Source organism: Phymastichus coffea, unplaced genomic scaffold (genome assembly GCF_024137745.1).
Source record: "Phymastichus coffea isolate CEN01 unplaced genomic scaffold, Cenicafe_Pcof_1.1 PCOF00171, whole genome shotgun sequence".
Lineage (NCBI taxonomy): Eukaryota > Metazoa > Arthropoda > Insecta > Hymenoptera > Eulophidae > Phymastichus > Phymastichus coffea.
Genome location: NW_026706982.1, coordinates 27189 through 88136, shown reverse-complemented (window position 1 = coordinate 88136; position 60948 = coordinate 27189). Strand labels below are relative to the sequence as shown.

At 38.1% G+C, this 60948-nt stretch overlaps 3 protein-coding genes across 11 annotated transcripts; 2 read left to right on the top strand and 1 right to left on the bottom strand.

Moving 5' to 3' along the window:
- Nucleotides 1-7539: 7539 nt before the first annotated feature.
- On the bottom strand, nucleotides 7540-13308 carry LOC131673289 (facilitated trehalose transporter Tret1-like). 3 transcript variants are annotated; one of them, XM_058951181.1, is made up of 3 exons: nucleotides 13154-13308; nucleotides 12505-12654; nucleotides 7540-12429 (listed from the first exon to the last, which is right to left on the bottom strand). In XM_058951181.1, exons 2-3 carry the CDS (start codon nucleotides 12575-12577, stop codon nucleotides 11126-11128), a joined length of 1377 nt encoding a protein of 458 aa, XP_058807164.1. In that variant the 5' UTR covers nucleotides 12578-12654; nucleotides 13154-13308; the 3' UTR covers nucleotides 7540-11125. The 3 variants fall into 3 exon arrangements, with proteins under 3 accessions (XP_058807164.1, XP_058807166.1, XP_058807165.1); XM_058951183.1 differs by having other exon boundaries at nucleotides 12505-12670; nucleotides 13154-13287; XM_058951182.1 differs by having other exon boundaries at nucleotides 12505-12705; nucleotides 13154-13254.
- Nucleotides 13309-14028: 720 nt separating this feature from the next.
- LOC131673288 (facilitated trehalose transporter Tret1-like) lies at nucleotides 14029-20511 on the top strand. Of its 6 annotated transcripts, none has more exons than XM_058951176.1 (6): nucleotides 14029-14662; nucleotides 16187-16307; nucleotides 16400-16564; nucleotides 16805-16859; nucleotides 17502-17677; nucleotides 17748-20511. In XM_058951176.1, the coding sequence occupies exons 5-6, from the start codon at nucleotides 17590-17592 to the stop codon at nucleotides 19052-19054; spliced, it is 1395 nt and encodes a 464-aa protein (XP_058807159.1). In that variant the 5' UTR covers nucleotides 14029-14662; nucleotides 16187-16307; nucleotides 16400-16564; nucleotides 16805-16859; nucleotides 17502-17589; the 3' UTR covers nucleotides 19055-20511. The 6 variants fall into 6 exon arrangements, with proteins under 6 accessions (XP_058807159.1, XP_058807161.1, XP_058807163.1 ...); XM_058951178.1 differs by having other exon boundaries at nucleotides 16761-16859; XM_058951180.1 differs by lacking the exon at nucleotides 16805-16859 and having other exon boundaries at nucleotides 16434-16564.
- A 4788-nt stretch (nucleotides 20512-25299) lies between these two features.
- Nucleotides 25300-28380, top strand: LOC131673278 (facilitated trehalose transporter Tret1-like). 2 transcript variants are annotated; one of them, XM_058951160.1, is made up of 3 exons: nucleotides 25300-26359; nucleotides 26744-27127; nucleotides 27206-28380. In XM_058951160.1, exons 1-3 carry the CDS (start codon nucleotides 26299-26301, stop codon nucleotides 28042-28044), a joined length of 1284 nt encoding a protein of 427 aa, XP_058807143.1. In that variant the 5' UTR covers nucleotides 25300-26298; the 3' UTR covers nucleotides 28045-28380. The 2 variants fall into 2 exon arrangements, with proteins under 2 accessions (XP_058807143.1, XP_058807142.1); XM_058951159.1 differs by having other exon boundaries at nucleotides 26744-28380.
- The last annotated feature ends 32568 nt before the right edge of the window (nucleotides 28381-60948 follow it).

The window sequence follows — 60948 nt, the reverse complement described above, 5'->3', positions numbered from 1 at the left end:
CGGTTGCGCGACTGCTGCAGCGGGGGAGAACTCTTTCTCTTCGCTTACGGTTGAACGATGACGGCAGCCACAAGGTCGCGATTTTCCCGTTTTCTCGCGATGCACAACCGGTCCACGACGGTTTCGCCAACCCTCGTGTATATTTCCGTGTACCCGTGAGTCGGGTTCCTGCCGAGGTGAATCCTTTTTGTTATTTATTTATTACCTTGTCATATACAGTGCCAGTCATTTAGCTTCGCGCTCGAATATTTCCTTCCTCTGTCGTATCTTGAGTTTCACGTCGCGCGATATCAACCACGCAACTAATTAAAATTAACTGATAATCATTACGAGTGCGTATAATATTCAAATTTCTATATGAACATGTAAGAATCGGTGTAGCACATGCGTCAATTGCGACGCTAACGTTTCAACATATCCATGAATCACTCATAGATGACGAATTACCTTGTCTTGACAAGAAAAAAAAAAAAAAAAAAAACACTCGAACCAATGTCACTTGCGGATAGTGTACGCAAATACATCAATTAAAATTATCAAAGTAACAATAGTCGGAACGAGCGATGGCATGTCGTTTATGTATATGTGTGTACAGGCGATTTGACAGCCGGAGCGAAACTGCGTATTGCTATTTTTAGGAAAGAAAACAGCCTCCTCCTTATCGCTTCGTCCACGCGCTCGCGCTTGTACCGCGAGTTTAGCCTTCGGTCGAGCATGAGCGAAGTCTCGAAGCGTAAAGATAGACACGCGCGGCTTTCGAGGATGCCAATCATAAAGCTTCGTTCTCGGTTTTCGATTTATCCTCAATACCGCTAGCGCGACCGCGGCACTCTCTCGCTCTCACGATGCCACTTCCATTTCTAATTTTAATCTCAATGAGAAATGAAACTAATGCATGCGCGCGGCCGCCTCGAGGTGTGATTCACGAGCGCGCTGATAATTTCTCTCTCGGAACGACGACAACGTAGCGCCGATTTGTCCGCATTGCGCGTGCCGCGCGCGCGCGTCACCTCGATTCGGACGGCTTTTCTTCTCCTCGACGCGCGGGGGAAGGTCGCGCAAGAGCCACGCGTGCCCGATAAATTGCCAAGATGAAAAATAATAATTCGCCGCGCCGATCGTCGAGAGCCCAAGCGGTGACGCTTGACAAAAGAGAGCCACCGAGTTTTACGACGAGTGCCGCGCGCGTTTTAACCGCCTCTGCGGTATAGACCAACTTCAGCGGCGGAATGCCCTTGGCTGGAGGATGTATCGCGCACGTGTGTGGCTTTTATGGGGAGTAGGTGAAAACGAAGTCAAGGGTAAATGCGAAGTGAGCAAAGCTCTTTCGCTGCCGACGAAGGGCAGATGTTGTAAGTTTCATTCCCGCTTTATTGAAGCCTATCGGATTTTCTCGCCTCGCACCCTCGATGCCCCTTTTTTTATCTCCTTTGCTTCGAAAGAGATTCATGTAAGTTTTTCTTTTTTTCTTTTTACTTTGATCGTCGAACGTTTCTATTTTGACACGTTGAACATACGAGTGTACATTTTAATTAGTATGAATTCATGAATTTTCGAGTAGTAGTTATTAAATAATAAATAAAAATCTTAAAGAACCAATGTGTGCGTCCAAAAAAAGCGATGAATAATTACATTGATAAATTAACAAAGGCACATTTATTTTTAGCGCTAGTCCAATGCAAACGTCTAAACAGAAATGCATTTACATAACATAAATCATGTAATCGTCCGTAAGGTATAAATATTTTGACGAAAAAATTGTTTTATAAAAATTAACTTATTAATAACTTTACGAAAAATAGCGCTTATCTTCGAAACTTAATTGATCAAGGATCCAACCTAAAAGACCAAAAGCAGCCCATCAGCATGGACACGTGTATTTTATAAAACGCCTACTTCCGAAAGAAACAACAAAAAAATTTTCTAGACAGGGAGACGTACGAATGTCAGAGTAAAAAGTCATTTTTCTCGAGTCGAAATTCCATTCTTATATATTCTCTCCCGACGAAAGCGAAAACGTGTCTGCGGCTTAAAAGATGACAAATCGCCTATCCTCGGCGAATCTCAACCTCCTTTTTTCCCCATTCTTTTGGCATGCGTATATCTTTTTCTCGGACGACAAAGTACTAAAAGAAGAAACTTTCGTCAAAAAATCTTTCTCTCGGCTCTGCTTTTGGTCGACCTGTTTGTCATTGCCTCACCCTGCATGCTTTATTCCTTTAGCTACTTTAAAAAATATAACGGAGACGTGAAAATAATCATCATGAGTTCAAAAATCACCACTGTAAACATAATTTTATTTTCTTTTAGCGTGTACCAAGAGGATCGACAACCTCAGACTATATTACATACCGAAAATATTAGCACTATTATATTTTTTTAAAAGAAACCGAGAGAGGAAAATAGTAAACAAGTACATTTATTGAAAATTCAGCTTTGAACGTGTTACACAGTCAACGTATATCCACCCTTAGTTTTAGTCAGCAAATCCCGGATAAAATTCGCAAATGAAGGCTGGGCCATCATACTCGGGAAGCTAACCGACGTGGCAAAAGGCCCTTTCACTTTTTCTTCTCCGAAAGAAATGCGAAAGACAACCACCCCCTTGCGCGCGTGTTTACGAAAGTCATAATAGTGCTTGGCCAAGGCCGAGTGGGCTCGGGTGTGGTTATATCTTCTCGCAAAACGCTCAGCGTGGTGTCGTCGCCCTGGTGTAAGGATCGCGTTGCCAGGGAAGAGATCCAAGGTAAAATTAACAACGCGGCCTTGCCCATCCTCTCGCCCTCACTCGCCAAAGATTGATGGTCCAACCGAGAAATGTTATTATGTATATGAGAAGCGCCACTTCCGCATTTGAATATCATTTGCCGTGCGAATGGGAAGGCGGGATATTGTTTGTTATTTACCTCGTGTCTTTCATTCTAATGGCCATAGCGTGATATGATTTCGTAGAGGGGGCTGATTTTTAACGACTTGGGTGGAGGACGCCTCTTTCCAATGATTTAGCCGCGTTCGTTTTATGCAAATTCTTTTTTTTTTTTTTTTTGCCTTTTCTACGTTGTGTCGTCGCGGTGCCTTGGACATTTTAATGGGCGGGTGAAGGTGAAAATCAAATCGTCCCTGTCTTCAACGCGTTTTTTCTCTTTCAGGGAATATTTCAGAAGTGTTGTCACGTTACTCACGTTACTCCTGGAAATTCCGCTGTACTGAAGGTTCGACAGAAGATTTTGGAATTGAAAGTCCGATTATGAAAAAAATAAGTTTTCCGATCAAGATTAGGCTTTGAAACTCTACACTGTTGAATCCAATTGAACCACTACAAAGACAATGTCGATTCGTAATTGTTATCTCTGTTCGTCATACAGATCAATCAATCAATCGAATGCATGACGATGATCCAAACAGCGATAGACAAACGGTAATAAATCAAAGGACCTGTCTCCTCGTCGGATGTATCATCGCGGACCCGTAATGTTTTTTCTGTTCTTAATTTCAGAAGAGGAGGGGAAAAAGCTACGCCCGCGTGTCGCGCAATACATAACGTGCGCAGCTTCTGATTTACAACGGACTTGTTGGGCTCGTCTTCTTCGCGCGCAACAATGTGACTCAGCACGCGGCAACCGATATTTATCCCTTACTAACAATGACCCATTTAAGCCTCACGGTCTTGGCCTCGGCTAGCTCCTAAGTCTCCCGCCTGCTGCCTGCTGCTGCTGCTGCTGCTGCTGCTCGCCGGTGAGGGAACGAAATCATATTTTTCCTTTTCATGAGGAGACCCAAACAAAACACTCTCCGACCCCATCTTATACGCAAGGCCGATGCGGCTTACATGTTTTTTTCTCTTTATGCTGGATGGCTTCTTCTCTGAATTAATATCATTTCCCTGTTGATTTTTTAGCGCTTTAGACGAAAAAACTAGGTTTTAGCTTATTCCACTAAGGGTCTATTTATATTTTGATTGGTGCGTGATAAACGCCTGAGGTTATTTAAATTTGATAATTAGTCTTACATAATTGGAGCAGTTTCCAGTTTCCTTGAATGATGTCAATCGCATGAGCTATCTTTTAACCGATTAAGCAACTTTTTAACTGGTATAATTAGTATGTAATAAAACGATTCTGTGTTCCTTCGATTGGAACAAATAAAAGATACCAATAATATTTTTTTGTGGATGTAATTTTTATAAAAAATAGTTTATACATTTCACATTTTATCTAGTAAAATTATCTAAATGTTGCTTTTAATATGCAATGTAGAATGTTTCAATTGCTATAAATAAAAATAGCTCAAGCTAAATTTAGTTAACGTCAATTTTTTTTCCTTTTTTTTTTTATAAATTGTCGAACGTTTGAAACATCAAATTTATTTCGGTTGATACGATTGCAATCTGCATCTGTATCGAAAGTGCGCCTAAGTTATTCGTGTATAAAAAAAATCTAAGTAGCATCGAAATGCAAAGTTGAATATTATATTTTGAAAAAATGTCACGGCTTGTTGTGGAGGGGTCATAAAGTAAAATGAATTTTCATTACGATGAATCCGGTAATTAGATAATCTAATAGCGCAGCTTGTCTTCTCGAAAATCGCATGCAGAGAGCGAACTTGGTCTAAAATTGAGGCAAAATACACGAAGGCAACAATCGACGACAAGGTTGTAGAGCATCGCAACAGACAGCCCTAAAAAAGCAAATGAATTCCCTCGCATTCCTCGATATATTCCCGCACAATGCCACACACGCGCGCGCACACACACACTCACGCACTCGCGTCGGTATTATAAACGGAAAGACAGGCCAAGGTCGTTTTCGGCACAAGCATTGAGCTAATTGACGCCGCCTCGTTTTCATAGCAAAGAGATGCAGTAATATAAGAAAGCCGAGCGTTATACAAGCGCTCGCGGGGCCAATAGACGTCATAAATAATCCCCGCGCGGCGGCGGCGGCGGCGGCGGCGGCAGCGGCGGCGATGTTCTTTTCACTTTCGTTCGCGCCAGCAGTAAGGCAGAGCAGTGGAGCGCTTGCGCGCGTGAAAATCTAGGTCAGCGGGTCAACGGGCCATTGGCCGTGTTCCACTTTCCAGTTTCCTTTCGCTCTTCCTCGGGCCGCTACCGCCACGCGTGTACGTGTGTGTGTATTACGCTCAGCTGCCACAGAAACAGAACCAGCGCGCTCTCGCTACGATCTATTATACTGGGTCTTAACGGATCATCTCGACCTTTTTTCTTCACTTGCTTCCTTTCTTACTTGTTTGGGTCTCTCTCTCTCTCTCTCTCTCTCTCTCTCTCTCTCTCTCTCTCTCGTTTGCTCTTACATTTGCTCGCGTGATGAAGGCTTGGCTGAGATTGACAAACTTCGTTGTTATTTATTAACCGAATTCTTTTCTTTTTTGTCTACTTTATTTATGAAAAGTATTCGTGTCGCAAATGAATGTTCAATTTTTTTTCACCACTCGTTAAAATTATTTAAATTGAGACGTATGGAAATTGTTTATTGTAATGATGCATTGTATGCAATTGGGGTGATAAATAATAAGGTGGACAGGGCCTCGCGAGGTGTCGACAAAAATTACAGGCATGGGAGCGCGAAAAAGGGGAAACATATTACTTATATACCAACCCGAGCGACGCTTTAAAAACGAGAGCGCATGCATAATTTATGGACTTGTATTATACTTCTTGGCACTTTCTGCGGAACGCGTGCCGGGGAAAAGTGCAACGCTCCAGTAAGAAATCTTTGAACGATATGTATCACTGGTATATTTAGCAGTTTTTGCTGAAAGACAATTCTTCATTGAATTGATCTCGCTGTCGTGATTTCGCTTGTTCTGACCGAAAGCAATTTTTTGCGCCGATTGATTTCTTCATTGCTTTAAAAAGTAACAGTGAAATTTACGGATTTTTCTCACTTGTTCTCGAAGTGGGGTGGATTGAAAATTTCAACGACTTTTCATCTTTCGGATTCACTTCCAAAGACAAACGTCGATCGAATGTTTTCGGATGTCAAAAATTTCTCGAGGGAAAAAAAAAATGTATTTTCGCGCAATTTACAAATTTCACACAACAAAGCTCGCGAAGCGAAGCGAAAAAATGTCTTTGAAGCAACAAACTCATCACTTGTCAAGGCAAGTATACGGTAGTATGCACAAGACTGCGTAACTACGCAACGTCATTACAATAACTCATTTGTCCGATCTCTTTTTCTGTGCTCTTCGTTTTCTTCGTTCTTTCTTATTTCTTTTTGAGGGCAACGCGTCAATTGAGATAGACAGGAGCCCGGAAATCCAGCTTTCACTTTCCCTCGCGCGCTCTCCCTTGAGTACAGTTTCACACGTTCAACATAAAACTGCCGCGCGTATATAATACTTTCCCCTTTGACACGGTCGCGCTTGCTCTCGATCTTCGAAAACAGAACAAAAAAGAAACACAAAGGATCTCGTCTGCGCGAAATGGGGTTTTTGGGTTACACGCTCACGCAAGGATGCGCGGACAAGTCGGCCAAAACGGTTTAGCCGAAATCGAGTGAGTGAGAGAGAGAGAGAAAGGAGAACTCCTACACAGCCGCTCTCACTTTCTTTTGCGCCTTTCACTTTTGTTTGCGCTCGATTTATACGTATTTTTCTTTGTGCTGTTTGCACGAAGAGCGAAGAGCGCTAAATGCACTGCGCGACGCGGATAATTCGACGCTCTCCTGCGTGGCTAATGATGGGTATTATAGAGTTGAGTATCGGCGAATACGGCCAAAGAAATGATGTACTCATTGAGTCATTGTTCATTTTCTGCGATTCGCTACTGTGCAATTCTTTCTAATTGCAATATCGCCTACTATTATTACTCGAATCCTACCTTTTAGATCAAATAAAGAAAACGCTCTCTCGCACCTAACTTCTTGACAATTTTACGCTAAGAAATAGGTTGCAGTTTTTGTTTTAAAAACACCGATGAAGTTAATGCAAATTTCGGAAATTAAAATACACTGCAAATTTTTATTTTCACATCGGTATAATATATTAAAAATTTATATTAAAATATAATTGGATAGATAGTTTTACATTTAAAAGATATAGATCGAAAAAAATTCAGCAATACTTTTACACAAAGAAACAAAGAAAAAAGATTTCTGAATAAATCGCACACAGTTATCCACTCGCAACCGTTGTCATATTCATGTACAGTCTCAACCAAAAAGAAAAGAACGATCGTAAGTACATACGATAAGACGTACTTCGATATATATACGCAATGACCGTCAGCTCATCGTCCTCGGAGAACACACGTAATTGATCCTAGCCAGGCGAAAATCGAGTGTTCTGCCCATTAATATTACGTAAAGTCCTCGGGTGGTCCTCGACGCTCGCACACGAGTGTGTGTATGTGAGTGAGACGAGCTTCAAGGCGGTAGCAGGCGGCGGCAGCAGCTTTCGCAACACGTGACGGCAGCTTTCTATTTCGAAAGGTGCTCCGTGGAACATCTGCTGCCGTTGTTGTCGCAAGGTTGGTCCAGACAACGTCAGATCCTTGGGAGCTGCAATCAACTTTGACATCGGTCAAGATTATATCCCGTCTATCTATACGTAGGGATGTGTTAATGCGGTACACTTCTTTTCCGAAGGATGACCCGATTTTAGAAGTCGTCGCGCGGCCTTTGAAAGCGAAAATATTTACGACCCGTTTATTATCCTTACAACAAACGTTGCTTTTTTTTTCTTTTGTGTCTTGTACATGGCCGAGGGCTGCGTGTTTTGCACCAGCGTTTCTCTCTCGTCATTTTCACTGCCTCGCACACGCGTCCGAGCACTTTCACGTTTTCACTTTTTCCTCTCTTTTTTGGGGTCATCGCGAGCGCCTGTGCCACGCGCCCTTAAAAGTCGACAACGATAGATTACCAGAGTAATAGAGAGAGACTAAACGCCAATAATCGTAAATACACAAAACCATAAAACTCGCTAACAGGGGGAGCAAGCCTGGCATACCTACAGACGCGACTTTTTTAACTGTGAAAACGAGACGACTTTCCATCTTTCAAAATGGAAATTTATGGATGTTATTTTGGGAAATCATTTATGGTTCAGATTAAATTAAGAAATTGCAATATGAACGTTTTTCCAGATAAAATATATCAAAAATTAATATTTCCGCAAAATGAGTTATTGCTAAAGTGATATCGTTGCACAAATCGAAAGAGAGGAATTTCAAAGCGTTAAATGATTAGTGCAGATAGCACTCAATAGAATAAATAATTTACAGCCTAGTCTCCTAAGATTATCTGCGTGAATTCCATTTTAATAGCTCTAATACGAATTGGCGCGCAGAATACACAGCTAGGGTGCGAATAAATTCAGTCTTGCGTACTTTTATACTCTAGACTTGAATTTTTCGAGCGAACAATCAACTAACGGAATCTAGAAGTAGGCGATGAATTTAATGGATGTCTACAAATAAGTGTGTCAAAGGTGTGATCTCTCCGATCTACTTCTACAATACTGATCCTATGATAGTCAATTTACTACATTGTTGTCATTTCTATAATCATTATACAGAAATCACGTAGAAAATGACAAGTCAAATGCAAATTCAGTCCCGAGTTTATCTATCGAATGATTTTTTCTTATTTGAAATTCTATAAACGCAAGCATTAAATAATAAAAAAATTTAGAATAAGTGTGTACTGTCTGCCAAATGTTTTTGCAGCAATCATTTTCAATACCATTTAAATAATTTACAATATTTCAAAATATTGAATAAGCCTTCTGATAAGCTTGTGATTAAATTCGAATATAAACAGATCAAGAGATAGATTTACAATAATTAAATATATAGCTAGTAGACTGCTTGAGAGTTTTTTTTTTATTTTTTTGATAAGATTATACATCAGTACTGCTAATCTCGACAGATTTTCGTATAATATCGAAGAAAGAAATTCTGTGTTTTTCATTGTACCATACAATCAATTGAGATAGATCGTTCATTCTTCGTTGCGGTTGTCGTTAGTTTTAACTTGTATCGTCACGATGATCGATATTTATAAATATAGAATTAGTTTGAAGTAACCTCATGAAATAATTTAAGGATTGGTTTCGATAATAAGTAAGTAGCAATTACAATTAAAATATAAAAAGCGTGAGATGTGCTCGTGACAAAGTGATTGTCAAAAACAGATCTGATCTGTAATGGAAATAGACGATAAATATAAAAACAAAGTAATCCAGACAGATGTTGCCCAGTGCGCGTATGATCTCGTAAGACAATGCGCAGGCGCGTCGTTAAATTTTATTATCCGTGTTTTATAGCTGGAAGGTTTCGCTCTTCTACACCCGGCGCACACCTCTTTCCTCGGGAATCCGGAAAAAAATTTAAAATTTTTTTTTAGGCTAACCTTGATAGCCATCGAGTTCTACGTTTTGGTATTCGTAATCGTTGGTAAGTGACATTCTATACTCCCTGTCATATTTCCATATAGCCGCACAACAGTTTGGAAGAGAAACGAAGAAGTAACACTGCGAGTGATTTATGTTACAATGAGATATCCTTGAACTACATCTTTTCTATAGACACGTGCGTAATAAGAGCGGCTTTTCAATTTTACATATTTCTCACGGCAATTTGCGTTTGAATAATAATGTTCAAGTGAATTCACGCCTGCCTATTTATTATTCATATTACGTCGACTTCTATTTTATCGTTCGAGCGATTTTTGTTTTTCAACTATGTATATACTATTATTGTCAGTAGATTCGTTCTAAATGAATGTTGATCGTGAATGATTGCTGATCTGCGTAAAAGGAAAAGTAATTGCAATGAAGATGTTTTTATGAATTTTTTTTGCGCATTATTGAATCTTAATATAAATTCTTTCAGAATGATCGCAGCACGATGAACGAACAAAATAAACGATTTACAACGCGTCAGTGATGTCTTTTTCTAATCGCTCTCTTCTTGTATTTCGAATTTTATACTGACAATTGATTTAATCTGAAATACGATTGTAGTTAGTGACTAAGCTGTGTAATTTACCTATTTCCTGCCTATAAATATTTGAACCATCGGATGACACTAATTAATAAGGTTAGTGGGCCATGAACGACAGTCGTCACCGGAAAGAAAACGAAGCCTTCAAAAATCCACATACACAGAACGGTATTAGTGTTAGCGCCTGGCTACCGGCCCTCGCAATACAAATATACTGATACTCGGCAGTTGGCAATTGCGAAGCACGTGAGAACTCGGCTCGTGTCACGGCCGGTGAGTGTACTTGATCTAAGGGCGTCGGCGCGACTAAGTAGGTCGTGACCCCAAAATTACCGTTCGCTAGGCGCATTAGCGGCTGCCTCGAGGCCGCTAGATGCGAAGAATGAGCGATTGAGCGAGAGAAAAAAATTCAATGTCAGTAACGCCGGCGAGTTCTCGCGCGCTTGGCCATAACTTACATTTCATTGTGAATGTTATAAGCTCAATTACGCAGCGTTTTTACTGACCATGACAGACGTTTCGGATGATACGTTATAAATATGGCGAGGGTAAAGGACGCAATGGCGTTATTTACGCTACGAAGAAGCGGCTTATTTTTTTTTTGCTTAGATTCAATTAGCCAGAATGTAATAGTCTTCGTTATCTATTCTGAAGTCGCTTGTACTCGTTTCACGTACAATGGATTTGTTGATTATTAAAAGAAAAGATCTATCGATAAACTTGCACGTACTGTAGAATTTAATTTCCACATAACAATTACTTACATCGCGAAATATATAATCAATAGGTGTGGCTTTGGGAAAAAGCTGCTAAATACCATATTATAGGCACAAGTGTAATACTGTTAGAAATACTGTCAGGTTGTCGATTATATTATAATAATTGAACTATTACTCTGTAATAAAAGATAATTTTATGACAATAAGAAAATGTACATAATATAAGACGCAATACAACAGCAATACAAATAACACGTTTTTTATTAATCTACTCGATTAATTTTTCATCTAATCTAATCTCATCTGGCATTGTACCGATAGTTATATGAATTATATGAAACACTCGAATAATGTGGTACGTAAGACGAGTTAGCATCAACAGGTGACATCTACGAGTAGAAAGAAGTTATCATCGACGCGGTCGCGCGCTCAATGATTCTACCTATTTTGTGCTCAACTTATCTTGAATTTCTCGGAATGACTTTCCTTTCGTTTCCATAATGAGAAATAGCGTACACGGAACCCCTACGATTGATAAAATAGAATGTATCCAAAAGGCGTAAGCTTCCCCTGCCAAATCAATTATCGGCTGGTAAGCTTTCACAACGAGAAATCCAGAGGAGCTCGCAGACAGACTTGCAGCGCAAACGGCAATGCTTTTGATGTTTTCGGGAAACATCTCGCTCAGCAGCACTCCGGGCACCGATCCATAACCTATTGGATACGCGATCAAGTACACGACGAGCGAAGTGATCGGTAACCATTGAAGAGCTTTCGCGTCATGACCCAACGTGACTAGATAAAAATGTAATCCCAGCGCGAACAGAGCTATCGCTGTGCCGACACTCGAGATAATCAATAGAAATCGACGACCCAATTTGTCAATCAAGGGAAACGTCGAAAAGGCTGCTATAACAGTGATGATATTGGCGTAAATCACGCATTCCTCCGGCTTCAGCGCCTCGAATTTCGCACTTTTCAATATGATCTCCATGTAAAACATGACGTTCATGTAACCACCGAGCTGTGGAAGTGCAAACACAAGCATAATCACGAAAATGGATTTCCTCACAACCGAGAGCTTTAACTTTTTCAGCTTGTCCTTGAAACCCTCGCTGTTTTCCACAAAATTCATAATCTCTTTCAGTTCTTTTTCCGAGCTCGCGCCACGATAAAAGGCAAGGGATACTTGTGCCGCCTCCTTGTAACCTTTTTTCACCAAATAATATGGACTGTCATCCAGCCAAAAAAACAATAAGATATTCATTATGGTCAGTGTCAGATATATGGAAGAAGTCACTGTCATATTTAAATACGTCTCGGTAACTATTCCCATGACGATACCCACTGGATTACCTATGGCTCCAAATGCTATTAAAGTGCCACGAATTCGCGGGTCTGAAACTTCACCCAAGTACATTGAGAAACAGCAAAACAATATAACAGCGGCTATCCCAAAAATTAATCGTGATACGTAAATCCACATGATGGAGTTTGCGAGAAGTAAGCACGTCCAACTGATGCCCATCATCATCAACGATATTATATTCGTTCTTCGAGTACCTACGTATTCTATAAGAACGCCAGTCAAAACTGCACCTACAGCCGATCCAATGCTCACCAGTGACGTCATCCACGATACGTTGGACGGCGTTGCCTGTATCGGAGAATCTTCGGACAGCAATCGGGCGTTGTTAGGGGACGCCCAGCCGATTCCAATGCCCATTTGCAGCATGAGCAAGAATACTGAACGTTCGCACAAATTTTATCGTAATTGAAATCTAGCGCGCTTATGTAAACGCGTTGAATAACGATAAATACCTGTGAATGTGGCGATCCATTGTACGAGGTTGCTTCTTTTTGGCTTATAACTTTCCTCTTGCCGTTTCTCCATTATAATGCTTATTTGTTTTACTGGCAGCTTGATTCTCACGTGGAATCAGAAGATCGCATACTTCGCTGATTGCTGAACTAGACGATCATAATACTTTCATTCAGTTGAAAGTCTGTACGCTGTCGTGGCTATCATTTTATTATAATGCAATTATATCGCATGTCAATTATCATACTATGTTATAACTAACATCGATTGTATTCACCGATGTTGATTTTAGCTTGAAGCGAGTCGTACTGAGATACAGTTGGCGAAGAAATAAGCGAGCAAAATTATTCCGTTGATAAGTTGTGTTACGTCTATTTTATTACAAAATCACTCGTTCAAGGCTGCATTTACAAAGACAGTTTTAATTTCTTTTTATATAATGAGATAGAAAAAAAAAGGACGATCGTCGGCAGTGCACAATGCGCGCGGAAATCACTTGCGGTGTAGCTCTAATTAGAGTACTGCGATGAGATGGGAATTCGATGAAAAAACAAATGAACAAAAAATATATCGATTAAAAGCTAAATACTCGGCGTCGTTGAGAAGCATTAAAAGTTAAGCCGCGAATCTACCGATACTGAAACTTACTTTGGTCTTGTTTATTTTCAAGAAAACTGGGGCTCGAGCAGACGGCTTTCCGCCGCAGAAGACGTAGAAGCAAGACAGACTTGGTTGATTCAATGTTGAGGACGGGAATGAAACAATAGTAGCAAGGATTGCCGACTGCGGATATTACGTGCGAGACCGAGGAGAGGAGGTAAATGGCCAATTGGCCGGGGCTTCGGTATAGCACAAATGCTATCTATTTACGCGTTACGTGTGTTGACTTTATAGTGACAATGATGAATCGTCAATTTTTCGGTCGAAAGTCTTTAATTTGTTGCCTCCTCCGTGTAACTAGACTATTATTCTCTTTCGAAACGCGGCGTACATGCGAGACATTAAAACACGATGGTAATAGAAAGACGTATCATTTAAAAGTATAAGATTAAAAATCGTGAAATTCAAGTAAGAAAAGTAGCGGCTTTTGTTCTGTTCGAGTATAGTTATCGCCATTGAAACTCAACGTTGTTGTCAATTGCAATTACTAAGCACAGTGTTACTATTAATTTATATTTATTGAAAATATTCATTGCAATCATGCAGATTTATCACGAAAGAGACATTTGCTTATTATTTGTCGCATAATTTTTTATAATATAATTATCCAAGGTTTTTCAACGAAACCGATGCTTACCGCGGTAATCAAAGGTGCACAGATTATTTTATCTATATATTAGTGTAGTTAACGTAGCTTCAATTGCATTATATATATGTGTACACGTTTCTCAGTCATATTTCATTCGATAACCTTGAATATTTTCATAATTAAAAATTATATTTACTAACGTTAACACGTAATTTCACTTTTATACTGTACATATCAAATTAATTACTATCACAACAATAAAATCGGTGTTCCGGATAATCTAGCGTGTCAATTCAACCATTAATTTATTTACTTTAGAGAATTGGCAACAAGTATTTGGACGTGACAAATTTGGCAGCCAAAATAATACGGCAGATAACAGTTCTTTTCTCAAATAAAAGAACGGTTCAGTCATATATATGCAACTGAAATAATATGCACCAGACAAGGTAGCTCGTCATATTACTAAGTGCTATAACAATATTTAATTCGTAACGCTAATCGGTAAGGAAGACAGGTAGCTAGACAGCTTCCAAGAAAGAGAGACAGAGAGAGACGTAATCACACCAATCTATGCTAGTTTGAGTGTCTCTATACAAACACATACACACACGCGTACGTGCACTATCAGAATCTGCATTGTACACCACGACAAGCCCAGGTGCGTTATAAGCGCTCAGAGATACAGCACACGCGTGACGCATAGCGCATACTTTTGCTGCGCGCGTACTAATGTAAGCTTGCAGCTCAGTTCTTTTAAATATCGTATCGTTGTGCTTTCTTCCATAATACGCGCTATTGCATCCGTTAGAAATATTATCAGTGACAGGTGAAATGAATATTGCTTGTTGCTTTTGAACTATTTTTTCTTTACCGTATGCAGTGTACTTGGAACGGGATGTGTTAAGGTATCTATAATAGTGTGCAATAATTTTGTTTTATCGTACTCCAGCACTTTCAAATAAATTATAAGTGTGCGAATGTTACGTGCTTATTGATAAGTCGTCAACAAATTCAGGTTTTTCCATGTGAAATAGGTCGTTTTTATCATACGTAGCGTACTAGTGTGTATAAATCATTGACGTAACTTAAAATGTAGACAGTTTGCAAAATGTAACACAGGGCGTCAAACATTTTGAAAATATTTAATTGTCAAACATAGAACCGGCGTGTTTAAAATAAATTTAAATTTACAAAAATAGAGCTGTCTTATTTACTGACACACTTTGCTGCATAGTTATCTATTTGTAATCTAATCTAATCTTTGAACAATTAAAATAATTAAAATATCGTTCATTTTTCATTTTTTAAATCCTGGCAGTGTGCAAGGCTATTTGTCTTATCGACCGCTTAATTGAATAAATAAACCTCTTTCATATGAGACCGATAAAACATATGTTTTTAATGAAATATTTGTTCGGTTGGTGATTTTAATTTTTTGCTATAAGAAAAGATTAATTGAGAATTTTCATTTGTAAATACTAATGTACCAGTGATTGGGCTCAGCCAGTAAAATATAATATACTACATAGTTCTCAATATGAATTTATTAACCATCAAACGTATCGTTAATTATATACAACGACATGGTCAGCTGAATGACAAATATCAATGAAAAATATTCGGACTAGTATTCATTTCAAGTTCATATTTGAGCGATATTTATCAAGATTAAATTTAATCAGAAAAGAAGCAGAATTTAATATTGATAAAATAAATTGACGAATAAAATATAATACTGATGGCATAAAAAGAAAATGAAAAAAGTGCATTTTGGAAAAAACTTATAGGTTATTCTGAATAATTTGAGGACACAATGATTCTATCAAGGAAGCTGTCTATCAAGAAAATTCGTAATTTCCTGACGTATAAATATATTTTTTAATTATTTCCTATTTTGTCGCTAAAATTACTAGTATTATGGAGTTACATAATATATTTTGTGAGCTTCTGTAATTTTATTTTGGGTATTAGAAATCAAATGGAAAATTAATTATTTTCCTTTAAATTGAATAGCGAGCGAAAATAAAAATGCCAAATGGCCCTGACTATTTAATTTAAAATACTCATCTGATAAATATTCTTACCGGCAGTTTGAAATGCTATACATGTACGTAAGCATCGATAAAAATAATTAAATCTTCTTTATAAATGTAAAAGTTTTAATAGAATTGTAGATAATAATTTTAAACAAGTTCACGAATGTCATGAATTAAAACATGTCGATTCAGGTGAAACTGATAGTTTTTTCCATCAAGTATTACATTATAGAATATAATAAATGAAAAATTAATGATTCATCATTGTACACGTCTGCAGCCGACGCACATGTTACATACGGCTTAACATTTTTATTGCACACTGAAAGCTTCGGACAATTTTCCACTTACCTTCTTCATTCTCGTACGTGCGTATATTCATTCTTGTCGCAGACTTTGCCGGAGTCATTCCATCTCAATTCTAAACTGTGGTACAACGAAGTTTATCTTGTTTATAACATTTAGGATGAAAAGCGTTCTATTTGAACCCTATTTCCATTCTAATAAATCTCAAGTAAGTTCACTGCCAAAACTCTTAGCCTAATTTTGAATATTATAGTATATTTTCTAAGAATTTTATTCAAGTTTTTTAATCCTTGTGCCAAGTTTAGCAGTGTTTAAAGTGATTTGTTGGTCATAGTTTATGAATGTTGTACAAGGATTGCGATGCAAAGTAATTGTCTAACGCAAATTTTACTACCCGACTGGATGTATTTTAACAACTTCAAACCAAACGAACAGTGTGTTGTGTACGTTTCGTCACAAAGGACTGTAAGTAACTCGTTTCTCATTAATTCTTCATCATGTAACCTACATCAAATAATGTAATACAGTATTTTGTGTTTATTCATGACATTTTTCTTTCACAAATAATGTAAAAATGACGAATCATTTTCAAAATTAAATGTTCCATTAACACCAACAATACTTTAACATTACTACAAGTAGGTTTAAATGTTCATGATAGTCTTAGCCTGACACATTTCAAATTTTGTTTTTAACTCAATAAAGGATTGGACTAATGCATGGCTCGTAAATCTCATGTTGATAAAAATAGTAGATCTAGGTAAGCTTTTTGCATTCATCATGTCAATAATAAACGGATATATTTTTTATCATTAGTCGGCGAAAAAATTAAAATTACACGTATATTACACCTCCGGAAAAATGATGAATAGATACATACAAAGGTCCATTTGACATCTAAATTATCCTTATAAAAATGTTTATGTCATTTGCTATTACTCATACAAGTCTTTATAATTTTATTTATAAAATATTTTCACTTTAGCTTGGATTAAAAGATGTGTATTAAGTTTCCGAAAAATAATAGATAGAAATTATTATAAACAATAGTACGTCGAATTTTTTTTTAACTTTCAAATCATATTACTCAATCTTTAACGAAGATATCTACAAGTTTCTTTGTAACTCTTACAAAATTCCTTTTTTCAAGGTATTTTTTTACGGTCGTGTAATTTTTTTATGGCCATCCAATGACCTAATAAGGTGATACATTGTTTCACAATACTTGATTTTCAGGAAGCCTAATCCTTTTCATATAATGCTAACTACCAGTTAAAGGTTAAAAAGTGTGCTAATTTAATCGCAATGAACGCAATCACATGATAAATATATATCACGCCTTTATGTAATAAAATTGAGTGATACTATTATCTTATCTAATAAACTATAAAATATCATATAGCGAACTCGACTTCTCACACTTTGTTATTTATGCGTGAAAACTGGACAAGTAAGAAGTTTTCAGCATAAATAGTTAGTGGAATATTCAGATGTCGAAGATAATGAAAGAAAACCATGAAATCAACCATGATCAATCAAAAACTAGCAACTTTGTGCAATGGATTGCAACCTTCGCAGGTATTTTATATAAAATTGAACACTTTCCCGTATTACGTGATAGCGCTGTAAATTTCTGTAAATGTTGTAGTGTTTCTGCTTGCATTGCAAGTGGGAATTGGAATCGGCTGGGCGTCGCCTAATAACGCTCGGTTATTAAAAGACGATTCTCCAATACACGCGACCACGGATGATATATCTTGGATGACTTCTTTAGTGTCAATAGGAGCAGCCATAGGCGCTATTTTAGGAGCAATCGCTGTTGAAATTGCCGGTAGCAGAAGAACGATCTTATTGACTTATGCACTTTTAAGCATCAGCTGGATACTGCTACTTGTTTCGAATTCCGTCGAATGGCTCTATGCGTCGCGCTTTATCATGGGAATCGGCTGCACTTTGCTGTATTGTTGTTTTTCTTTATACCTAGGTGAAATATCGGATGCACGAATCCGCGGCAGCCTTATCTCATTGGCAATTATAGGATCTCCATTTGGCTGTGTCTTGGGAATAATCGCTGAGACATATTTAGACATGAAAGTGACTGCATCTATATACCTAGTTTTAGGCTTGATTGGTATCTTATTATTTTTTTGGTTGGACGATACTCCGTACTACTTAATCAAGAAAAATGAAAGAGATACTGCACTGATATCGATTAACTTTTATCGTGGCACTAGTTCAGAAAAGGAATTGGACGAAGTTATAAGTTTTGTGGAAAATAGTGCTGATCTCAAAGAAAAACTCAACATGTTGAAAGTGTCAGTCGTGAGGAAATCAATTTTTATGATTATGTTGGTATTTACACTCCCTCATATTGCTGGTTATATGAATCTTATGAGTTACATGCAAACTATACTTGAAAGCTCTAAGTTTGATTTGATAAAACCGGAAGAGTGTGTTATTTATGCCAATATTATCACTGTAATAACAGCATTTGTGACATTCAACTTGATTGATAAATTAGGACGTAAAATTTTATTAATAATATCTAGTATTGGCACTGCCAGTGCTTTGGTTGCATTAGGAACTCATTTTTATTTATTAAAATCGGAATTCGATGTAGAAAATTTGCAGTGGTTACCAGTTGGTTCCATTCTATTTTACTTAATTACGTATTCCGTAGGCTATGGATCTGTACCTGGTGCATTGTTGAGTGAAATGTTCCCTGAAAATATAAAAAGTGTAGCTGCTTGTGCAGCTACTTTATCTGTATCGTTTTTCGGATTTATTGTTGCGAAAGCTTATCAGCCGATAATAGACTCTGTCGGTGAAGCCTATGCATTTTGGATACATGCCGTGTTAGCATTGTTAGGAGTACCGTGTGCATTATTTATGATTATAGAAACAAAAGGTAAAACTTTTCAAGAAATTCAGGACAAGTTAATGAAAGGACAATGAAATGAGTACATGTAAAAAACCGTGCCATTTTTTATTCATGTATGGTGTAATTGTAAGACATTTATTTAAAATAATCATTTTATCGCAATCATTTTTACATATTTTTGTAAATACTATTATTTTCTAATGTTATAAAATTTATATTGTACCATTTATTGCATTAATCTATATAAATTATTGATTATATTTGCGTAGAGTCTGTAATTAACAAATACTCTTATCAAAGAAATTGTAAAAGAGTGAATTAAATGCAGCATATTAAGTAGATATAGTTCTAGAAAAAATAAAAATTGTAATCATACTGTATGTAGCTAAAAGAAATTAGAGTTATATTTCATCTGCATTTACGTTATTTCTGATAGATGTGATTTTGATTTATATACTCACTGTATATTCGACATTTATTATGAAACATATTGAGCATCACACACACACACACGCGCGCGCGCGCGCGCACGCGCGCACACACACACATATATATTTTTTAAATAAAATCTATGAATTTTAAATGACTTGATTGGTTAGTATGTCTTTTCTAAAAAGTTAGTTGAACCCGAAACGTAAGAAACGTCTGTATAAGGCGGATTAATGTATAAGCTTCTAGCGCTTTCGTAGTGAACTCTATAATAAATTCAATATCACCAGCGTAAGAAAATACATCAAAAACATTCACATTATTATTGAAAAAATTACTTGCTTTTCCTTGAATTTAAAATAACTAAAAATGTGGAATTACACACTTTTAGCTAGGTATATTGGAGTATGAAATATATTCATTACATTTTTAGAAAGCCACGTTATTTATAATAAGCGGTACATAATTTAGATATATTTTTTACGTAGGATACCATGGCGCTATAAGTTTCATTGTAAAACCTATCTAAAACACGTTAGAAACAAAAATCCAACATATTTTTTATTTTTAAGAAAGAACATTGAACGCTGTGAGTGTAAGAGTACAAAATTCTGTGAATAAGATGTATATTTTTTTTTTACTCCGGTAAGAGATTTAAAGAACTTGACAACATCATGTCATTTCATTCCAAGTATAACATAATTCAAGAATAAAGTTAGTTAGACTGTTTATCTATTTTTCAACATTTAGCATTTACACTCAATATGCATGTAATATTATTAATAATATAATTTAATAATGATAAACGATCTAAGTGAACTAGGATATAATAAATGAAACTCGATAGTAGACGAACGAGATAGAAAAACTCAAGATGTTTTTACTTTATAATACCTGCTCCCTAATAAAAAGGTGAATTGTGGCTTATGATTTATTTGAATTGTATTATTGTATCTTATGAAATATCAGTTTAATATCAGTATTTGTCAAATAAGTGATGGATGGTTCTGTCAAGGAAGTGAAAGTATGTTCTTAAATCAAATTGTTTGTTGGCCAGTACTATCAAAAGTTTCGGACAGGCTCATTGTCTAAATCTCAATCCACGAAAAATCAGAGGAATCGAAGCACAAAACAATAACGTAAAAATAAGTTTTGTTCAATACTAACTGAAGTTTCATACAAGCTGATTAACTAAATCTATCAGTGAAAGATATCATGGGGAATCCGAATACTGAAGAATCGCGTAAAAATTACATTAATAAAATTCAACGACTAACATTATTTACAGGTAATTGAATTTTTATTAATTTATATTAATATCAATAAATCTATCCTACCTTTAAAAAATGCCGAGTTGCTGATATTTAGTATTGTGATTGGTTCATTTTTAAAAATAGCGCGAAATGTTGAATTTGATTATACTTTGAAACATTCATATTATATAAATCGAACAAGAGGTTTATATTTCAACAGTAAATTCAATTTATAAATAATCGATATGAAAAATAATATGCAGGAATAAAAATATGCAGTTAATAAATACAAATGCAAATTTAGTAAACAAAATAATAAATTATTTAAAAAAAAAAAGAGGTCTTTAAATGAAGCTGGAATTAATAAAAGAGATTAGATATGAATAATTTAATATTGAACTAACGATAATTCTTTCTATCGACATGGAAAAAATGATAAATATTTATTTATTGTCAAAAAACACTATATCTGATAGTAGTGTACTTATAGTGCACATTTAAAATGTTACTTTGAATGTTCAAAGATGTATAATAACTTTTGTTAAAAAATTTATGCAATTTTAGCATTTTTATGTTATTTGTAATTGGGATTATATGATGGATGGGCTTTGCCAATTTCATTTGGCTTCTACCCGAAGAATCACATTTACAAGCTACAACGTCTGATGGATTATGGATAATATCAATATCTTCAATTTTAGCTGAAATCGAAGTGATTTTCTGTTCTATTTGTATAGAATGTATAGGTAGCAGAAAATTAATACTCTTATCGTATTTGTTTATAAGTACTAATTGGATTTGTTTTTTGATGGCTGGTTCTATCGAGTGGATTAACGCTTCACGTTTTATAGGTACTATTCCATTAACCGTATTTACTAGTAGTTCTCCAATTTACTTAAGAGAAATTTCATCACCTAAAACTCGCGGTGCGCTAATTTCTTTGGCTCATACTGGCTATAGCATTAGGATAGTTCTTGGCACTGTAGCCGAAATTTATTTACCAACAAAAATATCTGTTTCAATATACTTAACTGCAGCTTTCGTCAATGCAATATTAATGGGGTGGCTTAAGGATACGACCTTTTTTTAATGAAGAAAAGTCATTTAGAAGGCGCAATATAATCAATCAAGTTTATCATGTAGATAAAGACATTAAAAACCTGTTAGAAGAAATTTAATCTTTCATAGAGAATAATGAGAGCCAGTCACTGGAATGTAACGTTCGTGAGCTTTGGTCTCCTGTCAGTAAGCAACTGACGTTACTCATATATATTTTATATGGAATGTCGATTTGGAATGATTATGGAATATTGTTGAATTACATGGAAATTATTTTGACTAGTTCTAGCTTTGATGTAGTGTGTGTCTGTGTGTGTGTATACTTATATTTTTTATAGTAACATCGAGGGTTGGCACGAGTATCACTATTTGATTTGGGCTTATACTTTTATTTATTGAGTGTAGGTTTTAATAGGAAATCTTTGCAAAGGTTACCTGTCGCTTTTATTACTACATTTTTAATCATATATACAGTAGGATCTGACAATTTCCAGTGCAGTACTAAGCGAAATGTTTCCTGAAAAAATCAAGAGTACAGATGTTTTGTAGCTTCTGTAGCATCTCCGATTCTTGGATTTTTTTCCACAAGTTTTCAGCCTTTTATTGATTTTGTAGGCGAACAATATGTTTTTTGGACTCATTTTCTTTTGTCCTTGTTGAGCACTCCGTGCGCTATATTTTTCGTGATTGAGATAGAAGAAAAACCCTTTCCAGAAATTCAAAAAGAATTAGAAAAAAATGGCATAATTGAATTTTTTAAGTCTCTGTTAGTGGCACTGACTGAGCAGAAGAAGTATTTCCAGGTTTTTTCTTAAATAAATGAATTAGTTAACTTGAAACTTTTTCAGAACATCCATTGTACATAAGCAAAGAGCAGTAACGAGTCTTTTTTTGAAAACTGTCTTAGAAATCGAAAAACTGCGAGTAGAGTTATAATTTTTTTCTCAATTTCCAAGACAATTTAAAAAAAAAGGCTCTTCGTGCTTTTTGTTTATGTATTATGGATGTTACAAAGAAGTTTCATATTGACTAGTTCATTTGTTTAAGAAAAAACTTGAAAAAACTTTTTTGCTCAGTCGGTAACGCCAACAGAACGTTTATAATATTCATCAGTGTATAATATGGAATCTAATAATAAGTGGAAGAATAGAATATCCAAGAAAGAAGAGTTCAATAATTTCAAAAACGTAAATAAATCACGTAATTGACTTATATACTCTTCGATGGCAGTTGTTATTAAGATATTTATAAAAAATATTTGAACTTTCGATTTGCCTATCAAGCTAATTTGTATGAATATTTATATTCGATATTTTATGTGTACTTTGATTGAATTGTAACTCACAAATTTATAAGCGTCATATATCAAATAAATTACTTTTATCGTGACATGTGGAATCTTCAATTAAGATTTGGAACATAAGACAATGATATGATCTTATCAAAAAGCTAAAAAATAATTCTTTCCTATATAGATCTCTCATTATGAAAAGACCGTTTATAAACAAAAGTGCTTTTTTACAAATTATTTTCATTTTATTCGAATTAATAAGGCAAGTCAGTCTCTCAGAAGATAAATAGTAAACATACCGTTGGCGAAAGCTTTCTGGAAAAATTAATTTTTTTGGTTGCATTTTTTTTTTTAAAGTTTAAATGCGGGTTCAATTTTAAATTAGTATTCAAACTATTAATGAAATATATCATTATAAGATTATATTTTACCTAATGAGAGACTTTATTTAACATTCTCATTATGCAAGCATGTAAATTCTAATGACCAATACTTAGGAGAAATTTCCTCATTTGAAACCAACGTATATTAATTTCACTAGCAGTTACTGGTTCTCTTGTTGGACCTGTTCTAGGTGCGCTGAAATGCTGAAACTTATTTGACAGAGAAAATATCTAATTCATTACATATGGCTACAACTGCTTTTAAATTAATACCGATCCTGTGGTTAAAAGACACACTATATTATTTTGTAAAGAAGAACAATTTGGAATATTGCTTTGGTTATTATGACTACAAGAACTACGTACAGGTATATATGCAGCGATGTACATTAAATTTTATCACGTAGACAAAAAACTGAAACAGAACTACAAGATACTAAATTTTTGTAAAATAAGTTTGAAGATTAGATTCACGAGCTTCGATCTTCCGTCATAAAAAGATCGTTGTTTGCAATATTTATTATCTGGAGATTGTCTATTTTTAATAGATACACACTACTTTTATTTTTCATGTAAATTATTCTAAAAATAATTAATTTTATATTGACCTAATAAAATCCAAAATTACTTAACAAATAAAAGTCATGTTGAAAAACAATTATTAGTTTTTAAAAAAACATAAAAATCGTCTAATAATAAAATTATAAGAAATAAATCAAGCGTTAAAAAGTTATAGTAGACGTTACAGAAGGCATAGAAAATAAATTTAGGTGCATGAAATAAGCTATAATTGCTTTTATAATCAATTCATTCCTGATTAGTAAAAATAGTAATTGACTATTAGCTAAATTATGTTATTTATATATATACACTAAAGGGTACCCTTCTACTTCCTTCACTAGACCCTCCCCCCCCAACGAAATAACAATTTCTATTTAATTTTATTTATTTATTTTTTATAAAAAATGTAAAGATATTATAGGAAAAGGCATATTGCGAATAGTACTATAAAAAGCACGTCATGATATTTATCTTAATGATGGTGTGGAAATGATATCATTTATGAAATTTTTGCTTAATAATTACATATTTTTTTATCAAAATAATAAAATAAGATTAAAATGTAATACATTTACAGCAAAAAGGGAATTTTCCCGTATAATAGAAAACTCATTAATGCAAAATATTTTCAACCCATAGTAACATTATTCATAAAGATAATAAAATGATACAATATTATCTACTCACTGACAAGTTAATTATTACCATTAATAACATTATTTATAGAAAAAATAAAATAGAACATCAATGATGTCACATTTTGTTTAAATTTTCAAGAATTTGTATTGAAAATAAAAATGTAAAAGAAATAAAATTATAGAAAGCATCAGTAATAAAATCGCTTAGCTCATCTTTATCGGATATCTATTCGTCGTTGCTCATTCCGAAACAATAACAGATACACAAGAGAAAGATCAATCGGTTATGTAGGTCAGTGAGTCGCGAACATATGATGAAAGAGAAAATAATAGTCGTCCAAGTATACGGGTGAGTGTTTAATTTTTATTTTGTAGGACACGTGTATAGTTCAAATTTTGAACTTGTTGAAAGTTGCTCGGAACTTCACAATTTCACTTTTTGACTTTTAAATTTCTAATGGTTGACTCGGACAAAATTTATAAGTCTCTTTATCTTTTACTTGCTTCATTTCAGAAACGTTTGAGACGGTATATTGTTAGTCAGAAAATATTGTATAATTACAATCTCATAGTTTTATGGAACGATAGACGTGATATATCTAAAAAGGAAACATTTTCATCTGATCATTGCATAAAATCTTGATTAATTAATGATAAACGTAACAAATCTAATAGATGTTTCAGATTTCTCAGTAAAAATTACGATATGAAAGCTCTTAACAAAATTTGCTTCTATCAATGACAATTAAATGACAGATTATAAATAAGTAAAATATGTACTTATGCTGTTTGATCAAATACATTGAATAATTCATGTTTAAACATACGAAAAAAGAGTACATTTTTGACATTAATTTTTGTACAAAAATAAAAAAATATCTCTGTAGCATTTTACATTGCTGTTTACATGTACCGATCACATACTTCTTTTGTCGTTATTTCCTCTTGTGCTCTTGAAACGGAACTACAACGTATGTCGCACTCTCACTTTCTCGCGCGCGCGGATGACCCGATTTCGATGACGGGCCACTAGCTCATCATGAGAAAGCGAGTAAAACACTATATTGCTCGTCCCTATGCCCACGCGGTGAAACTCTTACCACGAGAGAATGGATAAACAGGTTGTGCTCTTTGTGCAGATATACTTTGATAAAACTGAATTGTTCTTTATTTTTTGTTTTGTTTAATGCAAATAATTAAGGACTAACTCTAATTTTTAATATAAGTTTACTTATTTTTCAACTAAATGGCTCTTTTTGTCGAGAGTATTTATTTACAATATTCCAGTGATTTTATGCTTTATTAAGTTGGGGAGGAAGTCGTTTTGATAGATATATTGTGTTGTTTTACATACTTGATAACATCACTGTTTGGTATGTTCTTCATGTTGTCTGTCATTACGCTTAAATATTTAATGTTGTGACGGACAAGTTTTATTGATACTGATTTGTTTTATTTGATAAAGATTAATAAATATTACGTCATAAGATTATATGATTGTATGATCAAGATTGATTAGTGAGAATCGATATCAAGTGTCATACTATGGACTTGATGCGAATGTCATTCAGTACTTGGAGTTTAGCGATCATCGTTAAAGGCAGTGGAAACAAAATTTATACTCAGCCGGTTTACAGATAGAGTCTGTCAGTTTACAGATAGTTTGCAAATAACTCTCAGATAACTACACAACTTGAAATTATAATGAAATTATTTTCCGAAACTAATAAAAGTAGTCTCATACAGTGGATAGCAACATTTGCAGGTATCGTATCCTTTTTCAATGCAGCATTATCATTAAAATAAAAATTTCTTTTTATTTTAACCATGGTTATGTGAAAATATTTTAGTGAACACATTTAAACATATATCAGATTTTATGTTACTGAAAAAAAATGAATTCAAATTGGAAATATATGACTTTCTTGGACTTGATACGAATAAATTGATACCATTTTCTTGGTGGGAAATTATTACTTATTTTGAAAAGATAGTATTTCATAACGTCGAATGCTTGTGTTTTATGATATGCGTTCGAATCTTTGTCACATTACGTCACATGTAATGCAATGTTACATATAAAGATACGACCGCATTTATTGGAAGCCAGTTGAGGATCTTACACTTTTTAAATTTATTAATATTTTAGTGTTTCTACTGAGCTGTCAAATTGGTTTGTTTACCGGCTGGGTATCGCCTAATGAAGCAAGATTGTCACAAGAATCACCATCCTCTCAGTCAGAAATATCATGGGTAATATCTTTAGCACCAGTAGGATCTGCTTTGGGAGCACTCGCAGGAGCGTTTTCGATCGAATATCTTGGCAGCAGAAAAACGGTTCTTCTAACTTATTTATTAATGGGTATCAATTGGGTATGTGTCTTATGCGCAAACTCCTTCGTTTGGTTGTACTTTGCCCGATTTATTGGTGGGGTAGCTGAAACAATATACATTTGCAGCTTCTCTATGTATCTAAGTGAAGTAACAGCTCCGAAAATTCGTGGTACTTTAATTTCAGTGTCAATGTCCGGTGGTATACTAGGTGTTATTTTAGGTCTTATTGCTGAGACGTATCTGACTAAAATTTATTCTTGTCCAATATATCTTACAGTGACTTTACTTGGTATATTATTAGTTCAGTTCCTGAAAGATACACCTTATTATTTTGTAAAGGTAAATGATATGGAAGGTGCTAAAAATTCTATTATATTTTACCGAGCTAATGTTGACGCGGAAAAGGAATTACGAGAAATAAAGGATTATGTTGAAAGCAGCAGCAAAAGTACCGGAAATAAATTTTGTCAACTACGATTACCTACGGTAAGAAAATCTTTGTTCATAATAGTTATTGTTTACGCTTTACCAGAGTTAAGTGGTGCGTCAAATCTTTTGTCATATACGGAATCAATTTTGACAAATGTTGGCTTTGATCTGATAAAACCCGAACAAGGAGTTATTTATATAAATGTTATATCAATAACGTCGATGCTGCTAATATTCAGAGGAGTAGACAAACTGGGTCGAAAAGTGTCATTGTTGATATCAAGTGTTGGAACAAGTATAGCCATGGTTGCATTGGGTTCGTATTATTATTTATTAAATTCAGATTTCGACGTGAGCAATTTACACTGGTTGCCAATTGTGTCAATGGTAGCTTTCTTGATCTTGTATAATGTTGGATATCTGACAGTACCCAATACTTTATTAAGTGAAATATTTTCGGAAGATATGAAAAGCGTAGCAGCTTGTTTAGGAACATTATCAACGTCATTTTTTGGTTTTGTGATTAATAAGTCTTTTCAACCAATCATAAGTTCTCTTGGCTATCACATTGCATTTTGGATTCACGCTGCTCTGACCCTCATTGGTATTCCATGTGCATTATGGTTATTAACTGAAACGAAGGGGAAATCGCTTCAACAAATACAAGATAAACTCAATAGAAAATGAAAAAGATGTGTTTATATTATTGAAGTAGTTGTATATGAATATGAAACTGTCGTATATGTAAGTTGTATATGAAACTATTTGTACATATATACACCTCATGTTATAAAAATTAACGAGATTGGTAGACTGAAATGGTGCGACGAAGACAAAATTAAAGGAATAATAAAAAAATAATGTGTTGTGGGTAATGATTACTATGTGAATTAATCAAACGATAAATTTAAAGAAAACTTATAATATGCTTAGTTTAGCATTTGATATTTAAATAAATGCAATTTTTATTTTCATTTTTTATACTATGTATAAACTAGGTCTGTTTTATGTTGAGATCATCGATGTAGTTGTAAATCCATCAAATTATAATAAAAGCGTAACTTTATATAATTATACCTTTTATTCTCCCACATTATAAAGACATTAAAAATAATGATATAAGACGCGCTTAAATCCGTTAAAAAGTGTTGTCGCTCTCGCGTTTGCCGGCCAAGTCCTACGTTAACATGTGGATTTAATTACGTGTCGCATGAAAAATCTAAGACAGATTCTGCAAAGATCGTTTTTGATTTCATTAGTGTAAGTTAATTTTACGCGAATCAGCCATAGTGTATCAGTTAAATCTATTTTTCAATAATCTATTACTCATAAAAAATCTTGTAATATATAAATTAAGGCTGGGTTGTTCAGCCACAAAGAAGAGCATAAGCTGTCGATGACTTGTCCTTGTGCCGAAAACGAACGACATAGCTATGAATGCACCCCTCCTATACCATTTATTTCGGGTCTATCGGCACGCTCTCGCGGATATTACATCCATTGTACGCATCGTAGAATAAGCGCGAATGCATTCGTTAAAATGTATTTCCGATTCGACATGTAATCGAGGGTTTCTGCACGGAACTCGATCCGTTTTAAATTGAAGTTCGAGGAAGATGGCGTTTGATTTGGTTGCGACTCACTGTTCGGTAAATCAATTGGACCTCGTAATGAAAAAACTTGAATTTATTCTTTTCCATCGCGCATTTATATATATACACGCTTAAATTATAATGTTTGTCTGAGATTTTATAGCGGAGCTGCACTTGCATTCCTTTGAATGCAAATTTATCGCGTATATAGTTCCCGGACGCGGAACGCATTGCTTTGAATTTGAGAATGCGCGCGCGCGAACACGGTTGGTCCTGACGTAAGATCTAAATATACGTCGATCCCACATGTTTCCAAGCTCAACGCGGCCTTTTGACAACACTGCCAAAGTCTCCACGAGCGCAAAGTGTTCAGAGTAGGCGCGTTAAAAATAAAATAAGCCGCGAAACCGAGCAGAATAACGGCGCACGAATAACATCTCCGTCGGATCTGTCCGACGCGCGTACGTTCGGAAACGCACGTGCGACTGATAAACATCAACGGCTGATGGAGGCGCGCACATATCTCGCACGTGAGCCAAGGCCATAAACGGTCAAGATCGCGATCGCGTTTCCTGCCTCGCAAGCTCTTCAGCGAGTTATCGGCGAATCGCATTGTTTCGCGATCGCAGTATCTTCGGCGGGTAATAAGGAAATCGTTGCAAGCGCTATATGCTCGCAATGACGCAAGGTGGCTTTTGTTTTTCATTCGCGCGCGCTCGCGGGCCTCGTTGTGTGTGACAACCGAGCGACCGAGTGCGCACCGTGAATGATGGATGTGCGAATAGTTTTCAGCAGGCGCAGCGGCAAATTCGAAACTACGCGCGCGAAGCGTCGTTTGCTCGGCTGACGACGATAACTTCAATCTTGATACGCTATTAGCTTACTTAAGAGAAGCTTTGGATTCATTCGTTTGAGACGTTTTCATCGATGATAATGCGATTGTTGAATTATTCAATGATTTCAATTACCATATCCAAATGAAAAATGCGATTCAGGGTTACATCAGCAACTTCTACGAAAGCAGCCAACTATACACATCGACATCTCGATCGGGCGGAAACAATCGGAGCGAAAGCGAGCTATTAGCAAAGGAAATCGTCGTCCTTGGCCCTTAGAAAGTCAGTGGTCTGTAGCTAAACCGGGGTTTAGCGCGTGGGCTTTCGAATGCATAGGCGAGGTACTATACGCGCGAAAAACTGCCTGACGGGAAAACGAGCAGTTGCGAAAGTTTGAGGAGCGAAAGAAAGTGAGGGGGATTGAGCTGAGAAAAGAAACGAGGGACTCAGCGTACGGCACAAAGGTGTGTACACGCCCTCGGACCTAACTAAAGTAAATATAAAGTCAGCGTTGGCTATCTGCGTGCTACGCGCGAACGCAATTCTTACAAGTGGGCTTCTCCGTTTTACATCTGAATCTGTTATTGTAATCGAAGAATGGATATTTATAGATACGGTTTGCCGTCTTCGGTATAATACGTCAATTCAACACGTTTGCAATGGCAATGAGGCAAGGGGTTTGTTTTTAAAAGTTTTCTTGAATCATGCGAAATATGATGAATATTTACTTGTCGAATTTATGTATTCAGATATTCAATACCACTGAATGTTGTGACGTTGAAAAGCCGACTTTTTAGGGAAATAGCTTTCGTTTGAACAATAATACAATACCTAACTTTAAATAATTTATATATACATTCTAACGTCAAAGCCTAAAACCATGAAATAACTGAAACGTGATTCATACATTATACATATCTAATGAAATTCATTGACCTACTTAACATATTCAATTTTGTTGGGCGGAAATCTGAAATGACCAAAGCATTTACTAGTTTATTAATATAACGTTTGTAATATCTAACATTGAATAGAAAAAAAGCATATAACGACAGTCAGGATCATTATCGCCATAAATTCTCACATTAGTTGTAGCTCTCGTTAACACGTGTAAGAGTTATCGCTTTGCTCGGAACGCGCACGCAAGTTGAACACGTGCAAATTAGCATTTACAAAAGCGAGCCACGAATTGAACGCCAGTACGTTGCAAACGTCGCACGCGTTCACTTAGACTCGCCCATCCGGTCCGGAAGTCCAACATATTGTGGGTACACGCTCTTTACATTCTCTTTCTCCCTCGTTCATCCTCAAAATTCTCTCTCTCCTGTATATGTACACAAGCCTTCGAAAATTGTTGTCGCGGCCTACTTGTGCACCACAGGGATCAACATATATTTTCAACAACAACAAAAGTAAGAGAAGCCACACGCGTTAAATTTCCATTTCCGGACTGCCTTTTGTCTCACGATTGGAGGTTAACGTGATCATTGGCTTATTTTTGGTGTGCGTGTGTGTGAAAGGTGAAAGTCGAAGGCTCGCTTTAGGACGCCACTCTATTGTCAGCCGCACTTTTCGATAGGGGTCACTTTTTCCGTTCGTCGAGTTTCATTTAGCATGAGAATGCCGGAAACCTTTCAATTAAAAACTTGTCATCGGGCTCTCCATTTTCATGTTTGGATAGTACAATCTTCCGTTAACTTTCGCAGCTTTCTAAAAGTTTTTCAACAAGTAACTTTTTTTCCACAAGTTGTTTCACTCAGTGGCGAACCATGCAAAATAATTTATAGAATAAGTTGTGCGTCATTTCACTATCAGTTGCGATCTACATTTCATTTTTCTTTACGATATTTTCAGTTAACACTGTTGTTCTATTTACTTTTACTAGTGGTTACTATGCGCACTACGTGCGCTTAATACTCGTCAAATTGTACTAAGCATTATAAATGATTTAAAATTCTCGCGTCAAATCATTACGCCATATTATCAAGCCAATCACATGCCCCAACCTTTTTCTCCAACTGATCAATCATAATCAATAGAGGCTTCACTTCTCATCATTCTTCTCTTTAGTAAGGATACTCCTCCTTAGTCAGGTGTTTAGTAAAGTAAATAGAAATCTTTGGTTTATATTTGTGGATATTTACTTAATGTCGGATAATGAATCCATACGCACACAGGCGCACGCGCGCATAAGCGCATATCATTTAATCAACGAATAAAAGTTGGGCAAGTTATCTTGTAAATAAAAATAATGGTCTGATTTTATAGATAGTTAGCTCTTATTAATTTTATTACAGAGTAGAAGTTCAGAATCTATTGATCTTCCAACAAGTAAGTAATTCATATAAAAACAACATTGTCGTCTACAACTATGGATATACTTTAAAGGTGCTTGTTGCTTATCGTTATATTTCAATAGAAAAAAGTTCGAGAGCATACATTCATCCGTGTAAATGTATATATACACACATACACACACACATATTTTTTTTTTTTAAGATTTTATTAAATACTTTTCTTAAAGACGAGCAATGGTTATGTGCATACATTTTTCATAATCAATATTAAAGAAATATAAAAACATTAAAATTGGTATTTTTCAAAAATACGAATAGTGATTATGTACATACATTTTTTTATAATCAAACGTTTTAATATATATTAAAAGTAATTTCAGCGTTACAGCACTCGCTTTATTAAATTCATCAAAAAAAGAGAGAGAGACGTTGGCAAGAGATTGATAGCTCATGGGCGTGAATACTTTGGATGCGTAAACATCGATTTTAGTTACAGCACTTACAGCTTATAGATAGCTTTTTGACTGATAACATACGCGATCAAGCATATTTCAATGAAAATCGATTTACTAAACATTTTAGGCCGCTTTTCACAGTCCACTTACCCAAATTAGTGTTGATGCATAAGAAGCGATAATCGTTGGCAATATTTGTGCTGCGGCAACTGTTTCTGTTACTACGACCCGATAACTTATGTAATCATAAATTGAATGTCATTGAATGAGGTCTTTCATCGAAGATGAATTTTAAAAAATAGCATCGTTAGACCGAAATAGAGTTTCAAAATTTTTGCTTTATATATAGATGATAATGTGATTTAAATAAGTAATAAATTCATTTATAATGAGCTGTGGCCATCTCAGAAGGTTAGGTACTTATGTAAGTACCAATGGCCATCGTATATTGCAAGTGAATGTACTTCCTACGGGAAGTGAATATCGCTGGTATTGAGTGTGAATACGCGTGTGTCTCACCTCGCACGCACCACAAACGTCCTGTGTTACACATACATTACACCGTTTACTCGGCGTGAGTACCATGCTTGCAATCGAGCTCGCAGCAAAAAACCGCAATATCCGCACCGAAAGTCATCGAGTTTGTGCCGCGACCTTGGCCGCTGGGATACACGACACGATTTTTCCGTTAAAATTGAATTTCACCTGCTCACAATCGCCGATGGGCTTGTTAAATAAAGATGATCGATCAATTGTTTTCTCTTTCGAAAACCATCGTGGCATTGGCGATGAACGTCAAGAAACGTCGAGACGAGCGTTTCCCTGCGTGGCGATTGCCACGCTTCGAATCCCGTTCGAAGGATGCACGTGGCGTCGCTCTAAATCTATTTATCAATTTCAAGTCGAAGTCAAGTTGTAATCAACCGAGCAAACAGTCAAGCTCTTCGCGGGAACGAAGGTGAGCTTACTTGGCGCGATTCATATTCCAACGAATAGATCGTGAGTATGACCTTGGCTATTCATTGCGTGCGCATGTTAAAACCACGCCGAGTCGACACACGTTGCCATGCAATCCCTGCTTTGTGCAATTTCTTTTCTTCTTTTTCACTTTTTCATTGCTTCGTTCCTCCGTTTAAGAGCATTCGATTCATCAAAAGCATACCATGTGAAGTACAAACTCAGCAATAAAGTGTTCTTCAAAGCTATCGAACGCAGACAAAAAAAAAGGAAGACAGTGCAAGCAGCCGCATTCGAAGTTCCAAGAAGCGCCGGTTCGAACCCTAAAAAATTCTTTTACAAAACGCACTCGAACGCACATGGGCACGTTGCACGGAATGTCAACGCTAACTTTAATCGATTGATCCACATAAAAGATTATAATTTATGTGTGATAATCGGCAATGTTTACTCCGGAAACAGTATTTTTCTTTACTACAATTGGTTAAGCATAACATTTTGAAACTATGACGCGATATTGAATGCCCCAAGTTTATAGTGATCCAGCCGCCGCGGGAAGCACAATCGCTTCTAATGTTATATCGTTGTCATTGACATTTATCTCCCTTTTTATTTTATGCGGGGCTACGTTATTGCAGCGTATTTGCTCACAAACTCGATAGTAAGACATTTTGAATAGACTTTTTCGTCAAAATAATATTTGCAGCAGTACCGTTCCAATGAATTTCATAATCCGTACGTATTAATATAATTCGGAGGATATTTTTTCACCGTGCAATCAATCGATTGAAAATTAGATAACTATTATTAGAAAGAAAAAAGATTATCACTACCGGGTCATTTTTAAATTCAAAGAACACATTTCCGATTGTCACTCTGTCCCCCCATCGAATTTTATTGAAAAGTATAATGAATCTCTAATTAGTCGTTGTGCAAATTTGTTTCCTCTCCCTCTCTCTTACTCTCGCGTGCTCGCGCGCGCGTCGCATATTAGTAGACAGCCTCGGTCTTGGCAATATAAAGCGAGATAAGGCCGAAAAAGCCGCGGCTTTATCAGCAAATAGGCAAGCGCACGTGTCGAGGCGTACGCGACCATTTATCGGCGCTAGGTACACTTCTTCATTCCCATTGCTGCTAGCGGAAAAGCTCGAGCGCGCGGGGAATGCGCGCCGTCGAGTCACGTGCAGTGCTTCATGCAGGCGCCTCGCGACCCTGAACTTGACTCGTTGCATGACGACACCGATGCCTGGCGAAATTTCTGCTGATGCGCGCGTCTGCAACTATACGAGCTGGCTATCGTCTTGAAATAAATTGTATACTTTTGCGAATACGTGCCTTTTTGCTTCCTTGGAAAGGAAGCTTTGTTTTCGGTTTTTTCAATAATTTTTCCTTTTTCGCTGTAATTTTTTTAATTTTATCGTTCGCGGTTCCATTCTTGTTTTTTTTTGATAGATCTACACGTCCTAAAACTGTGTAAATTGATATTTTACCATAGAATTATTGTCAGAAGCTCAGAATCATCGTCAAAGTCATATTTTGATGACGTCTGTCCGTGGGGATGTATGAGTGTATGTGTGTGTGTTCTGTCAATCGCCATGACTATTCCAGTCGATAGAGTTTGATGAGACTTTTTTCATATGTTTTGTTATGATGGAAGGTAGGTGGGAAAATATTTTTTAAGGCCAATAACCGACTTAAAAAATATTTTATACCCATTTTTAGGAAAAAGTTGTCAATTTTTAAAAAGTGATTTTTCTATAAAATTGCTATAACTTTTGATTGAGAACGTATTTTTCATCATATGACAGCTTGTTTTAAAGCTTTTACAAGTAGCTTTTAAATGAATCATCGCATGATTGAATAATCGATGTATATCAAAAGATATAGTACATAGAAGAAACCTATTTTCAAAAATTTTATAAAAAACTTATTTTTTTACATATGTGTAACTTTTCATCGGGATAAGTGGAGTATTAATAACGAGAATAAAATATTAATTAATTAATTAATAGAATTAATAAAAACGATTAATAACGTAAACACAAACGTAAATAACAAAAATTCCAAGGAAGCACACCGCCAGAGCAGCTGGCAGCGTTTTTTCCTTTTTGTTCGCTCGTTTCATCGTTAGGTGCTAATTGTTTGCAATGAATACGTTTACGCTCTGCCTACCCACTGCTCTTATTTATTGCGTAATTATTGTCCTACACGCGCAATGAAAAGTCATGACATTCGAAGAAAATCGTTCGTGTTTCGCATCGTCGATTACAAAATTGCGTCGGGTAAATCGTTACGATACTTTGCCAACTAAATATTCGATAACATTTTCCTGTACTCTACTCGCGCACACGATTTGCCGTCTATTACATCGTTAGAAATAATCAAGTAGTTTACGTGAAATAATTGTATACTGTGTATTTACTGCAAAGGCACATTGCCGTTCAAACAATAATTTATCAAATAATTTTATCAAATTTTCAAAGTATGCCTCGATCATTAATTTACAATAACAAAACATAAAAAATTATGTATATGGCTGCAAATCTTACTACTAATCTAGATTTTAGATAGCCGTAGTTCTAGCTTGACAATATATTACGAGACAACTGGGTCAAGGAGATTGCTACCTTGAAAACGTGGAAAATGTGTATCAGTTCCTTCTTGTGCTTCACGATAACAATTTGAGATCGCAAGAATCCATGCGCACGATGATCAACGACATTAGCTCTTGGCTCGTCGAGTTTCGTGATCGAAGCCTCGGGAGGTTGGGCTTGCGCGCGCATGCTTCGCCTCTTTGTGCCGTCTGCGGCTCGCTCTTTCTCATCGTCTCTTCTGCTTTCGGCATGTCATTCCGCTCTGATTTAGCGGGCGTGCAGTAGCAGAAGGAGCGACGTGATATTTATGCGTATGTGCGTGCGCGAGAATGATTTCTTGGCCGGGCCGGCGCAAGGTCAGTCTACCGACATGTCGCGACGTGCGGCTTTTCAGGCCGCAATATCTTATAGACCCATTTAGCGACAATGCTGATGAGGCTGTCGCGTGAGCATGCTTTGTATACCGCTTGGCGAAATTTCGCCGGACGAGAGAGCTGCGTGTGCGCGAGATCGCGCGCGGCGTGTCGGGCATTTTTAAAAAGCCCGCCAATGACGGACGACCGAAATATTTTGAAATTCAACTATTTATTCACCGCAGCTCCTTCTTGTGCCGGCGCGTCGACGAATGAGAAATTTCATGTTGAAAACAGACGATAATCTTTCCAAAATTATTCTTTATTTATATATCAAATGATTTCAGTCAAACAGTTTTTTCGTTCGTGAAGATATAAATTAACTCGCGTAATTTTTGCTACTTAATGCAATAAAAATGAATAGAAATTTTCATAGAAGATACGATAATTGAGAAAAATAAATAAAAGAAACGTTGCTGCTTTGTAAATTAATTTCATTCTGAATAATTGTACATTGCCTAACTAGTGCTGGGCGTTAGATTCTTGTCACGTATGAGGCTTACATCCGAGCGATCTACGTCGAAAAAGTCACACGAGACGAGAACCTCTTCCCCGAACAGGTTGCGTACAGTTCTTTTTAAAACAACGTGTGGAAAGGATCAATTTGTGCGACGGTTGAAAAGATAATTTTAATTATTATTATTTTATATTATATTAAACTTCTGAATCCGAGTATTTGATGGAATTTCAACGAAGATTAATTTATACAGAGAATGATCTAAACCCATCCATTGAAAAATATTTTATTAATAAAAATATTTTATTATACTATATTATACCGAAGTAAACTAAAAACCAAATACAATGTTGCTTTGTTTATTAAAAAAACCACGCCCCAAATACGATGATCGTCATAAAGTGTTATAGGGTCTTGACATGCAGTGGTCGACCTTGGCCCCCATATAGCGCCAAGAGAAGTCACCCCTCCGTGAAAGGGCGCACGTCCACACAATAAAGGTAAGAAAAAACTGGCACACGCGTCTCGGCAACGTCGTTCTGTTTTTGGGGGATGGCTTAACAAAAAAATTTTGGATTTTACGGGCGACTTTGACCTGTATCCTTTAGCAACCTTTTGTTTTATGGTCGTCCTTTTTTTACAAGAGCTGATGGCGAGAGGGGGAGGGGGTAAAAAAAGTAATTCAAATTAAATGAAATTCGAAATATACTCCTGGTGTGTGAGTAGTAATACAGTACGCGCGCATTACTTTTACGACTGAGATGCTTTATTTGAATGCTGTAAAAGTGCCTTTATTTATTGATGTAGATTCTAATTTGACTATTTATTGCTGTCAGCTTTTTGAACACATCATAAAGAAAAAAAAAGGATTCGGGAATTATTATTTTTGCAAATGAGAATCCTGTTTTAAAAATTTAATTTTTTATTATTAGTATAAGATCAGCTTTTAAAACCAGTTTTTATAAGCTATCTATTTTTTTTTAATCGTGTAAAGCGATATAAATAAATTTATTACAACAATTGTTCGTTTAAATCAAACTGCTCATATTAGTATCTTATAGTATTATCTAAACGTTGAATTTTGAAAATACCTATACCTGATGATTATATTTTAATACTATGTTTCGTTAAGTAAACCATCTGTACGTAAAAAAGTACATTTTCAAATTCGTATCATGAATTTATCAATGACGAAGAAACATAGGAGTATGTATTTGCCAAGGATATGTAGAGATTATCAAACATACAAAAGCACCTATAAGAAGAACTTGTCAATTATTTGAAATGATTCACTTGAATCGATTGAACGCTTCATCATTAGATTCGCTACAAGCAACAAGTACAACTTTGAATTGTATGTTGATTAAATATTTTGATACCCAACAAAAAAAATTAGCCTGATTGAATCAATCGGATTGATACAGATTGAATACTTTACAAATGCGATAGTTGATCGATGCTGCATTATCTTACATAAACTAATAAAAATTTTATCACTAATAGTTCGTAAGTACATAGCATGATCCATTGAGTATAATATTAGTATAGCAATACATATGAAATATTCATATAATAATACGTATTACAATAATGAAAGTATACAATAATGAGTATAATATTAGTATAGCAATACATATGTAATATTCATATAGTAATACGTATTACAATAATGAAAGTACATCATTAAAATTTTCTCTTTGTTCCAACTATATTTATTTCACCTTTCCTAACGGTAATCATCATTTTTTATCAACCTTCTGTGCCAAAATAAGCATCCAATTGATTTCAAACTATATTGTAGATTTGCGTAAAGGTTTACAATGCTATCGGTACAACTTTATAAGTGTCAATTGCGGACAAAAGTAGACAAGTACAAAAGCAGTGCTTGCGCAAACAACGTCACAGAGCAGTGCGGCTAAACTCATCATCAGGTTTGCACGTCTATTCTTGATGAGCCTTGATTTTATTTTCGGAGATGGCTTGTTACACACAAACACACGTACATACGGAAAGTGGAACGTCCTTTCCTTAACCCTCCGAAGGGAGGATTCTCCTTCTATCACTTTCGCGTTTTCTATCGTTTGCGTCCTTGTCTGTGCGAGTGCACGAGGCCATCGGTCTCTCTACAGCCGCGAGTGCGCAGGAGAGACAGAGAGAGAGGAAAAAGCCTCACCCTTGACTAGAAGTGACCCTGACCCGGTCTTCCCCTTTTCGAACTTTATTAAGCCACTGTCATCACCACCTCTCGCACAGTAATTACGCGCGAAACGATAAAATTTGTCTTTGTCTCGCTTACATGCTGGGGCTATAATACGACAATTGAATCAACTGCCAGCTGACTTACTTGGATAAAGGATTATGCACTCCGCTAGTTCGGAATGAGATGTCGCTCCAAGAAATTCTAGAGACTGCTAGTTTCTTGAAAATCCGACGTAGTTAGAAAATCCATTCAAGGTCTTTTACGTTCCACTGCCTAATAATATTATCTTGATTGAAAGCGTTTATGAGGATAGATTAACTTAGTGGCTATTTGAAACTACTTTATTTGAATAAAGAATTCATGAAAAGTTTTTCAATGTAAAACTAAAAGAAGAAAAAATCACCTATTATATTCCGAATAAAAACAATTACAAAAGAACTTAAAGTTTTAATTAGGTTCTTCCGAGTCAGTAGTCCACATAGAAATATAAATCGTTCAACCTTATCGCATTTAATTTTCACTTCATCTCCTAAGCAATTCATTTTCATCCTCTATTTCAAGCTCTAGATCCACTCTATTCGTTTGCCCCAATTCCATAAGATACACGCTTAATTTTCTCTCTCCTTCATACTCATTTTTCACTATTCATCCTTTACACAAAAGCGTTAAAAGTTTTTTTATAATTCCTGGTATGAACCTGGCTTATTCACATAGTATTCTTAATTGATTAGTTCATGAAATTTAAAAAACGGCTAACTACTCTTTTCCTGCAATACAAACTTCCAAAATTCCACCTACGCTTCAGCTTATATATTGAGTACTTTTTCGATGACGATGACATCTCAGCACGTAGCTATGTGTGCTCTTACTTGCAATTTGCTTTTGTACTATTGCAATACCCACATGCCCTCCTCACTTTTCAACGCTGTTTCTATTTTGTACAACTACTCTGCATTGAAGCATTGTATTCTACGTCTTTAATATAAAAATAAACATTCTCCTATCTATGTTTTTTTACATTAACAGTCCGAATTCGAAAATCTTGTAATTTCTCTTTCTCTGATTTTGTCGTTTGGTTACTATTATTAATATCTTATATTGTTGTTCTTATCGATCGCACGCGTTTTTCTTTCTATCTACACTTGTATGTGACCGTTTATATATTTGTGATTGTTGTTTCGTACTTAACTGATGTAGCCACTCAATTGCTATGCGTGCTATGTAGCATTGATCTCAAACTAGACAAGCTGCAATCCTAAAGTTTTTATAAAATGTATCTGTCTATATAAATGTGTGTGTGTGTGTGTGTGTGTGTGTGTGTGTGTGTGTGTGTGTGTGTGTATCGCGCGCGTGTGTGCAGTTGACTTTCACGCCGGCGCGTCTGACCGGCGCCTTACCTTTACTACTGTACGCCTGCCAAGTGTAACACAAGAAAAAAAAAACAAAAACGAACAATTCCAGCTTTATTTCATTATTCTTTTGATAGTTTTTCTTCCTTCACGGGGAGGCTTTTTTCCTGTGAAACTTGCGATCGTCCCTCGTACACAGTTTATTTATCTTTTTATTACAGTACATTTCTTGTCTTTCGCCCGGGGAAAAAAATGTATCTCTTGTATCGTCGAGTTTTTAGCTTGGGATAAACTTTTTTTGGAAGATAATGAGTCCTTCTCACGGTACTGTTAGCGGTTCGTCAGGATAGTCTGTTATAAAGGGAATAATATTTGCAATATTTCGCAAGTAAAATAAAAATAAGGAATAATTGTCTTGTGAAACGATTTGCCGTGTTTGATTAAAAAAAAAAGAAAGAAAGAAGATTTTTTTAGATTACACAAGAACAATTCGAGCCATTTACTACGTATATTCTCTAGAAAACAGTACTTTCCTTGACAGCCATAGGAGCCCTATTCGTTGGAAAGCTTGGGAAAGAAGAGCAGAGAGAAAAAAATGGTAGGTGGGAGAGCTAAAAGAGGCACGCGTGTATATCCTAACATTGACTTTGAGAAAGCGCGTGGTTCTCTCATATAAAAGACAGACGAAGGTCGGGGGTGAAAAAGACGCGCCGCACAAGCGTGCGCTGTTCTGCGTATATATCGCGAGGCTAGACCACGTGGGTGCGAACACGTGGACGACCTTGACGACGACTAATCTCACGCATGTCTTTTTCGGAACTTTCATGGAACGACGTTAAGGGTGGGAAGGGAAGTCAATAACGAATTCAAAAGGCCCCGTACACACGCGTGCGAGCTAATTGGAGGGATCTCTCAAATTGATTTATTACCGTTCGACTGTTGTTCTCCGGAAGCAAATATATCTGCCGATATGGCAGGCATAATACAATTGCCATATCGGCAGATATATTTGCCTTGCCTCTCACGCTCGTAGTTATTAGCTGATTGCTCGAGGGTTCGGATTAATTAGAGCAGTCTTGGCGCGACTGCTTCATCGAGTTTTGAGGGCAACGCACGATAAGATATTGTTTTAATTAAAACTCCGCTCGGTTCGATCGACACGGTTTTGAAGAAGTTAATTAACATTGGCGAACCTGCTTTCTTTATAAAGTCATTCGCACGCGTTAACGATATATCTGAGATAAGAGCGAGACCCACGAGGCTGACCTTTGCCTCGTTTGACCTTCAACTTCTCCGTGCTCGATTTAGTGGCGTTGATAGCGAACCACCTGCTACGCGTTATACAGCCTGACGGACGGCACGTGCTCTCGCTCTGCGGAAAATCCCACGAGAAGCCGAATATGCAAATAACCGTCTCTTCAGAGAATTTCCAGGACGGTCCTTCGACGGCGCGTGCGCCGATATCCTTGTTGTTTTGCAATTCGCAGTATCGGCCGCAATAGAAAGCTCTGGGATTGCTTTTTCAGATGTCGATTTGTATACCGTATGACGATGTAAGGTTGCACTTTCGCCTATCGTGGAGTCATTTGTTTTCTCTTCCCTCCTGCTTGAAAAAACTCGCGGTTGTTTTACGCAGAATTTCCTTCATTCGCATCTTCAAACGCACTTCGCTGGTATCACGTATACTGCTTTTTCGTCGAATATACGGACGGTACATTTAATTGCGTTGGATGTATTAGAAATATTTCATGCGTGATTCTACTTTCCGAGTATGAAAAAAAAAACATTTCCTATAGCACTCTATTATTGTATATAGAACTATGAAATGACATTGAAATTTTCGTAATTAACCATAAAAGTAGACTTGATCAAATAGATTGCAGTAGCGAGCTCACGTCACAAAGCCCAATAATTATCGATTCAACATGGCCGAACTATAAATAAACCAATAAACAGCAAGTACTCGTGCAACGATGAGTAGCGAATGTTGAAGTGAAAGAAGTCATCCGGATAAAGTCCCGTAAAGATCAGAGAACTCAATGGCCCGTTGCAGTCGAGTAGTAGTGTGCGAGTGCAGCCTGTTGCTGCATCGATCGCGAAGCGCGAGTGGGCGACGGTAGCGGCGGTGCAACAACCCACGCGCATGACCCCCTCGGCGTCCTTGCAAGCTCTCTCTCTCTCTCTCTTTCTCTCTCTCTCTCTCTCTCTCTTTCTCCTCGCAAGCGCCGGGTTTAACCTTTCGCGACTTTGCCTAGCATATATTCTACGCGTTACGTACTCGTTTGCGCACATACGCGCGTGCTTTTCCTACGCATCACTTAGAGGGTAACATTTCCTTTTCCTGACGCGTTGAAGGTTGTATAGCTTGTGAATGATTTCGAGAAGTAGATAAAGTGGGCACGCACACGTGTCGCTGACGTTAAAACGATGTTTTTGAACGAGAGCTTTTCGAGTGATTACAGTGATCGGCGATGTTGCATTTGATGGGCTTGCTACTTGCTGATGTGGATATTTGACTTTGAACATCTGTTCGCTTCGTATTAACAGGCGAAAACCGAATAAAAACTTTTTTTTATGACAACTCACGGAGCTCCTAACGTGTATAGACTCGACAAAACAAATTTTATTTCATCGTCGTAATCTTGGAACTTTTTGTTTGGGGATGTATTAATTTTTATAAGACACGCGAACGCAAAGAAAAATGTACGAAGGACGAGTACAGAACGGAGCTAGAAAAAGGGACGAAATAAATTTTTAGGATGAGATGAAGAGAAGTTGTTAATAAGAGCGGCACGTGTGTTAGATCTATCAACTCAGACCCTTCCTCCCTATTCCGTCTTTTGCTCTATTTCACGATTTCACAAGAGAGGGGCTTCAGATTTTTTTTCTTTTTTTTATTCTTACTCCATATTAGAGGCTTCTTTCGCTTTTGCTATGGAGAAGGTCAAGGCTAATACAATAATACCAAGCGCGAATATGAATCTGCGGAGAATCTCGCTTTACTGTGTGTTTATTTGTGGGTACAGCAAGCAGAAGAGAGAGCTATTCAGAGGAGGGAAGCGTCTTCCACACCATGGTGTAAGTCAAGTACCCTTAAAATCTGAAAGTGTACATGTTAGAAAATAGTAACATAAAACATATTTATGTATCGTAATGTCCAATGTGATTTCTGATAAACTTTTAATCATTAAAAAATTATCGTTATTGTCAAAAAAAAAAGAAAAAAAAGAAAGAAACAGTTGATAATTTAATAATTCATAATATACGAGTGTAAGTATTATCATATCAAATTCCACATTGAAAATTAACAATAATCAACATCATTTGCTTTTAAAATGATGTATCAATTAAGCATTTAAAACTATAAGAATTTAAAGCGATACGCAGTAAGTAGCACAATATAATTCGTTATACGACACGAATTAATCTTGTTATCCATTAATCATCCAATTGAAAATCTAGCTCACAAGCCCAAATCATAAAAAGATATACCTATATATATAGCGACGTGGGAAACAATTTCCGTCTATTCGCACAATCAGATGATTCAGAAATCATCGCTTGAACGTAATCCGTACACACGCGAATGATTCATTCATTCCGGGCGCCACATCAATTGATCCTCCGAGTCATGTCGCATAGCGGATGCACCGGATGTTTGCATAAAGCTTTTCCGAATGGGGCGTTCTGAGAAATCGACTTATCGCCTATAAATGTCTTACATTTATCACACAACCTGATCGTCATTGCACGTTCCGTACACCGCTATAATGTACCTAACCATTTGGACTTGTTGTTCGGGAAAAGATCACTTAAATGCTGTAGCATTCTTAAAAAAAATTTCTTGAATATAGAGAATTTTTCTTAATATAATAATCAAATTCTTCCTTTAAGAATTTTATTTTATTTAAGGTTTTCCGGGAAAATGTTTTTAAATATTTTAATTCGAAAGTAATAATCAGTGGGTATATTCCTATATTCATTTTATTTTTTGTTAATCAAACTTGGACTTGAATTCAGCATACATTAAAAGATACTTATTAATATAGATACAGTTGACAAATTTTGGATCATTGATCAATTTCATTAATTTTTCTACATAAATTAACAATCACAATTTCATTAAGAATTTGTAACTACATAGCATCGTCTAATAAGTGTGTTCGTATTACAATATAGAAAATAAATAAGATTAGAATCTCTTTTCTATTCAATTTGTATTGCTAAGCCTGTTTCAATGTGCTTATCATTATATAATCATATATAACTAAGATCACACATCTATTAATTTCGGAATAATTCATTCGCGTTAATAGGAATATCAATACCTAATATTTACTTTTAAAAAATCACCAAAATTCGTGGCAGATGAACTGTTAGCAAGTACCGTATGAGAGCCAAAGCGAAACAGCTGCCTTGTATACATTTCAGAAGTTCGGACATCCATTAAAAAGGTTTTAGCGCGTAAAAGCAATAAAAAAACATTTCCGAGAAAAAAAAGGATGTCGAGTCCGCAGGTGCGACAAATACAGCGGCACTTGCCGATGAATCTTTTACAAAAATGTTCTTATTTGTACCGAATTTCGCCCAATAAAAGCCAACAAGTGATAGGTATGAGCTTCCCTCGAGTAGCAAAAGCAGATATTACATTTTCAAATAGAACCTTGACACACGCGCTCCTCGCCATGTATTTGTTAACGCCAAGGAGATGGCGACAGACCAGATAAAGGGTTATTCAGGCGCGAGGGTTGAGCAGCTTAACAAGGTCGTTGCGCCAATTATTTTTGTTTTAAGCTGGGTAGCACCCGCGCTTTATTTGAGCCATTGCAAATGGCGCCAATGAAAGACTTCGGCTTAATTTATGCGCTACTTGCGAGCTTCTACCCGAACGTTCTTGGCTTTTTAAAAACTTGTCAAGCGCGCCATTGCCGTGTTCATGATTAATTTCAAGGTTTACTCTTGTACTTGCATAATGTCTTCTAATGTCACTGGGAATAGATATCTAGCTTTCGCACGCAATATTTCGATATTTATACCTGAGGGCAAATATTATATCGTACGGACAACTGGACGTACGGAGTAGTTTGGAAAACGTTCTTTGGCACCATTAAATTTATGAACGCCGAAATATTATCAAGGTGCACGCAATTTGAACTAAAAATAACGGCTGGAAGTATGTCGAAACGATATTTTAAATTATTCTCTTATTATTGGTCGTGGCACGTTAAAAGCTCACTCGCCATATTAATTAGATCTTACAAATAACGATGCGAAATTATATTAAAAACGTCGCCCAATTACCAGTCAAATCCGAAGCGCGCACGCGAAAGACAGGAAGATTGCTCGTTCACAATCCAGATAAGTGTGATAGCGATCGCGTCGCGAAATTACGCGAGTGCTCTTATTTTTGGTTCGGAACGAGGGTTTGGGTTATGAAGCTGTCGCCTCGGATAACGGCCGAATAAAGTTGGCGCTGGCCGCGGGCCACATTGCGATGCGCGCACTGCACGCCGCACCCTAATTGCTTCGAAGCAGATCGGAAGTCGCGTGCTGCACGCGTGCGCAACCACCTCGGGGAGATAAAGTCCAGGCGCACCTGCCCCTCTGCGAGCTTACGGTAAATCCGAGATGCGCCTCGCAAGGAGTGCGCCAGATGGTGGCTCCTTATACTTCATTCTTTCTTTTTTTTTTTTTCTTCTCTTTTTCTTTTTTTTTTATCGATGCTCGACATCGCTTGCAAAGTGGCAAGGATACGTATACGTGGCTCAAGGGGTGTGTACACTCGGAGAGACATGATACTTGAATTATTCATTATATGCACGGCAGCTGATTGCGCTGATGATTTCGTTAAAGTAGGACGCACGACAAGTTTCCACTCGATGCTTTTGTGTAGACTTGAAGCCGAGTTTTCGGGATGTAATTAAGATCTTTATTTTGAAAAATTACTGTAGCCACTCGGATGTCTGACGGTCCTTTTTATTGCTTTCCACGGTTTTTTCGATGTTGATCAATTATACGACTGGCCAACGTCTCATCTATACAAAATCCTTCTTAATCATTTTTTGCAACTTGAAAACACATTAAAAGCCTGGAATTAACAAAAGGCAAGTTCGTATACCATATTCCGCTGAAAAAAGGGGGTCGCACCTGGCGCCGCCGACGAGATCCTTCTTCTCTCCCTCGCGGAGGAGTATAATGACGGCATAACTTACTTTTATACTCGGACAAAGGGCCACGCATGTGCGTATACTTGAAACTTTATATTTATTGCCGTACGCGTTGAAATCGGGATTGTATCGAGACCTCCTCCTTCCATTTATTGCGATGAGCTTCATGCCTACACGGAGAAAATTTGCCCGTAAAAGTTACAGAGATGATAGGGGACGAGAGTGACGAGTCTGTAAAAATAAAAATATATCAGGAGAATTTTCACGGTAACAGTCTCATACAAGTTCCATGTAACTGTTTAGCTTCAACAAATTTATTAGAAAATTATTTGGCAATCAACCGTGGAATCCTAGCGGATAAAACTTGGTGATTTCCATGGAATAAGAATCAAGGTCTCATCTTCGTCAAATTTAACGAGGCAATGAACGCGGAAAACTTTGCAATCAATCTCAGCAACGACGGTATCGCTTACAGCTAAACAATTAATGCAAAGCGAATGCGGTAACGACGTATATATGTATATGACGCTTTCGTCCGTTCGGTTTCCCCTCGATCGGGAAATTATTTCCGATAATAACCGATCGAGGCTTTTACCTTCTACCCGTCAACTGCTTGGGCGAAGAATCATGTCAAGGTAAGCTTTGTTCTACGACACGTCCGTTCGTCTCGCTCCAAATAGCCCCGCCGCCGCCGCTGCCGCCGCCGCCCGTTTTATTGCTCGCGCGCGCGTTTTACGTGCGTGCAGTCTGATTTGCGAGCTCTCCCACTGTACGCCATTCTTACTGGGTGTGCGCGTGTGTTATTGGTTATTTGCTCGCCGCCGCGCCGACTTTTGTTTTCGGCCTCGCGAACGCACGCGCGCTCGCGCGAATTTTACTCTCGCGGCTATTTTCACTATTGGCATTTTTTCCTCGAGCTCTCGCGCTCTACATTCGCCTACTTTTCAAGGCGCGCGCGCCTACTTTTCAAATTCTTTTGCCACTGGTCAATTTGTCCAAGAATAATAATAATTTCGACTCCTGACCGTCGCGTTACAAGTATGACAGCGTACGACAGTTTCAACGAAATCGTATTTACCTTCGTAATAACTCACTCGCCCGATAAAACCAAACGAAGGGGACGAAATAACATGGAATTACATAATTAGGTATAAATTACAACGAGTAATAAGCCTTAAATGCGCAAGTTGGCATTGTAAAAAATAAATCAAAGGAAAGCAAAGGCCATAAACACAATGTTGCCTGCAAATCATCACATGGACATTCGCCCTTCTTTTGAGCGCAATTCAATTCAGATGTATCATCAAGTAACGACCTCCTCATATATAAATTAGTAAACCTCAGCAAAGGCAAACCTTCCCACAATTAAGCTACTCGTCGTACGTGCTACGTGCTGTTATTAACTGGAGGCGCGTGCACGTACCTTCTCTCTCTCCCACTTGTGGCTATAGCATAAGCCCTACTGCAGCGGAGAGAGACGCGCATGGCGGTCGCGTGCGCGCAATGTAACGCGCTCTCCCGCTCTACGGCTGTTGCTGCGACGTAAGCTGTTGGTAAGTACCTTTCTTTCCTTCCCGATCCAATTGTCGTGTCGCTTCGAGAGACAATTTTACTTGACTCGGCTTATCCTAAAAAGGCCCACGAAGAAAGAGCCGCGCTCTGTGTGTGTGTGTGTATGTGTGTGTGTAAACTCCTTGATGCCCCACAGTCGTTAAATCCGGGTGAGCATACGGAGAGGCGCAGTGGCTGACCTCGTAGGAGGAGGACACAAGCTGCAAAACAGGCGTGCGCGCACCCGCGCAGCCGAGCTATCGAGGCTAATGGAAACGGGCGCAAAGAAGGAATAAAGAAAGAAAGAGGGGCTGGCAGGTGGCTTACGAGGCACGCGCGACGGCTGCCGTGGCGGCGACGGCGGCGGCGGCGGCGGCGGCGGCGGCGGCGGCGGCGGCGGCGGCTCGACACCTGCCCGTTGGCCCCCAAAAAAATACTCGTACGCCTTTATCAGTTCTTTCTCTCGTACGTGCACGTGCGAACGGCACGCGCCTCGCCGCTCGGCTTTATTGCGCAAGAGATTCGCTTTCTCTCTCTCTCTCTCTCTCCCCGCACAAAAATTATACGTCGCACGTTGATTGCCCTATCGGTTCCGAGATTTCAGCGATGAAAGTGAGGTTGCGGTCTTTAAGCAGCAGGACGAGATCAAAGATCGGCTATGTATAGGATGAAATAACATTATGCTTATGATGGGAATTAAGTATTTTTTTCGGGGAGCTGCGCGTAAGCCGTCTCATTTTTCGGAAATCATTGTTCGATTTGATAATTTGAAGGGTCTTAAGTATTATGTGAAACAGTTTTGTAAGAAGATCGTTCTGCATTATCGTTATTGTTATTATAAGAATCGGCAGCGCACCGGTCGTTCTGTTTGAGTAGTAAGATACCCGCGGAAAGAATTTTTAACGAATGCCAGTCCTCGAAATGGCTTTTTCAAAAACTTAATAAATGTTCTTTATCTGTGTTGAACTAAGAATTCAATTACGCTACTTTTCGATAAGCACACTGAATTCATCAGTCGTAAAAATAGAATCATTCACTAAAAAATAAACAATTCTCATAATTCATTATTCAATCGACTTGAGGTGAAAATAAGTAAGCATGAAATGGCTCTAGGCAATAATCGTTGGCGTAAAACCAATATAAAATCGTTTTGGAAAACAAGCACGCACTCCTTTCTCTCTCTCTCTCTGTTTTACTCTCAAGACGCCCGTAAAAGCCCACGTAATTTGGCATTTTACAGAGCAGCAGGGCCGAAGAATTCGTATTTATGCTCACGTGTATCGGCCGTGGGCATTGTAATCTTGGCGTGACCCAAATTATCGGATATATAGGGAACGCGAAGCTTTCGCGCGCGTAGTCGAGAGGAATTGCGCATAGCTGCTCAGAGTCATGTGCCAAGTGAGCAACAGTGGGGTGCTTGTCCGCCGTAATGCCGATGACCTAAAACGAGTTAAAGAGAGCTTCGCGTGTAAGTGTACGCGCGCGAGAGAGGAGAAGGACGACACCTGGCTTTCGGGCACACTGTACGCGTATATTGCAAAAGAAGGGACGACGCCAGTGCGGCTACGTGCTGTCGTGTGCTGGTCAATGACGGCATATTGCTTCAGAATATCCATTTTTTTTTATTTTGGCGGTTGGTTTTATTCTTAAAATATGTCGCGAATAAGAAAAATGGGGTAGTGGAACTTTGAAAAAATAGGGGAATATTATTTATCGCGTCGCAAATTTATCGTATACTGTTTGCCAATACAATTTTCACATTGAATTTCGATCGCGTTTATCGTTGAGCTTAGCGTCGAGAACGATGTTATCGCACAAACCGTTAGATATTTCCAATCAGCCAGCACTGCTGTTTAGCCTTTTATCGTAATTTCAATGCTGCCTTGTCAGAAAAGGCTTCTATTAGTAGCGAAACGATGGACACAGCCTGTGCATGCAACCGTCGAGTCGACAGCGGTGAAAGTGAACGCAATTGTATAAGGGAGGCGAGCTTATCAGAGCGTAAATAAACTGTGACTAAAAAAAGGGGGTCGCGTACATAACGGTTTTTTGCACTCCCACGAGCAGGTAGCTGGTCGGCTTTTTTTCAGAGACCTTCCGGCAACGTTTTTCCCCTGAGGGACGTTTCGCAATTTCTGTTGAAGTCGAGACGCGACGTCTCGTCATACTGACCAGATTCAAATTCTAGACAATTTTCCACGTTAATTTATCTCTATGAGGATTTCTGACGGCATATCTCTATGATGATTTCTGAGGAGATAAATTTTCTTGAGTACCACGGCACGATATGTATAGGACAGACCGCTTTTACAGCCAGTGTTGCCTACCAAATAAATGGCCATTTGTTAGCACGTTACGGGTATCCCGGACCAACGTACACGCCCATCGTGTCTTCGTTCGGAACGCGTGACGATTAAAGTTGCCGTTTAAACATCCGAATCCAAAAAGCGCGAACGCGTTGAATAGTCGCTCGTAGAACTCGCGCGCGCAAAGAGTAACCTGTCGAAAAGCGCATCTCGCACGCGTTACGTGCAGGCGTGTTCCTGCCTGCGGTGAATTCGCGAACGTTGCGGCGGCGGCGGCGCGCGCGGTGACCTCGAGCAACGACCTCCGCCTCGGCAGGTGGGCCGACACATTCGACGGACGGGCGGCGCGCGGGGCCCTGCTGGCGCAAAGAGACCAGCAAAACTTCCCCCAATCTCGCTTTGGCCAGGGCCATTGGCCCGCGCGCGCACTGTACATGTGCGCTCGGTGTCGAGTTCGAGGGCATAACGTTTATACGTGCGCGCACGTGTACGACGTATCGGAAGTAATCCACATTGTCCCGGCTTTATCGGCAGCTTTTCTCGCGTTTCCCGAAGCAGATGAATAAGATACTGCGTTTGATATTCCATTCGAGCCAATTAAATTATCACGAAGACGTAACATCCTGAATTATTCATCAAGTTTTATTCAAAAAACTGTGATAACGCAGTTTCATCCGAGTTCACTGGTATACTTACCTGTTGCCTTGAAAAAATATGCTAAATAGCACTGTAATTCTCGTATACGCTCCATTCATTCCCCGCCCTAGCGCTCGTTTCACATTATAAATAAAAATGAAAGGCAAGACCGATTCGAGTTTTTTTTTCTTTTTTTATTGCGTCGCATCCATCATTTTTTATGCATGCACGAAGAAACCATACGATATCGCTCGATGCACACAAAAGCATCGAACGGTAATGCGATACCGCTAGTGGCGCGAGTGTGTAAGGACAAGCCCTTTATACTTCAATGAGACGCTGGTGTGCGTATATGTACAGGCGGAGTGCTTTGTTGTCTGCGACGGCGAAAATCGGCCGGAAGTCGCGAGCGCAAAAATTTCAACGCGAGGGCGGATCGTCGTTGGGTTGTTCTTTGTCACATTTTTGCACGCCGCGCAGGCAGCAGTGCCAATGCCAATTATTATCTGAAATCCAAACTCAATGGCAGTTATTCAAATAAATATATGGATTCTTTTAATTGACCGTTGCAAACCAATAAACTTGACTTTTTATCTCAAGAGAGGTGCGGTTTCGATTAATTTTCAAGTTAAACGGAAAATTCGTTTAAAGCGCCATTCATGAAATAAGATTCATTTAAAACTTGTGAGCTTGATCCAGAATAGTAATATATATAGTTAAGAAAAAAGTCACCTGGTCAACAAAAATACTTTATCATTGAGTTATTTTCTTTTTCTTTACAGTACTTGTCTATTAATATTCATACACTTCGTCTGCGACAGACATCTACCCGACAATAATAAACAGGTCATCGTGCATTAAAGGTAAAACAAAAGCACGCCCTCATAAGAATTGAGAACAAAACGCCGCCTCCTCAAAAATCTATATACAATCGCGCGAAAATGGGCGAGCTTAAGTTGCACACACATAAGTCTAAAATTAGCCGCATGTGTTAACGAAAAGGTGACCGTTTGCGCGCTTACTGACAATCGATATGCAGTATTGAGCGCATCGTCACCACTGTCATAGAAAATCGAACGTGACCTTGTTCGTGCTTATAGGTTAAATAGGAGAAAAAAAATAGAACAATCATCGCGTGTATTCTTGTACTTTCTATCGTCGCAGCGCGCGCACACACGCGCGCATATATACACATACTCGCACATGAACATTCATGGACTTCGAAACTCAACAGGTTGCGAGCGAGAAAAGTGCCGGTGTTAACACTCTTCGCTTTATGTATACATGCACCTACAGGCTAAAAAGCTCTCTCGGGGTGAGAGCTTGCGCGTTCACATTCTCTCTCTCTCTCTCTCTCTCTCTCTCTCTCTCTATCCGTTTGCATAACATTTTTACTTTTCAAGGCCATGATTGTGGTCCCTTGATATCGCGATCACACGCACTTTTGCACACTCGCTTGCAAACTTGTAACAAACTTAACGACGTACTTTATCGAGAGAGCGACACTTCTACTAATAATTAACATTATTATAATAGCTTTCGATGTGATTCAGTTGTCAGATGAGTTAATAAACGAACGCAACAACGCGCGTCAAGCTTAGTACGTGGGTTGCAAATATAAAAGTAAAAAAGAAAAAAGATACTCGTAGAGACGTCGCAACAATAAAACTCGACAGTAGTGGACGGCGATAAACAAAAGGTCGGCTCAAGCGTTCCAATACGAAGTAATCCGCGCGTCCAGCTCTGGCGTATGTCAAACTATCGTGCTATTATCGTTCAAAGGGCATCCACGTGCGTCGTCCTTTGCGCGCGCCCATTCGCCCTCTTCCACGAACTACGTGCACACGGACCGTCGTGCGGGAGTTCATCGCGTCGAGGAAGAAAAAAATGGAGCTCGTCCCGCGCGGAACGAGAAAAGCTCGCGTGGCTGACGTCACGCAGCGCGATGACGCAACGCCACGTGCACGGAGCCTTCGTCCTAGGAATGACATTGACACTGGCCGAGGCGGCAAGCGAGCCGATCGATCCGTACGCCGCCACTGCCGCTACTCGAGAGATGAATGGAGAGAGCGAGAGGGGGTTGGCACGCCCCTCGTTATATGCAGCTCGACCGTGAATTTGAGAGAAAGAGCCTCTAGCGCTTAACGACCCTGTTTTTTAAGCGTTTCTTTTCTTAGGCTTATGTCGATTCTGCGATTAGCCCTCGATTCCCTTGAAAACATCGAGAGAGAAAACATGAAAAGAGAGAGAGAGAGAGAGAGACTTTTTTTTATCGGAATGACAGCCAAGGGTATTGGCTTACAATTGCTTGCCCAGCTTTGGGATTAAGCTTTCGCTCGTCTAATTAAACGTTTCGCGTGTACGAGAGGCAATGACGTAATTAATTAATTGATGAACATCAAGAACAAAGACGTAATCGATAATCGAGAGCAAGCCTAAATCAAGCGGAGCCTTCCTTTCAAGGCTAAACTCGAAATTCCGTCCAATCCAATAGCACTTCCACGAGTACATCAGTTTCGAAGCACAATTAACGAGGAAGTCCTGTCAGTTTCAAATTGAGCACAATTGACGAGGAAGTCTTGTATATACAACGATGTAATCACATGCGTCGCAGAAACGAGCACAGACTGCACGTTATAAACAGCGTCGAAAAATTGTTTCAAGGCAAGCAAGACGTTCGAAAGCTCGCTCGCTCCGCTAGATTTATTGTCAATGCAATTATCAACATAACTCTCGATCTACTCGGTGCTGCTTGGATGCGCGACGTCGCGTGCCGGCAGCTCCATTGATAGAATCAATCGAAGCTCGGCGATGCCCCGCAGGGAAAAAAAGTCGCGCCGATAGGCACTGGGTGGAGAACGGCGACGTCAAAAATACATACGGTATACGAGCCTGCCGAGACTATTTGCCTTCGCTGGCGGCGGAGAAGGCAAAATATTTCCGAGGCGCTCGTTGTGAGCAACCAAGTGCGTGTGTGTGTGCGCGCGCGCCTATTTTCATGAAACCGATTCCTGGGACAATCGTGATGGCGAGATTTTACGTAACGCTAAAACGCCGCTGTAGTACGAGCGAGACCTTCAAAAGTTTCCAGCCACGCGACTTGCGTGTTGAAAATGTGGCTAATCGCAAGCTTCTCGTGTTTATCGGAATTTCGGGCTTAATATACACTTACATTACCGAGGACGGGATAAGAAATCCGTATACGTGAGAATGTGACAAGTCTATGTATACCTCATTTGAAACTGATTTCGCATAGTTTTAGGTCGATCGATATCATTCTTACTTTTTCATTAATACTTTTTTAGAGCGTGGGTCGATTTCATTTCATTTACTATAGAAGTTTAGCTGTCAAACAGTGATTTACACATAAAGAAATCATCTCGATAGCTTAAGATGCATTTTTCGGAAAAAAAGAACTGGCAATTCGAGTTTTATGTAACATATAATTTATTAACCGGATTATAACGCAAGATGATATCTGAACCCCACGGTATAAATCGACCAAAAGTGTTGATCCATCACTGTACAGCACCTTCTCGCAAATTGTTGGTTTTTGGGCGCACACTTTGACTAGCATCATTCCTCGTCGTCGGCTTGCGTTATGATGTCTGAGATAGTATTGGCAAGTGCTGCCATCGTCGAATACACTTCTAAGTTTTCCTCGCAATAGGTAGCTTACAGTTTAACGCAGAATCTCGCCGAATTGGCAAAAACACGTAAGAAGCTTATTCAAGCTCAAGCAACAACAAAAATCGAAACATCTTCCACGTCTGTATGGTTGCTCAAGGAAAACGGATAAGCACGTTAAGATAGGAGGCATCGAATAACCGGAAAAAAAAGTTCGACTCCCCTCATCAGCATCAAAACCGCTAAATAAAAAACAAGAAAACATAGAGAGATCGCACAATTGGCCATGAGTGCGCACAACGGAAAGGAGAGTCCGAAAGGGACGAACAGAGAGAAAGAGAGAGAGGGAGAGAGAGAAGATTATACTCTGCAGTCGAATACTTGCGTGAGATGCAAGGCCAATGCAACACGACAATGAGGAGGCACTTACTCGATCGCGGCCAAAACGAAACTTTTCTAGTAATACGTTATACGCGTTCGTACTACGGATGACCTTCGGTGACCCGTTTTTTTTTTCTCTTTTACCACTCGTGCCCTCGACTTTCTTTAGCATTCCGTCGCTTTTTTTTATCTTTGTTTCATGTATGTTTTTTTTATTAAATGTAGACGAAAGTCTGTGTTAATCGAGAGTAAACGATGCCCTTACGAAGGATAATGAAGAGCGAATTCGATTAGCGTCGCGTGCAAGCAAACGAGGGAGAGAGAGAGAGAGAGAGAAAGCTTAATCGCGTCTTGTTGGGCTCAATTAGAATCTTTATCGTCTGGGATATTAATTGAGTTTGACGGAGATTTTTCAAATGCCATGCCTCGAAGAAGTTATTGAATAATTTGTGGGGGTATTCAATTAATTTTCTCTATAATTCATCAAATATATTCGAAATGATAAAAATGAAGTTTTCTTCACTATCGTAAACAAATAATTACGAAAATCGATGTATTTTCTTTACATTCATTAAATTTCAGACTCTGTAGATGAAAAGTCACCCTTTAATAAAAAAAAAAAATAGCAAAAGTATATCCAATGAGCGAAAAAAAACTTTTTTTCATCCTCAGGCATCTCGTGGTAGAGAGAGCAAGCCTCGCGAAACGAAAATACTCTCTTTTGACGAGCACTCGAAAAAATGCCTGGCCGGGCACGTACGAGCTCTCTTTCTCTTTCTCTCTCCCCCTCTCTCTCTCTCTCTCTCTCTTTCTCTTTCTCCCTTAATAAAAAGTCGGATTTATTTATAAAACTCGTCTAGAGCGGTCGTCGTCGTGTATGCACGTTCTAATCGGTTTGGGAGGAGAGACCGAGCGGCGTGCGGGTGTAGAACCGCTTGTTTATCCGAATTGTCCTTCGACCGGTCATCGGGCAGAGATGAGCTGATTCACCTCTTTTTTTGAAAACATAAGCGTATAATTTATGCGATAAATCGTACCCGGTCACGCCATGCTTGAATACTATTTTAGATTTGCTTTCAGGGCTTTTAGGCCACAGACTAATGAAATGATTGCTACGTGAGGAATTTCGCTTTAGATTAGGAATTGCCATTTATCTTCACGGTCTCATTCGTCAAACGTGAAAAAATATTCGTAAGATATAATGTTTTCTTGTCTGCGAATAATATTTCACCGTTCAACAAAACAGCAACAAATAGATAAATCGTGAACATATTGGCGCAGCTCAATTATCATACTGCACGTAAATAGCTTCATTCATCCATGCACTCAATGCAATATCAGATTTCGCTACTCCCGCGCAGTTGTTTTTCTTGCTATTTGTTTTAATCTCTTCTCCTCTGGCGTCGTCGTCACAGGTCTTGATGATGCTGCTGCATTCATCTGACAGGGTATCTATATATTTTGGACGTGTATCAAATGACTGCGAGAATTAAACGAAAACAATGTATAATGTCACTGGGAGAACGTCCAAATTTTATTTTGCAACTATTTCAGCTACACTTAAAATTGCCTTCGGATTTCGTACATTGTATTTTTGTTTATTTCTCATTCCGGATGTTGAAAACAGAAATTACTGTCTAAGTAATCTTTTTTTTTTGTTAAATAACCTTTCATTCTTTAATCGACATTTACATTAATTTTGATGTGTCAGTTGTTAATTTACAGCAAAAAGAAGTAAAATGTCCTAAAGCCAATTATAAACGTAACGCTGACTAATTAAGGGAAATAAATACGCAAATTCGTCGAGATATTGATTACCAATCTATACGATCGTCCATATCTATACAATCAGAGAGCAAATGAATGTAACAAACGGAGGCAAGAGGAAAGAACCGATAAGAGCCGAATATCAAATGCATATATACATGAACAAAAATGCAAAGTAATAACAAAGACGTCAAGAAGCGTGCGAATGGAAATAAATCGTTGTCTTTGAGCGATGCACATTTGCATCTTTCTTGCGAGTATAACGACCGCAGAGAAGTCGTTTTGGTTCGCGCGCTTGTACATGACTCATAATCCGAATAAATATATATATATATTCCTCTCTTCGCTGACAAAGTGTAAGTGTACAAGTATGTGTATGAGTTGACGTTCGCTCACGGACAAGCAAGGCCAAGGCCGGCGGCCGGTTATCATCGAATAAATTAATACACCCCCTTTTTGCGAGCCGCGCGCTATATACTCAGTTCGACCGACGCGACAGTGTACCGGCAAAACAATGGCACTTTACACTCTGCTCTTTCGTGCGCTGCCGCGCGATATTGCTTTTCATTTTATAATTGGCTCAATTATTCTCGGCTTAGTCGTTTTCATCGCGATATACTTTTGAAAAAAGTCCGGAAATGTTTTACATTTATTCCCATTCGTTTTTCATTTGACAGATACTTTTTTCTTCGTTTCATTGGGTTATTTGGAATTCAAAATGATATATGATGCCGATTCAGGACCATTACGTAGACTTCATAACACTCACGACGAAGCCGATTTCCTGTGAATTTCTTATTTGGTCCTTAATTACGTGCAATTTATGTGAATTAGAGATCCTGAGCCATAATACAATGGGCAACTAAGCTGTCTACAGTATCAGAAAAATTTTCAAAATTCACATCACACACTGATCGAGCGATCCAGTTTGTATAGTTGTAATCGAAATACAAGTTTCTTTACGATTGTTAGGTAGTTATTTAAATGCGTTCGTTAGTCATGATTAATTCAGCGCCTCGTATAATAAATTAAAATTTTAATTTGACACTGTGACCTCAAATGAATTCTTTCTTTTTCAAGAGAATCACTCACATTCTCATTGAATTGAAGACCCATTTTCATTTTCTTTTACGATTCAATACTAAGCGGAAATCTAAAACGTTTTTTCTGATGAGGGCATAAGAGCTACATGTCAAAAGCACATAATTATTTGGGTTAAGAAAAAAAAAAGAAAAAACGGTGTCACCTCGACACAAATACCCGCGAAAGAAAAGAGATCGCTCGCTGGCACACAAAGGGCTCGATTGAGCGACCAACGAAGGCCTGATGGAATATAAAAATCATCAGGCGCACACACAAGCAGCTGATAATTTAGTCAAGGACTCACTGGTCGTGAGAGATCTGTAACGTGGAGTACACGTAGTCTGATAAAACGCCCGTTACGCGAGTGACGATCCACGGTGTGAGTAATGCCCTAATCGCCAAACGCACATATTTCGTGTGAATAATGATTTTAAACACTGAATCATTCTTTTAAACGATAATAACTTGGAACGTTTCCGTAGCTGGAAAACCAACTGAAGCGATCCGAATACAAAGGAAATCGTTCGGCCCACTGAAAATCTCGTTGGATTCAGCAGCGATGACAGGTACGATGAAAAATCGGCGCGGCAAATTCATCACTCATATTAGCACACGAATGTTGGTCAGTGGAGAGCTTCGATGAAAAATAGCCGGCATCAACACTGACGACCACGAGATACGTCTGAAAATTCAGAGATCCTTTTCCCGGAATCGCCCTACAGCTTTATTAGTCGTTAAGGTTCTCTGTAGACGCGATAAGATCTTCCCAGCGCTCGCGGTTTATTCTCGTCAAAGTCAAGCCGTCGTGCCGCACGCGAGGACGTCCGTAAGCTATATAGGATGAGAGGAGGAGTATAAGCGCAAAACCACGCTCTTATTTTATTAAGCTGAGATAACGTTTTATCTTGCTGGCTGCTGCCGTTGCAGCTTAAAGTGCGTCTGAATTTTTTCCCTTGGACGGTAGCTGCGCCGACACAAAGGAACAGGTTGTTCGAGTTCGTTTCAATTCAGTTTTTCTTTTTTTTTTCCGTGACTTTGTGATTTAGGTGCTTGCCCCAAAAGTTTCAGCGCTCGAAAAAATTCTTCTGTTCTCTTTTTTTAGGTGACTCTGATTCTGTATTTTGTTGCTCGAGAATAAACTTAGGGATTTTAGCGAGCTTTTTATATATTTCAAAGATATCTTCTTATCTGGTCACGACATTTTTATTATACATAAACAAGAAATGAAAGTTTTGCTGAATTTTATCAGGAACCGTGATTTAACCGAGCTTTAATGATGTTTATTGGCACCAAGAGAAACAAATTTGCTCGAGCTCAAAAAAGTGCACAAAATTATAATCTTGAAAGCCTGTCGACACGCTTATGCCTCTCTATTCAGTGATCAAGCTAACGATTACCATCATAATCCCTCAACGAAAGATAAAACAGCAAACACCCTTCAACCAAAAAAAGATTAATCTCTAAACAAAAAAAAAAAAAAATGAAATAAATAAAAAAAATCCGATAGAAAGAAGCACACTAGCATCTTTCGCATAATTGACGGCGATCGTTGTTGTTGGCGCGCACGTTCTTGAATTTCAGGCACATGCAGCAGCAGCGGCAGTAACAGCTTGGAGAGTTCCCCCGGTGTCTCAGGGTCACACACCGACAACAAAAGCAGACAGAAAGCGAGAGAGAGAGAGAGAGAGAGAGAGAGAGAGAGAGAGAGAGCGAGAGAGTGGCAGCGGAGGAGAAGGCGAAAAAAAAAATAAGAAGGAAGGGCTAAGGGCACACACTGTCAGACGATAAGCAGCTGCAAAAGAAGGCTCCCCATTAGGACCTCTGCGCTCTTCAGCAAAAGTGCATCGTCGCACGCATCGCTCTCGCGCGCGCAGACTTGTTTTATTTTCGTTTTACGTCTGCACACACACGCGCGCGCGCTCGGCGAAGAGTGCGTTCGTTGCCCCAACTACCCGCGTGTATCAACAATAAAAACAGAGATAGCGCAATGCAGTGCGCCGCCGCGTTCAGGTCTCGCTATGTAGAAACTACTCAGTCGTCGACAAAGTGCAGAAGTCCTTTGTGACATTCTAATGGCTGCTGGCGAAAGAGTTGCTAATGCTTGTTGTTTTGGGGACCTTGCGGAGATTTTATTTGCTGTCTTTTCGCCGATTTCAATCCAATAATTGTCTCCTAGAAAAACATTTCAACGCGAAGATCACACGGAACATCGGCTATTTTATTCAAAATATAGCTAAAGATCTCAATAGCTGATAATAGAAAAAATATTCGGGCAACATCTGGCGTCTTTACACATACACACACACAGAGGTCAAATAATTCAGCGTTGGCCAAAAGGGCTGGTCTTAGGCAAAAGAGCGAGTAAACGAAGGGCGTGAGAGGAGAGAAGAGAGAACCCGATACATAAGATATTTTTATTGGGCGTCTGCAGTCTGGATTCAGCACAGGCCGTTCACCCTGCAGTGTCCCCTATCCAAGCTCGTCTCTCTCCCTCCTAGTGCGCCTTATAATTTGCGTTGCAAGAATTGGACTACGTCGGATGGTTTCATCGAAGCTTTGTCTTTGCTTGAAGAACAGTCGTCGATGAGTACTCAATTTATTAAAAATAAAGAAAATATGTGACTTACCGCGCGATGTCACTAAATACCATTATATTTGAGCGGCAAGTTCTCCTTGACCTTCTCAACTGCGAGGAAAGGTGATTGTTGGCCGCGTCAAAGTTCAGCCTATATCGAGAGAGCCGAGCGTTGCATTCGTCCTTTGACGTAGAATCTAAATCGAGCGGCGTTTCGAAAGCTATTTCGCAAGAGCCAAAAAACAGGGCGCGCCGTTACGCAAAGCATTCGAGGATCGCGACAAAGCGTCACAAAGCCGCGAAGATTCTCCCCCAGAGAGAGAGAGAGAGAGAGCAAAAGAGGTAAGT

Bases quoted from the DNA above. Each gene is read 5' to 3' on its own strand.
- LOC131673289 (XM_058951181.1), bottom strand. From the start codon at position 12,577: ATGGAGAAACGGCAAGAGGAAAGTTATAAGCCAAAAAGAAGCAACCTC. The intron at 12,430-12,504 runs GTATTTATCGTT...GCGAACGTTCAG, and splicing joins ATGGATCGCCACATTCACAG to TATTCTTGCTCATGCTGCAA.
- LOC131673288 (XM_058951180.1), top strand. From the start codon at position 17,590: ATGTCGAAGATAATGAAAGAAAACCATGAAATCAACCATGATCAATCA. The intron at 17,678-17,747 runs GTATTTTATATA...TAAATGTTGTAG, and splicing joins ATGGATTGCAACCTTCGCAG to TGTTTCTGCTTGCATTGCAA.
- LOC131673278 (XM_058951159.1), top strand. From the start codon at position 26,299: ATGAAATTATTTTCCGAAACTAATAAAAGTAGTCTCATACAGTGGATA. The intron at 26,360-26,743 runs GTATCGTATCCT...TTAATATTTTAG, and splicing joins GTGGATAGCAACATTTGCAG to TGTTTCTACTGAGCTGTCAA.